At 37.0% G+C, this 72,089-nt stretch overlaps 2 protein-coding genes and 1 pseudogene across 3 annotated transcripts; 2 read left to right on the forward strand and 1 right to left on the reverse strand.

The window, feature by feature from the left end:
• The first annotated feature begins 29,215 nt into the window (after positions 1-29,215).
• LOC149178676 (formate dehydrogenase 1, mitochondrial-like) lies at positions 29,216-41,097 on the forward strand. Its single transcript, XM_089423694.1, has 3 exons — positions 29,216-29,319; positions 38,855-39,064; positions 40,656-41,097. The coding sequence occupies exons 2-3, from the start codon at positions 38,897-38,899 to the stop codon at positions 40,851-40,853; spliced, it is 366 nt and encodes a 121-aa protein (XP_089279820.1). The 5' UTR covers positions 29,216-29,319; positions 38,855-38,896; the 3' UTR covers positions 40,854-41,097.
• A 4,450-nt stretch (positions 41,098-45,547) lies between these two features.
• Positions 45,548-49,041, forward strand: LOC149178677 (phosphoenolpyruvate carboxylase 4 pseudogene; annotated as a pseudogene). The gene is made up of 3 exons (XR_016258442.1): positions 45,548-45,703; positions 46,046-46,209; positions 48,909-49,041. The product of XR_016258442.1 is annotated as a phosphoenolpyruvate carboxylase 4 pseudogene (transcript).
• A 557-nt stretch (positions 49,042-49,598) lies between these two features.
• On the reverse strand, positions 49,599-50,586 carry LOC149178678 (uncharacterized). The gene is made up of 2 exons (XM_089422197.1): positions 50,199-50,586; positions 49,599-50,020 (listed from the first exon to the last, which is right to left on the reverse strand). The coding sequence occupies exons 1-2, from the start codon at positions 50,584-50,586 to the stop codon at positions 49,707-49,709; spliced, it is 702 nt and encodes a 233-aa protein (XP_089278323.1). The 3' UTR covers positions 49,599-49,706.
• Positions 50,587-72,089: the final 21,503 nt, after the last annotated feature.

Here is a 72,089-nt window from a genome sequence, read left to right on the forward strand (position 1 = left end):
CAATTTTTATTGGATATTGACGAGCCGTATGTTTTCCTAATTAAAATTAATCAATCATTTCTAATTGATGATGTAACAATCCTAGGATGTTCATAGCCCCAAGGGGTAACTCAATTGATCGAGTTGTCATTGCTAAGTACTTTGCCTATTGGGAGGTCATGAGGTAAAATATCCTTGATTCCCTTGGGGTTAGGCTCGATATATTAAGCCACCCTTGATGCATCTGTGTGGATTACTGCCCATGGACGTAGCAACCACTTAGTGACCATGAACCATGGTTGCCTTCCAAAAAAAAACCTAGGATGTTCATATGTGATTCAAAGTAGTTTCATTTAAAACAAAAATTCATGGAAGCATTTGATAATTCATGATGGAAAATATGATAATTTATAAGAAACAATAGGAGAATTCGATAGAGATATCTTCCTACCCTTAATTTCCTTGAAAATATATGCCATCTAGAACTCAAGTGGAAAACCAGGCATCTTTACCCATGTTGGATGCTAGGAGTGTCTTTTTGTTTGAATAAATAAACCAAGAGTTCATTTCTTCAAGGTCATTATAGTTGAACTCCCAAACCAATGTTATTTCAAATTAATTGCGACCTCCTCTTTTATTCAAAAGTGAAAATAAAACCAACACATCACAAAAATATGGAATGTTATCACATGTCTTAAAGTTAGTTTCCAAACCTTTGTCACCTAGCTCTTCAGTTTGGTCTTAGAAATTAAATACTAGAATAACATTTCTTGATAAAGGTTTTATACGAAAACTCAACAACTTGTGACATAACAATGTCTTCCCCAAGCACCAGGATCATTCTTCCCTCAACTAGCTTTACACATCTCTTTGGTTTTCTACCAAGGTCCATCTTCACCTTACCATCTATTATGGCTTCATGTTTAACCAAGAAAATTGGCACAAACACCCCCCACCATCTAGACCAAATTCATCCACCAAATGGGCTCCTTCACTAGACAAGTCTCCTCCACTAAAAATCCCAAAGTCTAACTAGTGATAATACTCTATCATAGTTACCTTCACAAAACTCAATAGATGTGTCTCCAAATGCTAGAAACTAGGTTCCATACCTCATTAACTAAAGTATTTCAGAAATTCTTTATGACCAAAGGCTTTACTCCCCTACCACTCCCTGCCACTTCTATAATAGGCAACACCTCCTTAACAAAACTAGGAACTGCTTCTTCTACCAATGAAGTTAGAGAACACTTCTCTACACAAGGTTTTCCAAAATGAACAACAATAACATAGGCCTTCAAGGAATTCCCCTCCTTGACATTAATGCCAAAGGCCAACACTCAAGGAATGTACTACTTCATTAATGTAGATCCATATCCAACCTTTCACCTACTATGTTCAGATTAGGAGTAATGGTTGGACCTATCATAGCGATGGATTTCTCAAATCCTCCATTGACACATACTCTTGCATAGTTTTCCAAGGTGTGGAATGAAACACATACACTAGCCAAGTCTTCTCCCCAACCATCATAAGGTATATGAATTAGGATTAAAACCAACAATAAACCCCTTCTTAGTGGCATTAGATAATAATGATAGACTTTCATGGTTAGGGTATCCAATGTCATGGGGGCTTCACTCAATGAACCTTGACATAGCACCTGCGTTAGTGGGATACTAAACAATACCCTTAATTTGACTACATATTGGAAAATAACTCTAAAAATTGCTTTATTTAACCCCCTACCAATACCAACCCAATACACCTTCCCAATTTTAAAAAAAACTCTTACTTTCAATATATATTGTAGGTATCTATTTTTTCATTAACATTTTTTTATACCCCTTTATATTTTTTTCATTAACTTTGAGCTCCATTTTTTATGCACAACATGTAAAAACCCTTTACCCCTATTATATGCTCAATATATTATGCCATTTTTTCCTCAATATATTCCCCCAATATGAACGCATGTGGTATGATATTGCTCCCAAAGTGAAGCCCCCATGTCCAATATAGTATACTATATCCTCCTCAACCTCATTGCTTTCCAAAATCCCAAAATGCCAAGCTTCCTCTAGCTCTAGTTGTTCTCTTAATTTTCATATAGTCTATCTATTTAGTTAGGAATGCTTCCCCATTTTATGATAGTGTGTTTTCTATAATATATAAGGGACTTAGAAGGCCTCCAGAAATACTACAAAGAAGAAAATACCAAGGCTTATATAGTATAAATATATACCATAAACATTTCAAACCTCAAAAATAATATATATATATCTATATATATATATAGATATATAATAAATCTAGTTTTAATGGGAAAGTTATATATTGGCGACATGGAAAATTTTAAGAACCACCCTAAATTTATATGTGTAATAAATGGGCGAATGTCCATGATACATAGGAAAAATGGGAGGCAATTTTATCAACAATATAATATGTATATATAATTGTTTTGGTGAATCTCTCACCAGATTATATTATCTTGTAAAGTCATGGAGAATCTTTCACTGAATTATAAAATCTTGTAAGATATTGGCAAATCTTTCACTGAATAATAAAACATTGTGAAGTTTTGGCGAATGTTTTGTTAAAATATGAAACCATATATGATAATAGGAAAACATATTCATTAAATTGTAATATACTAACATACATGTTTGGAAAAAAGAAACATAATTTTCTCTTCCTACAAACAATGTTGCAAGTTTCAGTGGTCGTGTTTGTCAAGGTTCTTACTATACACTCTTTCATATCCTTCTATTAGTTTTGATAATATTCCACAACAAAGTTCTTGTAGGTGTTGATCTTGACCACCAGTTTTGTCAAGGTAGGAGAGATTAATCTTTTCTCTACCACTTTTGTCAAGCTATCAAATTTCTTTCTTATTCCATAGACTCCAATTGCGAGATCAAAAAAAACACATCAAGTTTGTTTACCCCAACACGCCAACAAGTAGCAAGCCCCAACTATATAATATAAGAAAGTAGTAGGTATCCCAAAGGCTTGAAGGGGATCTAATGGAAATAAGTGACCATTGTGAGAAGCCTTCCAATCAATATATAAATATATAAATGTAGATTTATTATTATTTTAATTGGAAATCTTCAATTAAATAATAAAATCTAATTACGTCTCTCCCAATCTAAATTGCTTATTAGCATAATTCACTAACTTCATACGTCTTGCATTTTTTAACAATGTTGTAACATGTGGATTAATTTCCTTTTTGGTGCACAATCTCTGCCTTTTAGTACAATATGGTGCAGTGGCCCAACCCTTATAGATCATTACGACAAACTAAGAATAACAGAGAAGATGAAAGGTTGTACAAACCAACATATTTTTCAAACAACTAATCCAACATTAGTACCTTAACTTTTTTCATGAAGATATCATATTGAGAATGTTTGAAAAATGGTGGGAAATCTGGGCAGCGACTATCTCTCTTCTACAAGGGTGATGTGGAAAGAGCGATAAGATTTTACTGTTTTGAATTCTTTTTTTGTTAAATCAGAAAAACCAATATTAATGGAGATATTGGTATTTTTTACTAAATTTTGTGAAGTGACTAACTGTAGCTTTAACCATTCACCTTAAGATGTTTTTTACAATGTAGTTTCCTAAGTCTATTTAATATCTTCATTATCATAAAAACCAACCCATATCCATCTTAACTCCACATCTACCACTCTTAGAGGGATGAAATCTATTTATCCCTCTCAGCACTTGGTAGATCAGAATTAAGATGGATCTAAGTTGATAGAATTTCCCCTTTAAATAGTCTATGCTCACATGAATACCATGGTATTACCATGGGTCAATACAATGGGTTATCATAAACCTGGAGCTTAAAAACGACTATTAGTAATTTATAAAATTTAATAAAATTAATAATTGATTTTTATTTTATGTTTTTATTTTAACCACATTAAAATAAGTGACATTAAATTAGAAGATCCATTTTTACTCTTGATCTACCAAGCCGCGGGATCAAATATTTTTTCACTATATACCAGTTTGCATATCATGATATTTGATCCCTCTCGGCGCTTAGTAGATTCAGAGAAAAGATGGATCTATGATGGTTTAATTCCCCCCTTTAAATAGGCTACATTCCACGTGAATACCATGGGTCAATACCATGTGCCATCTTTATTTTTATTAATACTAAAATTAGGGTTAATAATAATTTTTTGCATGGTATTAATAATAATTTGGCCCAACAATAAACCATCAAGCGGCGTGAAGGCGAAGGAAAATGGCAGACTAGGGTTTCTGACAAATCCTTACACGGTGTAGAGACAGAGCAAGCAGTCTCTCAGGACCAAGTAGTACCACTGCCAAAGCAGGTTTGGCGCATCTGGTAGCCAAAACCAATGAACATTCTGATGGGGGAGGCATCAGTGCCTCCCCCCACAGACTGCAACAATGAAGACCGGCCACTTGAAGGCGGAAATGAGAAGACTTCAAATGAGAATGCAGAGCAGCCAGCGGTACGGCCTGCGCAGCAGCAGGAGAAGAATGACCAAGTGGATCTGGAAAAAGAAATAGGAAATAACCCTGCAGCATTTGAGCAACTAAAGAAGGCATCGTCGTCCACCTACAAACCCATTGCAGTAGACCGACTCAAGATTGAGTTACCCAGTCACAGAATCAATGCACAAATATAATACATGAAAGACCATGCACTGATAGGTAAATTTATAGGCTATTGGCCCACTGAAAAAGATCTACAAGGATGGATAACCTCAAAGTGGAAGCCCAAAGGACATGTTACCCTACAGCTAGGCCCCAAAGGCTTCTTCATAACCATCTTCAACTGCATTGAAGACAGAAATCACATCCTAGATGGAGGACCCTATTTCTTTAACGCAACAGGTCTCTATCTACGAGACTGGATAGAAAGATTCAATCCAGACAAGGAAGACTTCAGTTGGGCACCAGTTTGGATCCACATGTACTCCTTACCGCTGGAATACTAGGATGAAGAATCACTTAAATCCATTGGTAATGGGTTAGGAGAATTCATAAAGATAGCAGAGGAAACAAAGCTTTGTCGGTACACCTCCTATGCTCGTATCTGCGTTTACATGAAACTGGGCAAGGCACTCACGGACTCGGTAAGTCTCCTTCATGGTGACTTTGAATGGATTCAACCCATAGACTATGAACATGTACCTTTCCAATGTAGGAGATGCCATGCCCATGGACATCTATTCCATGATTGTCCTTTAAATGCTACTCCTAAATCTGCAGACAATGGGGGAAAGTCTGATCTGGAAGGGTTTACCAAAGTTTCCAGTAGAAAGAAGCATACCAAAAAACCTCCCACAGCACCAAAAAATGTTACACCATCCTCCGATGTGCCATCCTCAAGCAATAGCTTTGACATTTTGTCAAACCTAGATATGCCTGAATCAGATCCCTCCATGATAGCAAAGACAACCTCTGCACCATCCACCAAACTTTTTACTGCACCTATCCATAATGAAGCCAGTCAACCATCGATAGCTAACACCTCTGATCCGCAAACAACAACCACGCAACCCATTCCCAACCATGATCACCACAAAGCCCTCTGGTCCACTAAAGTAATGGACATTGATAATCTGTTGACAGACCCTCTTAAGTCAATACCCCACATGGAGGACAGCAGTCAACAAAGTTTAATGGAAGAAGAACCTGAAAGCTTTGATCTAGGGGATATAGACATTTTCAGTCTAGAACAAGCATGCAAGAGGAAAGAGTTCGACACAATACCAGATAGGAAACTTGAAAATCTGGAAGTAGTACTATCAAGAGTGCATTAGCACAGCACACTGGGCATACAACAAGGAGGTAAATGGGATGGGAAACATATCACCAAAGATGGGAAGAAGAGAGGGAGAAAGACAGATCTATAGTGCACCATCCTCATTGGGGAAATGCTAGTGGAGTCCGGAAGGTGCTCCAAGTTGACTAAATACTACCGTTCCTTACCTACAGGTCAACCATGAAGCTCATCTCATGGAATGTCAGAGGACTTAACGGTCCTGGGAAATACAGGATGATAAAGAACATGATTTAGCAAGAACAACCACATATTGTATTTATGCAGGAAACAAAATGTAATACTAGTACTTTAGCTTCCATATTATCCAAAGCTTGGGCGGGATGTTAGACTGTTACAGTAGATGCAACAGGCGCTTCGGGAGGGCTTGCTATAGCCTGGAATACGCAGCACGTCTCCCTTACAGATTTCCATGCTTCACACCATTTTATACAAGCAACTTTCCACCTCATTGGAACCAACATACATGGCCACTTGACTAATGTATACTTCCCTCAAGATACAATGCAAAAGAATACGTTGCTAAAGACGTTGGAAATTCTCAATTCTACAAGAACTCATCCACTCTGGATCACAGGCGGTGACTTCAACATGATCACTCGGCTGGAGGAAAAACTAGGAGGCAGAAGGAAGCTGGACAATGAAAGCAATAGCTTCAAAGAATACATTCAAAACAACTAGCTAATTGACTTACCATTTGATAATGGTACTTACACATGGAACAATAAACGAACGGGCTCTCAACAAATCTCATCCAGGTTGGATAGATATCTAATCTCAGACAACTCTGTACATTTAGGTGGTGATATATGTGCCTCCATACTCCCCATTGCCAGCTCGGATCACTAGCCTATCTCCTTGCAATGGAAGAATCCTGGAAATTCAAACAGGAAACCATTTAAATTTGAAGCTTTTTGGCTCACTCACCCTAAGCTCAAAAATATGGTCAAATTAGAGTGGGAGAGCTTCATTCCCAATGGCAGCTCAACTATGTATAAATTACAGCAGAGACTAAAGCATATCAAAAGGCAAATCAAAACTTGGAATTACACTACATTTGGCAATATACTCCAAGAGCAAAAAATCTTCGAGCAAAGTATGAGAGAGCTACAACAGAAGATCATTACATGAGGCTGAATAGAGGAACTAGCAAATCAAGAACAAGTTCTACTCACACAATTGGAAGAAAGAAGAAAACAAGAGGAACTGCTCTGGAAACAAAAGTCAAGAATCAGATGGCTAAAAGAAGGTGAAAGAAATACCAAATTCTTTCATCGCACAACTATCCAAAGAAGAATAAATAATACAATCTCGCATATTCAAAATCCACAAGGAGATAGAATGGAGAAAAAGGAAGATATCGAGAAAGAGCTCACTAATCACTTCAAAACAGTACATCAAGAGCCGTCTACAGATAGACAGCTTGCCATAAATGAAATACTTCAGCATATTCCCAGAATTATAACAGAGGAGCATAATCAGCTTTTGCTAAGACCGGTCACTCTGATGGAAGTAGAAGAGGCTTCAAATCAATTGAAAGCTGGGAAAGCTCCAGGACCTGATGGTTTCACCTCTAACTTTTACCATCACTTCTGGGATTTAATCAAAGTACAAGTCTGGAATCTGGTAGAAGAATCCCGAGCTGCGAATTGGCTACTTCCATCTCTCAATCTAACATTCATCTCTCTCATCCCCAAAGAAGCTCATCCAAGCACTCCAGAGAAGTTTAGGCCCATTGCACTATGCAATGTCATATACAAAATCATCTCGAAAGTCATTGCCAATCGCCTCAAACCGCTCCTTCCTCTTCTCATTTCACCGGAACAATGTAGATATGTTGAAGGACGTCAAATCTTGGACGGCATCATTTTGACTCATGAAATCATCCATTCTTTAAAGAGAAACAAACAGGCAGGTATGCTTCTGAAAATCGATCTCTCTAAAGCCTTTGACAAACTTAGCTGGTCCTATATTAAACATATGCTGACTACCTTTGGATTTAGTCCGACCTGGGTTAGATGGCTTATGAATCTCATAACCTCCCCCTTCTGCTCCATTCTAGTTAATGGAATCCCCTCCAAACCCTACTCCCCTTCCAGAGGAATCCGTCAAGGTGACCCATTATCCCCATTCCTCTTTATTATTATGGCAGAAGGTCTGGGTCATCTTATAAAGCAGGTTGTTCAATCTCATGACCTTAGAGGCATCTCTGTCCATGGAACCTCTGTGATCACGCATCAACAATTTGTTGATGACAATATGCTTTTTGGACACCCTTCTGTCAGTGAAGCCCGCACCTACAAAGCTCTTCTAGAAACTTTTTCAAAAGCCTCTAGAACCACTATAAATACTGCCAAATCTCAAATATTCTTTTTCCACACTCCTGTAGCCACTCAAAGAATCATAGCCAGAATCATTGGATTCTCTCAAGCCAAACTCCCATCTCATTATTTGGGTGCTCCACTGATAGACTCAGCCTTAAAGCATACATCCTGGCAACAACTCATTGAGAAAATTGAAAGCCGCCTATCGTCATGGACATACAGAACTCTCAACATGGCAAGCAGGCTCGTCCTAATAAAGGCAGTCTTACAATCCATGCCTCTCTATCTCTTCTCGGTTCTTGCTGCTCCGAAATGGGTGCTAAAAAAATCAAAACTCTGCAACGCAACTTCTTATGGGGATCCACAGGGAAAAATAGAAAATGGGCGTTAGTAAAATGGGACACGGTTTGCACACCAAAAAAGCAGGGAGGTCTAGGATTGCGTGACCCGCAACATAGCAACACATTAATGGGAGCACGAATATGGTGGCAATGGGTTTCAAGCCCACAGAAGCCATGGGCACAACTCTGGACTGCAAAATATGCAAACAATCGTCCGCAGCAAGAGCTGATAAGAATCACTACCATGACTACAGGATCTCTAATCTAGAATGCGGCAAAACAACACAGAGAGATCATCCAAAAGCATAGCTTTTGGGAGATACGCGAAGGGAGAACTGCGTGTTTCTGGATGGATTCTTGGCAACAGAGACCAAAAATTGCAGAAATTCTACCTTGCACAAATCACAATGGAAACAACATCAACCAGACTGACCATGTAGCACAATTCTGGACTCAAAGTACCAATTAGGGCTTCAGGCAATGGAAACCTACTGCACAAATAACACAGCAAGAAACTGAAGCCTATAACTCAGAGCTACACAAAGAACTCACCAGCATAAGAATCAGATGTAATACTGGAAAAGATGTTCTAAGATGGGGATATACACCGAGAGGAATATACACAACAAAAAGAAGCCTACCAGCTGATGCTCCAAACATAGGAACTAGTTGATCCTGCTTGGAATCGCATATGGACTACAGGGTATGGCCAAAAATCTCTACTTTCACATGGCTGTTATATCATCAAAAAATTCTCACTTGGGACAACTTAATCAAGAGAGGATTCCAGGGACCCTCCTACTGTCCTAATTGTCAAAATCATGAAGAAACTATTCAACACCTCATGGATTCCTGCCACATGGCTAACCAATTATGGGAAAAACTTACTTTCTGATGTCAGCGACCCTGCAGAATCTTAGGGGATATAAAAGGCACCATTCGCAACTAGACTCCAAAGCCATATAATAGCAAAATTCTCAATAAGTTATGGACAATTCTGCCAGGATTCATCTTCTGGACAATTTGGAAGGAAAGAAACAAAAGAATTTTCAAAAACCAACGAACTACTTTAGAGATCATCTGGACCAATTTATGTCAGAATATTCAGGAAACTCTAGCTCTCCAACAGTGGAGTGCTGAGGACTTTCCCACCCAGGCACAGGAATAGAGCATATGGGAAAACTGGAAATTCAAGCTCCAACAGGTACAACTTGATCCCAATAGAGTAAGCACTATCACCAAGCAGCCCTCACATTGGAATCCCCCCCCAAAAAATGTGATAAAGCTAAATTTTGATGGGGCCTCCAAGGGCAACCTAGGTAAAGTAGGACATGGTGGCATCTTTAGAGATCATGAAGGCCGACCTCTGCTAATTTACTTCAGCTCCATTGGATGGGACACAGATAATTCCGCGGAAATGGAAGGACTGTGGCAAGGTATGAACTTAGCACACCAACATAATTTTCATCCTATCATAATAGAGGGGGAATCCCAAATTCTAATAAATATGGTCACTCAAATACAACTAGGAAGCACTACTTCAAGAGTTGCTAAAGGCTGGAGACTGGTGGCCAGGCTTGAATTAATAGAGCAATGGATGAAAAACAGAAGAGCAACCACATTTATTCACGTCAAAAGGGACAACAAAAAGGTAGCCGATCTCTTGGAAAATATAGGAGTTGAACATGATCAAGTCCTACATTTTGGCACAATCAGCATTCTACATGACCAATCTCAATTGCAAGCTTGCACTGACCTGGTGCACAAGGACGCCCATCTCCTGGATGCGGGTGATAATCAAGGATAGTAAGGTGGCAATCGACTGGGTTGGCGTGTGGCGAACCCACATGGCCTCCCGTAGGTTGGCACAGAGGTCCAAAAATGACATTTACAACAGCCATAAATGCACTTCATGCGAGTGCTGCCTCCAACCTGTTAACCATCACCAACCTCGGATCTCTACAAACATGAATCCTCGGGAGAATTCCACCTATGCTTCTGCCCATCAACCCCGCTAACCTCTGCCACTGCAATGCCTCTACCCTCAAGCTGCGTTTGTACCCAGCTCCTGCACAACAACTGGGAGAGGTTGCCACCTCCTTTGCTACATTGATTTTGGCCCAGGCATCCACTTCACCCATCGCCTGGACTGTCATTTTATCTTCCCTTCGGCCCTGGCTACTCATCCCTCCGCTAAGCAGTCCCTTCGTCTCCGCTCTGTTCCTAGTTTGCCACCTTGCTGCTGCGTGTCCGCCTCATAGTTTGCCACCTTACTGCCACTCAGCATGCCATGCGTCCGCCACAAAGTCTGCCACTCAGCATGTTACGTGTCTCAGGTTTTTTGGGACTCTGTTTTTTAGTTTTTCTGTTTCAAAGGGGATTCGGTGAAAAAACTATGAGTTTACAACTCTTTAGTTGATTTTTTTGTCTCATTAGATACGATGATACAAACTGAAGGCTTTGCTGGTTTCCCCTGCGTGAGCAGCAAGCTAATTTTCTGAAATTTTTTCTGTTACGGACTGGTTTCCCTTCTGGGCAGTCCAGATCTAGACTTTGATAATTTTTGCCAGTCCTCTGGCATGGTTAAGTACAGGCTAAGGCATCAGTGTATGATATCTTTTTTTTCATTAATAGAATTAGTATAACTTAGAAAAAAGAAATATTTGGCCCATGGTATTTGGCCCATAGGCTTCACCTAAATATAACGCATTTTTTGAGTGTTCGTAAATAGAAGGTGACTTATGGAGTAAATATATAAAAAAAAAAAAAAAAAAAAAAAAAAAATTATTTACCATACCTCTCGTTTATTTATATTTTTATTAATTTACCATACATCTTTTATAAATATGGTATTTGGCCCATAGGATTCACTTAAATAAAACCTCTTTTTTTAGCCTTCTTAAATAGAAAGAGGGTTATGGACTAAATATAAAAAGAGGTTTTATTTATTTACCATACCTCTAGTTTATTTATATTTTTATTTATTTACCATACCTTTGGAGTAAGTATAAAAAGAGGTTTTATTTATTTACCATACCTCCACTTTATTTATATTTTTATTTATTGGGATCAAATACAATCTTCCAAACCACCTCCCAAACCAGAAAATGGGCAATTGCAAATGAATTTAACATTGCAAAGCAAAAAATCGGGCGATTGTAATGGAATATAACCTCCCAAACCAGGTGAATTGGGTCAAATGAGTCTTTTCATAGTTTATCCGCCCCTTTTTTTGGGTCAAAAAAAAAAAGAAAGAATAAGAAGAAGAAGAAGAAGAAGAAGAATTTAAATAAAAGTTGGGCTAAATATATGAAATAGGTATTTTATAAAAATTTCGCCCCTCTAAAATGAAAAACTCCTTAAATTTCACCCTTGGGCTAAAATTCACCCCTAAAATTTACCATGATTGACAATTGCCTTGATATACAATCTTTATAATATTCGTTATATAAAATATAAAGATATTTTTCATTAAAAAAAATCACCCTCTAAATATTGTTATTGTTATGTAATATATTATCAAATATTTGATTTTATCTTATTAATTTATATTTAGATTAAAATAAGTACAATGCACCTAATGATTTATTGTAATAAACAATAGAAAGTCACTGCCACACCAACCCCAATATGAATTTTACTTATAACAAAATATATATAATAAAAAACATTAAAAAATATATACAAACATCAATTTCATTTCCATTGTAAGAAGAAAATAATAATAATAATAATAATATATACCTTTTCCCTTCTAAATACTTAATAAAAAACCAATTCTAAATATTTTATAAATAACTAATTAAAATGAATCTAAACCCTAAAAAATATTTAATAAAAATAATATAAACATAATTGCAGCTAAAATATTGAAAATAAATCATATATATATATATATATATATATATATATATATAGGCCGATAGGCCTTCCTATGTGATGAGCCCCAAAAATGGATAATTATATGGGCTCATTCAACCTCCTAATTCGACTTAATCCACCATTCTCATTAGTTTAGTGCATGTTCTTTATTATATTTATGCTAACAGAGTGAATTGGGTTAGTCATTATGCCAACAAATCTAATGTGTGCTTTGTGTAGTCCTTTTGGTCAATTTGGAGACAAAATCAAAGGTTTTAATGAGCACTTGGCAGCCAAATTCGTGGGAGAACAAGGGAGAGGATTTGTAGGAAGGTGTCCCCTTCATTTATGGGCCCTTACCTCGAATTCTCCACCATCATCTCAGAGTTCAAAGGCCACCAAATCAATTATCACAAGGGCATCCGAGAAAGTGCTAGTAAAGTGCTGTTAACTACAAGTTTTGGCAGTCGAGTTCCTAAAGTTTAGGAGGGCTTTTGGGGTCCTCAATTTGTATAAATAAGAAAGCTTAGGGCCTCATTTTGGGGGTTAGCTAGTAGTTAGTCACTTTGTAGTCATTTTTTATTCACTTTATAGTCATTTTTTAGTCATGGTGTAGGCAGAAGTTAGCTAGTTTGTAGTTCGATTTTTAGGCAGTAGATTAGCTTTGCTCTCATCACATTTTCAAGTTCTCCTTGTGGACAGTTTTTGGAATGTAACATTTCTTGCTCAATAAAGATGAATCCAGCTTTGCACCAGCTCTAAATCTCTCTTAGGAGGTTGTAGCTCTTGGGGGTGGGCCCATCTCAAGTGCCCAGTACCTCCTTTGTTTACTTTCATGTGTCTTTGCTGCATTCTTAGAATAAAATCTGCTATTTAGATTTAAATCTTGTTTTGTTATTTAGGTTGTTTCTGATGAGTAAAATAACTTTTCATGCTCAGATTTAGTTGATCGGTTTCTAACAGAAAAAGCTTCAAGAAAAGGGCCAACAAACATCTGTGGTTTCACCTCTCCCTCAGTGGGATCAGGAGCTGTGACTAGGATGACTTTGCTGCCCACAAAAACACTGATTTTGCTTTGCCATGCAATCACTAGTGTTTGATCTTCATGTGTAGAAGTTGGTTACAAGTTTAGACTTTCGTTTGCTTAGTTGCATGAGTTAAAATACATGGTTTCATTGCAGGTCACACTTCTGTTCATTCTCTTTACTGACAGCTAGCAAATTAGGTCAACGTAACTAGGTCTTTGAATTTACAAGTCTTTGTTGGTTCAGATTGGAAAAACAACTTGCAGAGCACCTATACCACTCCTTCATCTGCTTATTCTCTATCAGCACCATCCACTCCACCCTCTACTTAGAATCCTTACCTCACGTTTGCCACATTTGCTCACATAACCCTAGTTTTTGTACATCATTGTTTCAACCTTCTTTGAGCCAACTTAGCTATCTGCACCTTCTCACCACTCCATCCACCAGTCCCTGGGCCACTTCAGACCCCTATCCTACCTCCATATTCATTCATGCATCTTCCCTCACTCACCCATCCTCCAAAATCCAATTTTAAAACATCCTGTAGAAATTTCTGAACATCCTGTAGAAATTCCTGAAACATCCTATAGAACCCCTGTAGACTTCCTGTAGAAGCTCACGAATGAGGTTTCTTGATAGCCAAACTCCGTGAAACTCTCTGGAAGGGTGTTAGGGACCCCTTAGGCCCTCTCTGAAACTTCCCAACCTCTTCCAAGCATTTCCTCTCGCCAATCCACCTCTGCACAGTCATAAACAATTAAAAGCACATGCATGATAATTCTAATAACTTATTCAAAAATACAAAAAGATGTTTTATTCAAGTAGAGGTAGTCTAGACACATGTATTTTACCTTCATAGAAGTAATGGCATCCCTTCTAGTAGTTTGCATTCTCTCCTTTGCATCAGTAGGACTAGCTGGTAGAATTAGGGTTTGCTAGGGTTTGCGTTACTTTTTGGCTTTCAGTAGATTAGCTTCCTTTGAGTTAGCTTTCATCCATCAGTTAAAAAGCTTCTTCTAAGAGCTCATAGAAGTTGGCTTAAACCCCTAGCAGACTTGTGCCAGCTGATCAAGTGACAGCGGCGGCAAGAGCTAGTACTTGTGCATACAGCGCCGTCGCTTCCAAGTTTGTTACGAACTACCGGGTTGATAAAAGTAAATAAGGGAGTCCCAGGAGTTGCAGCATTATTGCTACAATACTGGAGCCCACCATCTTTTTGGCACTGTTGCCGGGGAAGCGTCAGAGTATTGGTGATTGCTGCTCTTCTTCTATTTTCCACTACAACCTTCTGCTAAGTAGTTTATTTCATTTCATTTCCGCAAAAGTAGAGTAGATATTTCCTGCTTTCATATATTATCATTTCAATTCCTCAATTTCAATTCTGCAAGCGTAGCCTAGCATTTCATTCCTGCAATTTCATTTCAGCAAAATAGATTAGTCCTTTCCTGGTTTCATTTCAATTCTGCATTTTCATTTCAGCAAGATAGTTAGTTGCAGTTCAATCTATTTTAGTTTTGCAGGTACAAGAAGAAAAATACAAAAATCAACCAAAAAGATTTCCTTTCATGCCTGGTAGGAGTAGAGATAAGTCAGAAAAATATTTTCACAACACCCCCCATTGCTTCACACAGCCAACCTTCTCTCTTCTTCGATGGCTGTGACTAAGAAGAACCCCTGGGTGGACATTAAGGCATATTTAAAGAACCTCTAGGGGAGAAGAAGAAGAAAACATTCCTCTGGAGCAAATGGCTACAAGACGAAATGTTGGGAGCAATACCTTATCCAAAAATGAATTTTCAAATCAGATGGAAGATTTCAAGAGCGAGGTAAGGCAGTTTCTTGCCATGCAACTGGATACCTTGCGGATCCAAAAGAAGCAAGAAGAAGCCAAGAGGGCTTTGGCCATTTTTTGTCCTAGGTGCACTAGAAATCATCCTAGGAACGAATGTCCAATGCACTCTCTAGAAGTGTGTTTCGTCTGTGAAGAATACCATCCTACGAATCAGTGCCCTTCCTTGCCTGGACTTAAAGCTACATACCAGAGAGCAAAAGGAGCCACTGAATCACACTACTATATGAACCAAAGGAGGCCACATGAACCTAGATCTTATCAGCAAGAACTGCAAGGGACATCAAAGACCTATTATGACCCCTATCAAGCCACTTTCATGCCTTCTTGGGGTCCCCCTGCTCATCCTTCCTGGTTCACACCTCCTCCTTGTTCCTTCATAGATCCATATTATGCCCAACCAGTTGCTCATTCGTTTCACTCTTATGCTCAGCCACAGCCTCAGTGGAATGCACCTCATCAGGGGTGGAGGCCCCAATACAACACTCCTCCCGCTTATTTTCCTCCACCACCTGCTCATCCACAACCATCACCTCCTGCTCCACCAAGGCAACCCCAAATGCCTGCCCAACCACAACTCCATCCACATCCATCTCAAATATACACCCCCACTCAGCTACCCATACCACTATTTCCAAACTTGTCCATTGGAGTAGCTCAACAAAATTGCAATGCTGAGACACAACATGTCCAAATGACTCCTCTTGAGCTCAATGATCTTCACCATAGCTCAGGAAGAGTGTTGCAAAGCAGGGATTACATTGACAACATTGAAGGACCAAAGGCAAAAGAAGATTCAAAAGAGGAAATCAAAGCACCATGGGCTGCACTTGATGAAGAGAAAACATCAGAAGCAGAAATCAAGAAAGCTCCCTCATGGCTACCATCAACCCCTCCATGTAGTCAAGAGAAAAATAAGCAAAAAGAGGAAGATGAGAAGGTCATGATAGAAGAAGATATGAAGAATGATTCAGATCAGCAAAAGGACCAAGGATATCAAAGCTATATTGAGACATGGTTCCAGAAAGTCACTAAGTTGCAACAGTACTCTCTTCCTCAGCTATGTTTGATCCCTTCAAAGTCAAATCATTTGGTCTCTGAGATCTGGATAGCTGTCAAAGCATGCATTTCAAGCCACCACATTATTTTATCTCTAATCTCGATGTGCACATGGCTCCATTGGAAGTATTCTTATACTTGAAAATGATTTTGTTTTTCAAGTAGGGTATGGTAGAAAAAAAAAAAAAAGGAGAGAAAAAAAGAGAAAAAAAATGAAAATAAGAAGAAAATAAAAATCTAAGGTAAAAACTTCCTCGGAGGCGCCTTAGATTGGCTCATTGATTGAAAACCTCCATGAGGCGATCAATGGGTTGGAAAGAAGAGGAAATAAAAGGGAATAAGATCCCTGGGTGAAAACCTCCCTTGGAGGCGCCCAGGGCAGGCAATTAGGGTGAAAACCTCTATGAGGCGCCCTAGTTGTTTTTCAAAAAAAAAGAGAAAAAGAAAAGAAAAATAAAGCTAATTTCCATTGAATAATTGCAGGTTTCAAGAAGGACATTGCAGGTCAGGAGGATCGCTCAAAACAAAGACAAAGGAAGTTTTGTGCCTTCTACAGGAAGTTCTGTGTTTTCTACAGGAAGTTCTGTGTCTTCTACAGGAAGCCTACAAACAAGCAAAAATTGATCTCCGAAGAGGACCCGAAGGCTGGGAATATGTCCATGAGGCCTACACACATCCATTTTTCCATCCCTCACCCTTTTCCATCATTTTTTCCATGTCATTGTGCTTCTTTCCTCAAAACTGTGTTTTCTATAGGAAGTTCTTGTAGAAATTACAAGAAGTTAAAAATGGATTGAGAAAAAGTAGTTTGGCGAACATGGTAGCTCACTCAAGGGTTCAGAAGTCCTCCTGCAATTTTCAAACTCCTCCTCCATCATCTCCATGCCTACATCACAGCCCAAGCTCATTCTTTTTCACCATGCAAAAACTTGTAGAATGCTTTGAAGAAAAAATACATAGAACAGAATTTGTTTTTTCCCTAACTTGAAAACCATGCATCCATTTGAAAAACCGTTTTATGGGGAATTGTACAAGGGTGATGGCAACATGCCTGAGCAGTTTCAGCCAATTTCGGTGCACGGTTTCCAAGAAATCAGCCTCCATCACCTTCAGCCATTTTTGCATTTTCTCCATATCCGTGCATCCGTTTCAAAACCTGTTTCATGGGGAGATGCATATGGGTGATAGTAACCTACCCAAGCAGTTGCAGCCAATTCCGATGCACCGTTTTCGAGAAATTGATCTCTGAAATCTTAAGCCATTTTCCATTTTTCTCGAAATCTGTGCATCCATTGATCACAATTTTGCTATGGGGGGTGCATCATGATGATAGGAACATGCTCAGCAAGTTTTAGATCGATCTGATCTATTGTTCGGGAGCAATGGCAAAAACAAGTTTTGGTCCTGTGAAAATTCAGTAGCAGCAGCTTGAGGGTGCAAATCTAAACGTGGAAACGAACTCCTGCAGCTTAGATCCAGCTAGAGGATACCTGCACAAGCAAAATAACCACACATCAGACAGAAAAGAGCTTATAGCACAAAGGATCCATCATGCAACCACCGAAACAGATGCATGCAGCAACAAAAAGCACCTCACAGCAACCATTTAACTTCAGGTACGTGACTAAAACTCATTCCTCTGATTGCATGAATGTAATTCGGAAACAGCATGAGCAATGAGATGGTCGGGATTAAAAAAAAATCGGTGGCCACCTAACTGACCACCATCATCCAGTTCAATAGCGCTCGGTGGGTGAATGAGACACGTGCGCTCAGCCATCTCAAGAGGAAATCGGAAAACAGGTAGTGATGACCGGTTAAAATTCAGCGTGATTGATGGACGAGATTACAGGTAGAGAACAAACAGTTAAACACTGCAGTGGGGACCAACAGTCTGCATGGGACCAACGTGCAGTTGGCTAGCTCACCCTCCATCAATGGAAATCTTCATAAACAACGAATCAAACTCTCACCGCTGTTGTTTCCAGTTTATCATAGTCCTTGCAGCTGCAACAAGCTCCATACCAGCCCCATAGCAGCAAACCAAGCTTTCTCGGCCATTTTTTTAAACCCACCTACGCAAGGGCATTCTACAGGAAACGGGGGGGTCTTCTACAGGAAGTATGGCACAACGTTCTGGAACAAAGAAACCTGAGCTTTCCCTCGTCAGATTTGGAGTTCCGAGAAGGGTAGGCTCGAAAACACTCTTCCATGCATGATATATATTTTGAAAGGTGGTGAATTGAACTGTCTGGAGTAGGAGAATTAGAGACCAGTTTGCCTGTAAGTCAAAAATAGCAGTGTGATTGTGTGTTGCATGGAATTTCTCAGTTTTTCTGCATCTCTCCACGTTTCCGGTCTAAAATTCTCTTATAAGGAAGGCATATGCAGCTATGAGAGCCAGCCTATGGATGTAAATTTTAAAATTTGCATATCTGAATGTGTCCTGAGAAGAAAACTTGGTCTCTGTCCTCTATCTGTAGAAGCAAAACTCTTCCTCTCATAACTAGATAGCTGAAGAATTTTTAATGTCCTTGAGATCTCTTTCTACCAAAAAAGAAGAGAACCGAAGAAAAAACTTGGTTAGGGTCTTTTACATGCATGAACATAATTGTTAAAATAGAGTAAGGTATCATATCAGAATTTGATGCAGGTGATCCAGGATTGTAAAGGGATGGAAATCTTAAAGTTGGTAGGGGACTTGGAGAATGGAATTAGAGTCTCACATCAAAGGAGAGACATGAAGATTATGTCACAGATCCAAGCTAGTTTGGAGCTGTCTAAATCGAGAACAGGGGAACAATACGAGTGCTTATAAAAGCAATCAGGCTGGGAATGCAAAATTTATTTACTGTGACGGATCAGGCTTGGCAGCTGACAACCGGCTACAGCAAGAAGGATTAATTGAAGGTGCCCAAAATTGTACAAATGAAGGTTTAGCAAACATTGGTGCGACTTAAAATTGACCATAAGACTAATGAGATGAAATAAGTGTAAGGTGGAAATCAGTCGTAGGTTGGACCATTCAAGGCATGTAATTAACCAACCAGGAACAGTAAGTTTGTGTCTTGTCATAGTACAGTCATACAATGAATAGGTGGGATCTTTTACATGATCAAGAGAAATACAAGGAGCCAAATAAAAGCGAGAGGGGGAGGACAAGGCTGGATACTCAAAGAACTAATTTTGATGAGCTAGTGGAAGTGCTGAAGAAAAATAAAGGATGGCAAGGAAGAAGAACACATTGAAAAATATGAGAAAACCAATGATGAAGAAACGCAAGACATTCAGGCAAGGCAAGAACAGAGAGGAAAAGGGGCAAAGGCCAAATTGCTGAAGCCTAAAACTGTGGGAGGAACAATGGCACAAACACCCAAGAAAAAAGATTTCAGAATAGAGCAGAGAGGACTGAAAAAAGTCCAAACAAGTAAGGGCACACCCAAGGCAACCACAACACAAGTCGAATAGAAGGCACCCCCAGCCATGCAAGCCAAATCAAGGAAGACTATTTCTACAGGAAGACAGAAAACTGCTTCTACAGGAAGCCAGAAAACGGCCACTACAGGACTTTCTATAGGAAGTCTGGGGAAAGGGCAGCAGAAGGAGAAATTGGCCGAGATTTTAGCTAAGGAGGCAGCAGTTGTGTTGGCCACCCTAAGCACATCCCCCAAGAAGAAGGAGAAGTGAAAGAGGGAGCATTCCATGTATTTTAAGGCGAGAAGGAGCACACGGATCAAAGTGGGCAGACCCAAACCACAGACAAAGGAGAAAATTGTCATTAAGGACACAAAAGCTAAACAAAAGGAGGAGCCTCCTTCAAGGATGTCCATCACCTATGAATGAGGAAGCCAAAAACCTTCACTTGGAGAGAGAGAATTCAGATAATGGACTCAAAGACAGTTCTACATGATGCTGAGACAGTTCTACAGGAAGTTGAGAATTCTCTAGGAAAAGAAGCACAGGCCACTTGGGAAGGAGCAGAGAGAAAGGCATGGTTTCATGACTGAGAAGAGGACATCACTTCAAAAGCTTGGCATGACAGGGAGGCCACCAGGGCCATCAAAGACGAGGAGATAGATTGGTTGCTTAGAGGATGAGCAACACTTTCAGTAGGGGGTGATGATGATCCCCAAAAATGGATAATTATATGGGCTCATTCAACCTCCTAATTCGACTTAATCCACCATTCTCATTAGTTTCACTACAACAAAACCAACGATTAGCATCCCTTTTTACTTCTTTTTTTGCATCTAGAGCCCATTTTTGGTGCTATTTGCATCCATTTATCAAATATGGTGCAAAACTTGACACAAAATTTGCATCAAGTTTTGCACCAAATCTTACACCAAGTTTAGCACCAGGTATTGCAATAGGTTTTGCACCACGTTTTGCACCAAATTTTATGCCAAGTTTTGTGTCATCCTTTACACCAGGTTTTGTTCCAGGTTTTGCATCAAGTTTGGCACCTAATTTTGTTTGACATACTTTTGCATCCTCATTTGCATCCACTTTTTGCACCTACACTTGCATCAACTTTTGCATCCTTTTTTAAATCATTTTTTGCATCCATTTTTTCATCCATTTGTGCATCCCTTTTGCACCAAGTTTTACATCGTGTTTTGTGTCTAGTTTTGCATAAAATTTTGCATCTACTTTTGTTGCATCCACTTTTCCCTCTTGTTTGGCATCCATATTTACATCCTCTTTTGCATCTATTATTGTACCCACTATTGCATCTAATATTTTTGTGCCACAATTAGCGCCTAGTTTGGCACCTCCTTTTGCACCCACTTTTGATTATAACTTTTCATCCACGTTTGCATCCTCATTTGCGTCTAGGTTTTCATCAACTACTACATCTATTTTTGCATCCCTTTTTGTATCCAATTTTGGATCGAGATTTGCATCGGGTTTTGTGTCTCGTTTTGCATCTACTTTTGCATCGACTTCTATTGCATCCACTTTTGCACACAATTTTGCATCCACTGTTGCACCCATTTTAAATTTCACTTTTTGCATCCCTTTTTACATCTTCATTTGCATCATACTTTGATTCTTTTTTTGCATCTATCATTACATCCACTTTTGTTATGCCACAATTTGCACCATGTTTTGCACTCACTGTTGTATCCACGTTTGCTTCCAATTTTGCATCCATGTTCACATCCTCTTTTGCATCAAATATTGCATCTATTTTTGTATCCACTTTTATGTCAGGTTTATGCATTGGGTTTTGCATCTCGTTTTGTATCTACTTTTGCATCTACTTACATTATATCCATTTTTTGCATCCAATTTTGTTTTGCCTGTTGCATCAATGTTTGCTTCCACTTTTACATCCATTTTTGCATCTTATTTTGCATATTTTTTGTCTATTGTTACATCCACTTTTGTTGCACCATATCTTGCGCCTACCATTGCAACCACATTTGCTTCCACGTTTGCATCCCCTATTGCATCCACTTTTGTTTCATCCATTTTTGCATATACTTTTGTTTCCGTTGTTGCATCCACATTTGTTTCACCACAATTTGTGCCAAGTTTTACACCTACCATTGGACCCATGTTTGCTTCCACTTTTGCCTTCATGTTTGCATCCAAGTTTGCATTGACAACTGCATCTACTTTTGCATCCACTTTTGTGTCAGGTTTTTCATGTTGTTGTGCATCTACTTATGTTGTATCCACTTTTCATCCAATTTTACTTCTATTGTTGCCCCCATTTCTATGTTCGCTTTTGCATCCCTTTTCCAACACTCATCATATTTTTTGCATTGATGATATTCCTTATGGCATTGACAATTATGAACAATTGATGACAATGTCAATAATATTGACAATGATGAAAATGAAGATGATGGCGATGACATGAATTGTGATTATGATGATAAAGACGATAGTGGTTACAATGACAATGATGATGATGGCAATGATTATGATGATGACGATGCTAATGACGTTGGCGAATCTTCCCAATTTTAGATGTTGTCATTGTCATAATCATAAGCATTATCTTTGGTGTCATGATCATCATTTTCATCTAGGTCATCATCAAAAACAATAATGGCATGAATGATGATGATGCATGATTACAACAATGTCGATAGAAATTACATTAATGATGATGATGGGGATGATAAAAATGACAATGACGATGATAATGGTGGTGATGATGATCATCATCGATCATCTATCAAAAATATAGTTGTTATTTCTCTTACGTATATCAATGTGTCCTAAACAACCCTTTTCTAGCACTGATCACATTTTTTGGGTTGATGATATTTCTTACAACATCTACAATTATGAACAATTGCAAACAATGTCCATAATGATGATGATGATGGCATGAATGGTGATTATGATGATAATGTAATGATGGCAATAACAATGACAAGGATGATGGTGATGATGATGACAATGATTATGATAATGAGAATGACCTTACAATCTTATGGATTCGTGAACAATTACTAGTTTCAATACCATCTTCTGGATATGTATTACTATCATACTTTTTAAATTTTTTGTCTCTCTTGAGGTATCTTACTATAATGGTGTTGTCAACACTAGAAAGATATCTTGTTGTAATGGTGGTTCTAATGTTAGCACTAGCAAAGTTTAGTAGGGAGGATGCTACTACAAGAGGAATTCCTTCTAAGTGACTATGGCATTCAAAATGAGGCTTTATGGGCTGCTTGTTAACACATGTTCTAATGCTCATATAAAATTAATGTGAAAAGTTGCTTTAATTGGTTCCCATGCATAATTGATATTGATAATGGGGTGGTATAAAATTGTAATGGGCATATCCGTTAGTTTGTTATGATGGGTCAACAACATTGAAACCATCCAAGTGACATTTCACCTTGGAACAATCGTCGCTCGTGCGAAAACACGAAGTTTATGTAAATGAAAGTTGTGATTGTAGTGGAATTAAAACCATCGAGAAATATCAAAGAAGACGTCGCCTACCAGTTTTGAAAGACAACCAAGGCATTGAACAACTATTTGCGTTAGGATGTAGTGAGGGAATCGAAGGAAATTTGGCAGCCCTAAGTTGCCATTACTATTGCCAATCACACATTCAATAGTAACCATAAAAGGTAGCCACATATAAACAGAACCTCGAGGTGTTGACAGTCAGAATCTATTGTAATAGCTTTGACGTATATATAGTTTTGTGTTTAGATGAGAATGAAGTGGGCTTCATCCAGGGTTCGGCTCAATCCTCGTCCATTCCATGCAGTGGTGTTTAATTCGCCAAGCAAGAGAATATTACGTGAGTGTTCAGAGTTAAATCAACAGAAATCAAGGACGTGTGATTGTCAAATTATTGCTCCTCCCTTATGATTGAGCGCTTGATGCGATGGTAATTATCCTTGGGTGATACTTTTATTCCCCATTTTCTATTGAAAAAGTAGCGTTTTTCTGTTCGATTATGATAGGATTGGATGAACGCCGGTTTGGGTGGATGTAGACCCATGTTTTTTTGTGGTGATCTTCAAATGTCTTGAGGATAAGGAAAAATCCTTGACCAAGGTCCATGGTTTTGGGGATGAGTTGGTCTTCTAGTGAAGCCATGGTTTCCCAACTTCAATCCTCTCACTATGTTGCCGATGACTACTCTAGTATGGGTAAGATTCCCAGTTTTCCCATTCACTTTACCCATCTAGATCTCTTAGAAAAAGTGGGCAATTTTATTGGAAGATTCGTCAAAGTAGACAGGGAAAGACTTTTGAAAGGCATTTTCACCTATGTTTGCATATGTGTTTAGGTAGATCCCAATGAAGTTTTGCGAGATAAAATTGAGCTCAAGTGGATGGGAATTTTGTATTCCCAACCCCTGGACTATGAAAATACAACTTTTCGATATAGGAATTACCAACAAGATAGACACCTTCAAACTGTCTGTCCCTTTCCAATAGGGGCTTCCTCCTTACAATCATCTAAGAACTCTAGCTGCAGTTGGAGGGATCTTAAGGAAAGAGAGGGATCCAAAATGTAACACCCCTCCCTTGTGTGTCAAACTTTGCAAACCTAAGCTGAGAAAAGCTAGGTATGATGTGTAATATAAAAAGTAAATACATTATTAATAAATTAATCACTTGGAAAAGCGAGACACCAAGAGATGAGATTCTTGCCAAATCACATTGGTGAATGGGAAAGGATAATTCTTTCATGGTAAAGCTTCTCGATTTAATTCTAGATAAGTTGGATGGATTGGAGATAAATATCCATTGAGAAAAACATAAAAGTTGTGCAGGAGAGAAAGGAAATCTTCTATGAGGAAAATCCTCATGGGAGAGAAAGGTGAGCTTTTATGAGATAAGCCTACGCAAATGGATAAAAAGATCCATAAAAGCGAGACACTGCTAATGGAAACCATATCATGAAAGAAGGTATTAAATACCCATTGCATAGATCAATTGGAGGCGGTTGATCCATGGCAAGAACCTCGACTCGGTGGTGAACTGAAGAGTCATTTCTAGGTTGGGTAGCGGTGCTCTGTTTTCCAAGTGTCGTTCTCTCTTTTCATCTAGTTTGACTCACTTGCGTGGATTGTTCTGTATGTTGGTTTCTTACCCTCTATGTTATAAATTCCTTAGCATATGAGAGAATTTGCTTGAGTTTTAAATGCACTGCATGTGGCGTTAATGAGATGATTTTATGGATGCACATAAATGAAATTCTAATTACAGTCACAGTATGTGGATCTTATGTAGAATTGGTGTTAACCTGTGTTTTGTTAAGATAGTGAATAGTCGTGCTTGAGCCGCTATGCAAATTTGTTAACTGTGGTTAAGGCTCGACTGTATAAACTATGGTACAAGTTATTTGTGCTATGCATCCAATGCTGCGCTTCTGATTAATTGTGCATAATCCCTAAGATACACATGTTAACGTGTCATGCAACTGTGGCAGACGGATTATTGATTATGTATGATAAATGATTTTGTTTTGAAACGGTAGAGCCTATGGTTCGGGTTATCTAATATATGCATTATGCATTATAGGATGAATTGCATCCATTGATGCGTTCTAATTATTTATTCGTATTGAATAAGATATATGTCGGTGATACTTTCGGCCATGACAATAGGAATATGAACATGCTATATAGCAAAGCTAGTTATTGTAAATGGATGACCTGATCTCCATAAATGTTGGATTGAATCCTCAAAGGAGGGATACTCAAATGCAGGATATTGAATAATATTGATTGATTCCTCCTCTGTGATGTGATGTAGGCATGGGTAGAAGTGCTTGTGTTAGCTTTGTTATGAGGTAGTTGTATATGAACACGTGTGACAACCATTACATCTAAATTTATTACAAGCTAAAATTAGTAAAGGAAATCAATATGTTGCATTTAATACTGTGGCTAGGAGGTGTCTACTGAAAGAGGACCCAAAGTTGATCATAATTCATGGAACAAGGTACCAATCAACCTTAAGCACAATGCAAGAATAGGATGAAATCCTTAAGCATGACCACCAACTCATCGAATGGCCTTGAGGCTGCAATATGCAAGAAGAGGATGAAAAACATTGACTTTGAAAGCTTTTACAACCAGAGAACCTTAAAACCCCAACTCCCTCCTTAGGACAAGTGTATTTGAGTTTACCAAGAGTTGGCTTCCAACACACCCAACACTCAATGCCAAACATGACATGGTACACTAAAACACAAAGACTGTAAAACCTTTCAACATATCGACAAAGTACACATTCTTCCTTGAAATACACATTCTAAGGAAACCCACAAATGACTTCTCCTCATTTTGAGGATGGTACCTAAGTTAAATTGGATTGCATAGGGATTTCTTAACACAAGGTTCAAAATTATTACAACAATATACTCATTAATCACTAAATATGTCATTTGTAGGAATTGCAGTTAGGTGGGGAGGATAACACTCCTATCCATTTTTAAAGCTACACCCAATTAATAAGTTCTCCATGTGCCACAATAAATGCAATTTTTATGACTATAGTGACACATCCCTCGAGATTTCCTTCCACACCAACACTTTTATCCATGAACTAAAGAGTGACTATTTCATTATTATATTATACATACATGTTAATATAAGCATTAAAATTTGTATTCCTTTGTAAAAAATGCTAGTCCAAGAGATACATTTGATCACCTTGTCTTGTATCCAATATCCAATGTTGACCCCTATATCCTTAGATCTAGAGTGAAGGTTTCATTTCTAATGTTGTGTTTGAGCTTAAATTCTAATTAAATATTTGGGTTAGCCAAGGTCATTACTTAACTTAATGGCTTTGCAATATACAATGTATCATATTTTTTTTAAGTTCAATTGGTGAGATATGTCTGGGGGATTGAACTTTCGATCACTTGGATACACAAGGGCTTGCCAACATGCTTTTTTCCAATTGTGCTACTACCCTCAGAAAATATACAATGTATCATATTAACATCCACTTAAACCAAATTGACTTTTGGGACACATGTCTCTTTGATGATGAAGGGAATCCAATCATGTGATGTCAAACACATTCCCTCACAAACACTCACAAAGACCCTACACTTTTTAGGGTTCGAACCTGGGTTGTCTGTTATGAAACCAACTCACAAAAAGATAGAAAAGATAGATCAACAACTTAGAAATCAGCCTCTTCAAGGGGGCAACCTCCTTTACATTACACAAAAGAACAATTATTGGATGATACAAATGACAAAGCCTCATTTCTATATATAGGAGTCTAAGGGGTCACAATATAATCAAAGTCAACATAACAATAATAATATAAGGGCACAAAAATAACAATAGTGAGCTTCTATGGGGCACAATAATAACAATATGGGGACAATAAGGGCACAACAATAACAGTAAGGGCCACAATGACACTAGTAATGGGGGAATCACTAGTGTTATAGGACCTAACATTGTCTATATGGAAACACTGTATAATTTTGAATTTATTTATTGTAGATTTGTACATAGATGGATATTCCTTTCTTTGCATTTATCTTTTAGACTTCTTGCTTTCACCAATTGATTTAGAGCTTATGGAGTCTCAAGTAGCACCAATCCCCTTGCTTCTATTGGATTGAATAACATGATTTCTCTTTTGAAATCCATAATATCTCATTCACATGCTTCCTATTTCTCCCATAAGACTTTAGCACAGACTCCATGATCATGTTTGTGTCCCTCTTAATAACGCACTCCTTGGAAGGGGCCATAAAATCTTTTATTAGGACTAAACTTGGATGTCTCTTCTTTCTTGCCCTTTGATTCTTCATTCAATCATACCACCCATCAACTTGTTATTTTTCCATTTTTCTTATAATGACCTTTGTTGTTGGGAAGGTGCCTTTCAAGTATTTTGTCTTTGCATATAGATACACATAAAGTATCATTATTTTAATCTAATGGATGTGGTTGTTAAAATCACCAATATTTAATTAAATATGCATTGTTATACCTTTGCTCAAGTCAACTTCAATTCAAATTCTAACACATGTGTGTATACCCTTCCTTGCTTAGTTTGTATATTGTTGTAAGTCCCCAATATATTTATGTTGGCTTTTGAAAGATCATCTCATCCCAAAATAAGTAGGGGGGATTCAATATTCAAATCCGGCAGAGTGGGGTTGAAGAAATGGATATTGAAGATGGATTCAATTATAGAAACTATCTTTTGAAAAAAGGTTAGTTTTGCCCCAAAAAGAAAGTCCCTCCTTTGAGACCTTGCCACAACTTCCATAGTTGTGAAATTTTACAATAATAGAACCTCTAGAGTAGAGGTTTACCATATACTTAGAACTTAGGTTGGAATTGATTTGATTCTTGAACTCTTTAGATGATGACTAAAGATCATTAAATACATAGTTTGAAGCGTTTGCTTGTAGTTATTAATGAACTTGTTAACCATCCATAGATGAATACTTCCCTTGCACATGTGCTTGATTTTGTCAATAATGAAAGAATCCTACTATGTTTTTGGTATATTCGACAAGACTACATCTTTAAAATAAAGAAGATTCAATTCTTAATGCTTTGCAATCCTGTAAGAGGGAGGGACAATCGAATTCACGCAGGAGGAGGTATTCCCTTTGTTTAGCGAAACTCTACAGAGATAAAGCACTAAATGCAAGATTAACCCCTTGTTTATGTGATAATTAGGGAATATATATCTATTCTCTCAAAGATTAGTCTTATATATTCAAAAAGAATTTCTCATTTATTCTAAATAACACTTAACATTGTTTATAGAATAATTTCTCACCATTACAATCACAATAATCATTTTTCAAGGCAAAAACTACATCAAAACTTTTTGAATATGCAAGTAGATAATCTCCACAAATGAAGATGGAAACATATTTTGAGCATGTTTAAAGTGGATTAAAATATAATAATAAAAGACACAACAAAAATCTTGATACAATAATAGCTCAAATAATTATCTTTAACAAAAATCTATTAAAAATTACTATAAAATTATAAAATGAAATTAACATTAATAAATAATCAATTAATTTATATAAAATCCCAATTTAATAATGAATAATTACTTAATTCTTTAAGTTCCACTTCAAAGAAAGCATTGACACATCAGCTAGAGAAGGGTGCATTATTGTTTCAGAGTTCTATGTCCGTCGCATCAATATTTTATTTGATGTGCCCAATTATTTTTCCAAAGTAAAACTATTATTCAGCTTAAATAATAGAATGTATAATATTTCAAATTCTATAAAATGTATAATATTTCAAATTCTTTGAAAATCCGTTTTACTGAAACACAAATATATGGCCGTGGATGACATGATCGGACGGTAGATATTCTATCCCGCCTTTAAATTCAAATCCTCTTGGTAGTTTGGCGCCATTGCACGTATCCCTCTCAACGAGCTCAGTAGCTCGCATATGAACAATCATGGTTTGCAATCGCATAAACATTGCCCCAGAATTGATCCACGAGCCACCAGATCTCTCTCTGCACGACTTCCAACAGTTCATCTGCGTTTCTTCGTGGTCAAAACGATTTCAGAAAAGGTATTTTTCTGCAAGAGAGTGCGAAAATTGCAAAGCGCCATTATTTTCTTGTCGCCGTCATGAATCCTCTACGCCTTGTCCTAATGAAATTATTTAGAGTTCTTGATTGGAAAAATTTGCCATATTTCAACTTTCTGGAAATATTTCATTAAATAAGCTACCGTATTATCTAAAATAAATCTGAAGAAAGAGGCCGTGCTCAAAACAATGTTTTAAGCAGCAAATTTCACAAGGGTTATTTCTGGTTCAGTTATTCTGAGCTTTCAATGGAAAATTTTGACTCTATTTTGGCTTACAGGCAAGATTTCATAAACTAACGCTCTCTATAAATGGACTAGACAAGGTTGTGCTCAAAATTTTGTTTAAAAAATGGCAAAGTTTGGGAAGAAGTTCTTTAAGTTAATGGATCAGCATTCAGATGCATTTCGAGTGGTTTGATTGAATGATTTCTGTCTCAGTTCCGCACATTTAAAAGTTTTGGAGAATGGGAATTGATAATTCTGGTATTTGATGGTGTTCTATTCAAATTACACAGAAGAAGATAGAAAGCTAGGGATTTTAGACACTAAGCGTACACAATGGCACAATCTTTACAGGTTTTCGTGAGATTTTTAAGACAGGCAAATAGGATAGAAAATTAGGGATTTCACTAAGCCAAGAAAGCTAATGCTACATTCTTTACAAATTTACTTCAGAGTTTTGAGACTGAACATTTTTTATGCTTTTAGACCCATTGCTTTATGTAATTGGATTTATAAGATAATGGCTAAGGTTTTGTCTGTGAGATTAAAATCACTACTTTCTAACTTCATCTAACCAGAACAGTTTGGTTTTCTAGAGGATTGTCAAATCTATGACACAATTGTTTCAGCACAAGAGGGCCTCTACACTATTCAAGTCAACAAAGTTCCAGCAATGGTGATCTGTCCAGAAAAGCACTTTTGAATGTGTTTGTCCACTTTCCATAAGGACAAGAGTCCCAATCCCTATGGGTGGACTGTGGAGTTCTACCTGGGATTTGTTGAAGTGTTGGGAGACAACTTACTTCAGGTAGTGGAAGAAATGAGAAGCTTTAGTAAGGCTCCCTGGCTCCTTCATCTGGACCTCTATTGCACTCATTCCAAAGGTGGATCAACCTGAGTCTTTTTATGCTTTTAGACCCACTTCTTTGTCTAATTGTATTTATAAGATAATGGCTAAGGTTTTGGCTGTCAGATTGAAAGCACTACTTTGTAAGTTCATATAACAGAACCGCTTGGTTCTCTAGAGGATCGTCAGATCCATGAAGCAATTGTTTCAGCACAAGAGGGCCTCCATATTATTCAAGTCAAAAATGTTACAATAATGGTGATCAAGTTGAACCTCTCCAAGGCTTATAAAGGGTGTCTTGGCTCTTTCTGATACTTCTTTTTATCCATATTAGTTTCAACTTACCACTGGTAAATTAGATTATGGGATGTGTAATTTAAGCTTCTTATGCATTTTTTATAAATGGTTCAGCCTCTAATTTCTTAAGACCCTCAAGAGGGTTAAAACTTAAAACAAGGTTGTACCTTGTCTCCTTATTTATTTCTTCTAGTTGTTGAAGGACTAAGTAGGTCCATCCTAGAAGCAAAAAAAAAAAAAAAAACAAGATACATTCAAGGGATTAGCAGCGACTCTTGTAAAGAAGATCATGGCATTGCATAGAACCAATTATTCCCCTGTCCTTGCAACATATCCCTGTGGTTATCCTATTAAAAACCCAGGCCCTAGCAGCAGAAGAAGTGTGTGCCTCATTTAGGCCTTCCTCTCCCATTGGTCGCCCTAGATCCTCACCCCACTTGATTAGGACAAGCAATTCTTCCTCTTTAGATTTACTTTAGATAGAAAAGATACAGAGATAATACAAACAAGAATAGTATGATATCACTTGGAATAAAGAATAGCTCCTTTGTTTATATTATCTAATCAGTAACTCGCAAAGGCATCAGAATAATAATTAGGAGTTATTGGTTTCTTTTTGTAGTATATGTGGTTGTAGTAATCTATTACAAGTAGGGAAATCTTGGACAAAGAAAGTATGTTTTGGATTACATACAGTTTAGTCTTGACTCCTGAAAAAAGATAGCGGAATGTCTTTGTTAGTAGGAGATTAGGAACTAACAATACGACCGAGACTTAAATTCCTTTTACTGTTTTACTCTTGAGGGATTAAGCTCCTTAGACTTCATAGGCAACAAGAACTACAAATTACATACATCGAAATCATCATCCTTCTTTTTATTATTGGTATTAATGGAATGCTTAAGACATGAGCTTTGAAAAGATGAACAATGCTTTATTTATATATGGGTCTTTGAGAAGAGGACGAGTTAATTTAAAAGGATATTAAAGTAAGTTGAAGAAACTCTTTAGAATACTTTATAGTAAAGATCCATTTATAGTTTATATAGATACAAGCAACTGGAAAACCACCTCACTATGACACCCTTCACCTTCGTTTTTAGAGGACTTTTATACCACTTTTTCTCACCCTGGAACCAGCAGCCCACAACAAAGAGGAGATATTAGATTCCAGATCCTTATGATATATATAGCATTGTCACATTCACCCCCAAGAAGCTACAAACAATAAAGTGAGAGTTATCTTTTAGTTTGTAGTATTATTAGCAGATCAGATCAGGTTGGTCACTACACTCCTCTCTTCTTGTTTCTCCTCCAGAGCCTTGGTTTATATTTGGGTCTTGTTGTGAGAAACGTATGAAGGTGGAAGTATGAAGATCCTTGGATATGCAGAAGTTGGATCTAGGATATGTTGGATTAGGATTTAGAAAGTACATAGAGAATAGAATAAGAATTAAGATTGTATAAATTAACATATAGAAAGTCGTGTCCTTTGATAACAAGGAGAAGGAACAGAGTCGTGTCTTTTGATAGTGCATGGGTATTGATAAAATGTGATGGAATGCATTTTTGATGAGATGCTTGACCATAAGATACTCAGGAGTCAGAACCTTATGACTGTTTGGCTTGAACAAACGCTGGACTTGGAATTTGCTCAGAAATGAATTCACTGTATTATATATTTACACTTGTAGTTTTGTTGTAATAGCTACAGGCCTATGAGCTTAAACCCTGAACATACATATGCATTGATGTGTGTAATTAAGGTGAACAACCTGTATACCTTTCAATACCAGGGCAGTGAACATAGCCCAAAACTTGTAATGACAACCTTGCTGAATTAGTTACAGGAAAGGTATGTGTCCTTCCAACTATACCTAAACATATATATGTGGCATGGGAGTGATGAGATATTGTTCTTTGGCTGCCTTAGTTTCTGTATGTTAAGTGATCTGGACTCTGGAGTATTAAGACTCCTCCAATCATTATTTAAATCATGGAGGTGATGTCAAGTAGATCTGAGTGAGATTCTCTAAATTGGATCTGCTCATCTAGCTGACTGTTCTATTAATTATTCTTGAACACCTGAGGATGTGCATTCTAATTGATAGAAATAATACCTTGTCAATTTTGAAAGATAGTCTCCCAGCCAGGCCTGTTTCTACTTTGGTTTTGGGTGAGGATATAGGTAACCTACCGGTGCCAAGAGGGCTGAAATCAGGAAAAGTGACAATACATCTTACCTGGATTATCATATTGATATTTACTGTGACTAGATTGATTCATTATCCTTTTGGCTGTACTTACCCATGGGTTTTATTTTTCTCTTATTACATTCCTAAAAGATTTGCGGAAGATCTCAAAGAGCTCTTCTTTGTTTAATCCGTCTGTAATGATTGTTTTCCAAAATATGCTTGCAAAAATATGCTTGAGCTATTTTGATCATTTCATTGAAGGGTTGATTTTGCATATGTTCTTAGGATGCTTTTGTGCAGATTATAGTGGGTTGGTAAGGGACCCCCCTCCCCAAACACCCTATCAGCATAGTTAAGACTTGAGTTTAGGGTGGCTTTAATTATCTCTGGTAATAGCAAATGATACGGAGGATTGTGCATAACCCACCCCCTTTTTGATTCCAATAAGCAGAGGTGGTCACTATGGTAATCCAATTTCAATTTGTAGTTAGAAAATGGGGTCACAACTTTCCATATTTTTTGTTTTGTTTTGTCTTTTTACATCAAACAATAGTATATTTATTAGAACCATAGTCAACTAAACAAACAGGAAACAATTTATTTGACAGGTGGAAGAAGTGATAGGCTTAGAGCAATTGAATTGTAGGCCATGCTTCTTGACAAATTGATGAACAGATGTCTCCTTACTTGAGATTTAGGTTGGCACCATGGCACCATCCTGTCCATCATTATACACTAATCTTGTCATTATCTTCTTCACTGTGAATTACTGGCCTGTTCCCTGCAAATAGATCTGGGCATAGAGGAGCCAATCCAAGAACAGTAATCTCTAGCACAAGACAATATTAATGATCTAAATACCTAATCTTAAAGCTTGAGTTTGATTTTTCTCTACTGGTTCTGAATCTCTGATTGAGAATCTCCCACTCGTCATTATCAAACCTTCTCCTTCATCATTGGCATCAGCTGCACTGCTGAGGTACTTTGGTTGGTTGTCATTGGACTTGAGAGCTTGAAGTTTCAAATGATTATAGTAACAGACAGCCAGAAAAGCCAGTCCACACCCACTCAAGTTTATGACTGTAACCTTTTCATTTATTACAGACAAAGATTATGTTATGAGCAGCCAGTCCTGGACAAGACCAGCAACATTCATAGTCAAGGCTGAAGTCTTTCCTATCAGAAGAAACACTGCAAGATTAAGAGCCAAGGCACAAGCAGAAATGTCATGTAATCCAAATCAAAGGAAGAGACCCTGATTATCAGAAATGGGTATTCTACTAAGGCCCAGGGGGTGCTGAGAAAAACAAGGCAACAAGGAGCAACAAAGATGTGATGGGATTCAACTTAATCCCTTTTGATGTTCGTGGAATTTGTATGAGAACCAATTGGGTAGTCTCACATGCAACTGCACTTAACTGGAGAATCACCTCCCATGCATTCATCTTGGCCTCCCCATAAGCTGAAATAGTAACTCCAATGGATATGGCCAACATATTGGCCTCGGGCTCACCTTTATAAGCTTCTTTCTTCAGGGAAACCACAATCAAATACACAGCAATGGGAATTAGAGCTTTCAGCATTTGAAATAATGATACTGAGAGGAAAACATAGGCAGAATTTGAAAACCAGAGACCCAAAGAATACACTTATCAATACTATGGGTTCAACGAGCTTGAAGACTCTTACAATAGCAACAGCCAGTGTTGAGTAGAAGCCCATGTGAATCATGGTGGGACTGATCACACTAAAGTTGTCAAGCAATGGCAACTCCAATGGATATGTCTAACATATTGGCCATGGCCTCACCTTTATAAGATTTTTTCTTCAGGGGAACTGCAATCGAATGCATATCAAATGGGCGCAAGAGCTTTCAACATTTGAAATATCGATACTTTGAGAGACATGCACCAAGGGTTGCATCATTTAGGATTTGTACTCAGTTTAGGTGTCATATTCAAGGGGAAGTTGTTATGCTTTCCACCACTTCATAGATTGTTAGAGTGATGAAACAAAAGAGGCTCCCTCTTGAGGCTAGATTATGTCATTCATATCAGCTGTGTTGTTGATGTCCTAGCTCAGCCAGGTCTTGCCAGAACTCTGTTGAGGTTCAAAATTTATTATAAACTGAAATGTCTTCACAAGAATTGACCTCATAAAATGCCATAATCACAAGATATGCCATACATGGCTGTGATTATGGCTCGCAAGACCCTTAGACTTTGAGCAATGAGGCTCGCAACATCACTTATGATTATGCACTCTACAATTCTGTGACCAGCTGAATGTCAAGCAATTGAACTGCGATTTAAATCATATTTTGTCAACAATAAGTACTATACTTTGTCTTTATTTAGTGTAGAGAACCAAGCACTTATTCTGCTCATCTATAGAAGGGACAATGGTTGTTTGCCTATGAGGTATAAGGAAATCCTATCAGATGTTTTGTATTTTCGTATGGAATTGAATCATACTCCTGCACACTGTAACATTCATATGTATCAACCTGTAGAGGCTTTAATAACACCTGGTATTCTGGTTAGTGATTTTATTGGACCTCATGTGCATATCCTACATGCACGGGATGGACTATTCATATGTTACAGGGTATTATTCTTATTATTTAGGGTGCACATCTTCGGGTGCTCAAGAACGATTACTAGAACAGTCAGTTAATTCTGCAATTTAAAGGATGAAAAAGGAGGTTATAGGAGTCTAGTTTTGGTTCTCATCCACAATGTCACACTAGTCTGCCTGGGCATGGTTCTCATGGTTTAATAGTGACTTGAGGAGTCATAATACCACAGATCACTAAACACGAACAACTAAGGTAGCCCAAGGACAATAGCCATCTTTACACATTAGCCACCTTCCACCTATTAGACTAGCCCTACATTCAGCAGAGCAGAGATAATATTTTCAAGAGTTTCCTTGCTTGGACATTAGATGATAGGAGAGCCGAGCATCATCATTCCTATGCCTCCCGTAGGATCACACAACTGGATCCTTTCTTAAGCTTTTGGCAATTCCAACAGTGATCCAATAGCCTGGTTCCCACCACCACTGACATCATCCCATCCCTCTCTCCAGACTTTTAGTGCAGACACTCTGTTGTATCCCTACATTTATGCTACTATTAGATAGTTTGATGGTTTTTTTTTCCCGTTTTGATGCCCTGAAACGTGAAGATTCAAGAAATTTGATCGTTTTGATGCCTTGAGACATGAAGGAATTTGATCTTGTTGAAGGCTGAAGCTCCGCATTTTTTAATAATTCTTTTGTGCCAATGGGCTGTGTATCACTGTTTGGAAGAGACGTGCATAGTAGCTCTTAGAATAATCATTGAATCACCCACCACTGTTGCCTAGCAGGCCCCTTGAGCTTCAGGAAGCTGGAGGTCTTTGAAGAGGGCTTGAGCCTTCACTTGTTTGTTCACGAAAATACCAACCTGCCGTAATATCGACTCTCTTGATTTCATCTGAAGTCAATGAAGGCTCCCTGCCCCTGCCATTCCAGGTTTCTTTTAAAGGTGCCATCAAGGAAAAGGGTTGTTATACCTTGATCCAGCATCCAGGGTTTCACGTCTTAGAGAGACACATCTTGAGAAATAGGTCGATGGTCCATACTGTCTTCCCAAGCTTAATGCACTTGCCATTGCGTGGGATACATGATAGGTGTTTCCAAAGGAAACGGGCCAAGGACTCGCAGAATGGCGAGACATGGGATCCTTTTATCACCGACTTTGTTTGAAATAGTTATGGCGAAGTCCATCTTTCCACCAGGCCACTTTGTCGGACAAATATTTCAACAACAGTTTGGCTTCCCTGGCTTGGTTAGATATCATTGGATCTCTTATTGCCAAGCCCCACTACTCTCAAATGGGGCTCGAACCATAATCCAATTGATTAAATTGAATATTTTGTTGTCCGCTATCTCCTTTCTACAGGAACCACCTTATCTCTCTCCCAAGGATATAGGTAACCTACCGGTGCCAAGAGGGTTGAAATCAGGAAAAGTGACAATACATCTTACCTGGATTATCATATTGATATTTACTATGACTAGATTGATTCATTATCCTTTTGGCTGTACTTACCCATGGATTTTATTTTGCTCTTATTACATTCCTGAAAGATTTGCGGAAGATCTCAAAGCGCTCTTCTTTGTTTAATCCGTCTGTAATGATTGTTTTCCAAAATATGCTTGCAAAAATATGCTTGAGCTATTTTGACATATTTAATGTTAATTTTAAGATATAGGAATGGTATTGGGTTTTTCCCTCATGGTACAGAAATGGAAAGAAGATGAAGTGGACAACAATAATTAGAATTATTCTTAGAAATTAGTTAATGGTTGGTATTGAAATAAAAATAGTTATTGTTTTAAAAAATGTGATTTTATAATAAATTAATAACAATGAAATAATAACTCTCTTGTTTATATTTAGCCTGTAGGCTATTCAATTCCATATCATTCCATTATTATTTACAACTCATTTAATTGTCAATATCATGCTATGATATTGGCTTTATCCCCAATCCAACATGTACTGCAGATTTACCTTGATCTTCACTTGTGTTATTGTATGTTTTTGCATTTTCTTGGAAAGCTTTAATGCATTTGGTCTTTTATCGACTCCTTTGTAATGGTGAGATTGTACTGTGTAATAACTGTTCTCCTGTAGCTTTCGTATTTTGGATATGGGGCATTATATCTCGAGAAACACAGATAGACTAACACTCTCTTTATTTTCCTGTAAATAAAACAGAGAGTTTCAGGTGCTTGAATCAGGGGTGGAACACTATAATGCTAAAGAGGTTCAAATTTGAAAATTGTTGAATGCCTTTCCTCCATAACAACCGAACAACTCTAGCATAACAAGTGAAACAACTCTTTAACAAAATGGAGAGGGGAGGTGCAAGTAAAACAACTCTTTCAAAAAATGGAAGCTCTCTCAAATCGGGCAATGATGACTCCAAGGACTGCCTTTTGAGTTCTTTAATTTCCTTCGAACTCTCCTCTCCTTTTAGCAGACATTTCAAGGGCAAAGATAATTGCATTTCTAGCCTTCCCATTTTTTGTTCCTTTCTTGTGGTAGTTTTCCCAACAATTTCCACCCTAAGTAGCGTTGTTGTGGACGAAGTTTACTATTTTCTTATAAATGACATTTTGCTCCTTCCTTCGAACGTTTCGAACAGCTTTAGGTACCATTGTTTCCTTTAGAAATGACGGTTCCATGTTTAATTCGTTGTTTCGTTATGATGTCCTCTCTTTAACCGTGGTGACCTACGTTTAGGTTGAGATCAGCTCCAATGGTTGATGGAAGAATGATTTGTCTAATTGTAGGATGTTGTCAATAGGTTTGTGCAAGGCTCTGTCTCACTAAGTGCCTTACGGAATAATTTTTACCCTTCACAAGTGGCTCCCACTCTCAACCCCTCTCCATTAAATCGACCCCTCTCCATTAAATTTGAACATGACATTTCATGAGTTAAATCCAACACAAACTACTTGATCCACACTAGATAGGTTTATTCTATTGTTAAATTTGAAAATGACATTTTATGGGCTAAATCCGACACAAACTGCTTGATCCACACTTGATAGGTTTATTCTATTGATATATATATATATATATATATATATATATATATATATATATATATATATATATTTGTTTTGGTTACACTTAAACTACACAATTGTCATTGTTATATTTTTTTAACTTTATTTTTTCTCACTTTAGGAGTTACTTTTAAAACAACGCATTTTATTTGTTCTATTGTTGTATATATATTTTTGTTTTGGTTACACTTTAACTACACAATTGTCATTGTTATATTTTTTAACTTTATTTTTCTCACTTTAGGAGTTACTTTTAAAAAAACGCATTTTATTTATATTGGATATATTTTTTAATTCCATTGATTTGTTTGTATCATCATTGGTTGAAGATCAGCGAAAGTAATGTGGTGTCCGTGGCAGAAGATGAGCTAATGCGCATTCTCATATTGATGCGAAACTTTGTGCCTGGATATAAGCAAATTGTTGAGGGTGATTGGAAAGTGGCAGCAATTTCTTACAGGTCATATGATCTAGAAGGGAAAACTATTGGTTCTATTGGTGCAGGGCGTATTGGCAAAGAACTACTTAAGCGTTTGAAGGTATTCATTCTTAGGATCTAGTACTACTTCATGATGTTGCAAACTTCTTTTCAAAAATCAGTGCTCCATAATTCTTACGCATGCATGCTGTTTGTTTCAAAATTTCAATCTAATAATAATAAACATTACATTATGTTGAATTGAATTGCGTTCCTTTGTACAGCCCTTCAATTGTAAGCTTCTTTACCACGACCGTCTTTCTATTGGACCCGAATTGGAAAAGGAAACTGGAGCAACATTGGAGACAAATCTTGACGAAATGCTACCTAAATGTGATGTACTTGTCATTAATATGCCTCTTTCTGACAAAACTAGGTGCGCCTTATCACAATTTCATAAATAATCTCTCCCATTATTCACTCAAACATCAATAGCACCTATATATTTTGTACAACTTGTGAACAAAAACCTAATTATTGTTTCTCTTGCCCTTTCCTTTTGGTTACAGTAGGGGAATGTTTAACAAGGAAGGTGTTCTCTACCAAGCCTAGCTTTTCTCTCAGAATCTTAACATCCCCTTTGCAAAGGGTTTCATTAGAATGACAACAACCCGCATTTAAAGCATTTCTCCACCCATCCTAATTAGAAATACAATTTTGGGTTCTCTACTAATTTTCTCCACACCCATTTAATCTAACAATGGACATAGAGCATGTATATTTATACTTGTGTGTTGGAAATACCATTTTATACTTTAATGTTTATTATTTTTGTTTTATTATTATTACTTGAATTTCTTCTTAATAAGTGGTTGTGTTTCTTTTGGTTTTAGTGAAAGTATGGGCTCCAATGTTGGCTCTCTTATTATGGAGTATAATTCATCTTTGAGAATTTTTCAATTATTAAAGTAGGTTAGTCAATTGCTTAAAATATTAAATTTATTTCAAAAAGTTTTTGTTACTTTATAGGTTAGACACTGGCTTGAAATATTAAACTTATTTCAAAATGTTTTTGTTACTTTATAGATAAGGCGTAGATTTCTTGGCTCTATGATGAAAATAATGAAGGGAAAATACATGTTAATATGTTACTTGTGCTCTTTGACTGAAAAATACACGGTGAGAGAAAAATGTATATTATGCTAATTGAGGAATGTTTTTCACTTGTCGAACTTATAGTATTGAATTTAACACACTAACACTTTACAACAATGAACTAACAATATTCATGATGAAAATAGCAATATGGAAGATTTATCTGCATAATGAAAAAGGCAATATGGAAGATTCCGATCACGTTCCAAGGCATTTCTTAAAATGTGGATGTGACAAAAGGTTGTTGTGGAAGTTGTTGTTTGTATATGGAAAATTTCTTGATCATTGTGTATAATCCTAATGTTGATAGATATGTCTACTAAATGCTTCCAGTTAATGGGGCATTGATTTGAGCATTCAATATATTTTTATTCTTTATCAAAGTATTCTTTTGTTGTATTTGTATTTTTCAATTTATGCCTTACGGCGTTTCCTTTGCAACATCTGGTGCAAATGCTAGTATATCTTACCTCATTTTATGGTTAACATTGTATAACAAAAACATGCGTTGTGTTATGTAATTAATACTAACATGTAATATTGATTTTTTTTGTCAGAATGCTATAGGTAATGATTGCCAAGACGATGATCCAAATTATGTTCAACATATATCAGGAGATGATGAGGATGAGGATGAGGATGATGGTGGTGAAGGAGGAGATGATGATGATAGTTGCGGTGTTGGTGATGATGTGGATCAGAGTAATGAGGATGGTCAAGATGATCATGATGATGATCTTGGTGGTGGTAGCTAGGCATGCACATGCATTGTTTTTTATGAAGAAATTATTGTGTAGAATGACATTGTTATGTTTAGATGGGTGTTGTGAATTTACCCTATATCAATGAGACATTTTGATTTTGTAATCATACGATGAGTTTGATTTATGTATGTTGTTAATTTATCGTAGAATAACGATATTCATGAAATATTTTGATTTGTTAATCATATTTGAATTTTACTTGTTTTGATTAAAAATAATACTGATTTTATTAGTATTATGTTGCTATTTTATACATGTTTTGAAAATTGTTAATGACACATTGTTATTTTTTTGGATGGATGTTGTCAATTTCTCTTAAATTTCTTTACAAATGATTTTGAATTGTGATATCTGCTTTAATGATATTTAGAAACTATCATATATTTCACTATGAATCTATAAAGGGGGTCATATATGTAAAGAAAAATATACTCTATATAAGAAGTCAAATGCGGATGTAACCATGGATGCAAAATTGAAAGTAAAATTGGATGTTAAACTAGGAATTAATACAAAATGCAAACAATTGACATACAAAGTGTTTTAAATTAGAAGTGAAAAATTGTGCAATAGTTGACACAAAGAAGGGAACAAAACATGGCATACAAAAGGATATCAAATTGGGCAAAAACAAGGACACATAAATGGGCACCAAATTAGATGCAAAAAAAGACAACAACTAGATGTAAAATAAGATGCAAAGTTGAGCGTTAAAAAGAAGCAAAAAACGTTACAAATTAATATGCCAAATGATGATGCAAATAATGGTGTAAATTTGGGATGCAAACTTGGGTGCAAAAAAGGAAAAAAAAAAAGATGTAAGAAAAGACATAAAACAAGATGCAAAATGGGGCTGAAAAAAGGTGAAACCAAGGATGCCATATTGGATGTAAAAAATGATTCCTAATCACATGCAAATTTAGGCTCGAACTCAGACACAAAATTATATGCAAATGTGGACACAAAATGAGGCCAAAAAAGATGCAAATTTGGATGGTGAAAACGATGTAAAACTAGACACCAAAAAAATGCAAAATTGGATGAAAAAGTTGGTGTAAATAATGGTGCAACATTGGACACAAGTAGACACAAAAAAATGGTGCAAAAAGGGGCATAAAATAGCTTAAAATTGGATGCAAAACTTGGTGCAAAAACAAATACAAAATTAGACGTAAAAAATGGCTCTAAATTGAATGTACCATTAGACACAAAATAAGATGCAAAGGTGGACACAACACATGACTCAACATAAGATGCAAATATAAATGCAAATTTGGATGCTCAAAATGATGTAACATTAGATGCAAGAGATGGTGCTAAAAATGATGCAAAATTGGATGAAACAAATGACGCAAAATATGGTGCAAAATGAGATGGGAAAAATGGAGACAAATCAAACGTAAATGTGGATGTAAAAAATGGTCCAAAAAAGATGCAAAAATGGGCACAAAAATGGATCCAAAATTTGGTGCTAAATCAAATTCAACACATGGTGCAAAGATAGGCACCAAAGCTGGTGCAAAAATAGAAGCAAAAACTAGTGTAAGACTAGATACAAAACCTGGCGTAAGACTAGATGCAAAAACTAACACAAAATGGATGCATAAAAAGACGTTAAATTGGATTCAAAATACAGTGTAAACTTGATGCAAATGATGGTGCAAAAATGGAGGCAAAGAATGACACAAAATAGGAAGCAAAAGAGAATGAAAAATAGATGCAAAAAATGACACAAAACTAGAAGCAAAACCTGTCATAAAATAAGATGCAAATCTTGGTTCAAAATTTGACGCAAAAAATGATGCATAGTTTGGTGTAAAAAATGATGCAAAATCTAGCGTGAAAAAGGATGCAAAATCAGGTGCAAAAAAGGACGCTTTAAAAATTGTACAATAGAGCCAGATTTAGCGCCAGGTTGCTCATCACAATTACAAAAAAAATGCACTAAAATCTGGCGCTAAATCTGGCGCAAATCGCTGGTTTTGTTGTAGTGTTTATTGCATGTTTTTTATTATATTTATGCTAACAGAGTGAATTGGGTTAGTCATTATGCCAACAAGTCTAATGTGTGCTTTGTGTAGTCTTTTTGGTCAATTTGGAGACAAAATCAAAGGTTTTAATGAGCACTTGGCAGCCAAATTCATGGGAGAACAAGGGAGAGGATTTGTAGGAAGGTGTCCCCTTCATTTATGGGCCCTTACCTCGAATTCTCCAACATCAGCTCAGAGTTCAAAGGCCACCAAATAAATTATCACAAGGGCATCCGAGCAAGTGCTAGTAAAAGTGCTGTTAACTACAAGTTTTGGCAGCCGAGTTCCTAAAGTTTAGGAGGGCTGTTGGGGTCCTCAATTTGTATAAATAAGAAAGCTTAGGGCTTCATTTTGGGGGTTAGCCAGTAGTTAGTCACTTTGTAGTCATTTTGTATTCACTTTATAGTCATTTTTTAGTCATGGTGTAGGCAGAAGTTAGCTAGTTTGTAGTTCGATTTTTAGGCAGTGGATTAGCTTTGCTCTCAGCACATTTTCAAGTTCTCCTTGTGGATAGTTTTTGGAATGTAACATTTCTTGCTCAATAAAGATGAATCCAGCTTTGCACCAGCTCTAAATCTCTCTTAGGAGGCTGTAGCTCTTGGGGGTGGGCCCATCTCAAGTGCCCAGTACCTCCTTTGTTTACTTTCATGTGTCTTTGCTGCATTCTTAGAATAAAATCTATTATTTAGATTTAAATCTTGTTTTGTTATTTAGGTTGTTTTTGATGACTAAAATAACTTTTCATGCTCAGATTTAGTTGATCGCTTTCTAATAGAAAAAGCTTCAAGAAAAGGGCCAACAAACATTTGTGGTTTCACCTCTCCCTCAGTGGGATCAGGAGCTGTGACTAGGATGACTTTGCTGCCCACAAAAACATTGATTTTGCTTTGCCATGCAATCATTAGTGTTTGATCTTCATGTGTAGAAGTTGGTTACAAGTTTAGACTTTCGTTTGCTTAGTTGCATGAGTTAAAATACATGGTTTCATTGCAGGTCACACTTTTGTTCATTCTCTTTACTGACAGCTAGCAAATTAGGTCAACGTAACTAGGTCTTTGAATTTACAAGTCTTTTTTGGTTTAGATTGGAAAAACGACTTGCAGAGCACCTGTACCACTCCTTCATCTGCTTATTCTCCATCAGAACCATCCACTCCACCCTCTACTTAGAATCCTTACCTCACATTTTCCACATTTGCTCACATAACCCTAGTTTTTGTACATCATTGTTTCAGCCTTCTTTGAACCAACTTAGCTATCTACACCTTCTCACCACTCCATCCACCAATCCCTGGGCCACTTCAGACCCCTATCCTACCTCCATATCCATTCATGCATCTTCCCTCACTCACCCATCCTCCAAAATCCAATTTTAAAACATCCTGTAGACATTTCTGAACATCCTGTAGAAATTCCTGAAACATCCTGTAGAACCCCTGCAAACTTCCTATAGAAGCTCACGAATGAGGTTTCTTGATAGCCAAACTCTGTGAAACTCTCTGGAAGGGTGTTAGGGACCCCTTAGGCCCTCTCTGAACCTTCCCGACCTCTTCCAAGCATTTCCTCTCGCCAATCCACCTTTGCACAGTCACAAACAGTTAAAAGCACATGCATGATAATTCTAATAACTTATTCAAAAATACAAAAAGATGTTTTCTTCAAGTAGAGGTAGTCTAGACACATGTATTTTACCTTCATAGAAGTAATGGCATCCCTTCTAGTAGTTTGCATTCTCTCCTTTGCATCAGTAGGACTAGCTGGTAGAATTAGGGTTTGCTAGGGTTTGCGTTACTTTTTGGCTTTCAGTTTCTTTCCGCAAGTAGATTAGCTTCCTTTGAGTTAGCTTTCATCCATCAGTTAAAATGCTTCTTCTAAGAGCTCATAGAAGTTGGCTTAAGCCCCTAGCAAACTTGTGCCAGCTGACCAAGTGACAGCTGCGGCAAGAGCTAGTACTTTTGCATACAACACCGTCGCTTCCAAGTTTGTTACAAACTACCGGGTTGATAAAAGTAAAGAAGGGAGTCCCAGGAGTTGCAGCATTATTGCTACAATACTAGAGCCCACCACTGTGCATCAACAATTGTCAACACTTTTACCCTGCTCCGTTCGATCAGGTGAGACACTTTCAACCGTTGATTTAAGCATTGTCGAGTTTACAGGCAGTTGTTACAAATGGATAAAGCTCGAAGATTTTTTAAGCATTGCCGAGTTTACAAGCAGTTGTTACACAAAGCTCGAAGATTTTTTTAAGCATTGCCGAGTTTACAGGCAGTTGTTACACATTACAGGGATGATTGATTTCTAAGCATGAGACTGTCAAAATCCAACTTCATATCCAGATTTACAAAAGGATTTTGCTTTTCTGTTTGACATATGGCTATTTATTTAATTTTTAGATAGCAAGTACTGGATTTTTTTCTCAATTGGCAGAATATTTCCCATATCTACCTCCGAACCAATTTACGGCCATGCCACATGTCAGTCACAGTGTGTTAGTCATGGTATCCTTTAGTACCCAAAGATTATTCGTAAAATATCCCCCTGTAAATATCTCTCCATTCTATAAATGAATGGACGAGAGGGAGGTCGATTGTTGAGCTGCGGCATAGTGTAATTCAGCGTTCAGAGGTCAAGGGTTCGACTCTCGTTAGACGTCATGACGGACACCACAGACGATATTGCTGAGGAGATCTCATTCCAGGCCTTCGAGGACGATTGCCATATGCTTGGCAGTCTTCTTAACGATGTTCTTCAACGTGAAGTTGGCCAACAATTTATGGAGAAAGTTGAGAGAGAACGAATTCTCTCGCAGGTTAGGAACTTCAAAGATTTGCACAGGAAGAAATCAATCAGCAATGTTGTCAAATTATGGCTTAAAGAAGGACTTTGTGCTGAAATTTTTGGCGTTGAAATCTTACATTCATGAGTCTGTGCTGAGATTTATCTTTTAACACTATTGCAATCTTGAATACCTTTGAAAATTAGTTCCGACAATTGTCTATAGATTTAGCCTGGTTGGTTTTAAAGTGTTTGTGAAGGTTCGGAAATTTATCGTGTTTGCAGGAGACTTGCGGGAGAGTTGGTGTTCGTTTAAGTTATTTTTGAGGTTTTAACTGTTTCATTTATGTTATTTTTGGGTTTCTGTTTTGTGCAGAGTGCATGCAACATGAGAATTGCGGGCATCGAGGATGTAGCAGAAGTGCTTGAGAAGAAGCTTGCGTTAGAATTGTCAAGCATGACGTTGGAAGAGGCAACATCTTTAGCCAGGACTTTCAGCCATTATCTCAACCTGATGGGCATAGCAGAGACTCACCATCGGTAATATTATTATCAACTTTCCCTTTGTAAGCCAACTTTGTGGCCATTTATGTTTGCGTGCATTGAAGTAATGGTTACTTTAGATTTTCTTCAATAGATCTAGACAATGTGGTCATTGTGGCCTTTTTCTTATGTCAGGTTTTCCACTGCCTGACATGGACTTCCTTTGGATTAGGTGACTGGTCCGAGGGTTGTCAAATCTACCCAAATAGCCTCATCCCTTTTCGACATGCAGAGAATGAAAACCTGTTGAAATTGCTTAATATTCTGCCAATCTCACCAAGCACCTTACAAGTTGGTTTATATGCAAGACCTGAAGAGCAGATTGTTTGTATTTACAATTGATCTAGGTAATGTAGTTATTTTGGTCTACGACTATTTTGGTTTGATTAGATGTGGCTTTTCCCCTTCTCATCCATTTTTTACAAGCCTTTTGAGTCGGTGGGGTAGAGCCTCACCAGGCAACCAAGGCCCAGCTGGTTTATATTTGAGAGTTGAAACATAGATTGTGGTTTCTAATAGATCTAGATAATATAGTTACTGCGGTTTTTGTTTATTTCGGTTGATCAGGTTAGCTTGTTCAGGTTTTCCTGTTAGTTCTTGAATATCCATAGTTGCTGGTTCTTTTCTTCTGGTGTAGCAGGGCTTCCTGCTAAAAGCACGCATGTAACACATGTTGCTAGAAACCTAACCAGGATACCTGTTTCTCATTTCTCATTCCTGTCTTGACGCTATGTTAATACATTTTTAGTCAATTTATATGCATAATATTCCAGGGATTGGGCTACATCACTAATCAACTTTACCTGCATGTTACACCGTGGGGCAAGGCAGCAAGTTCATGTTTCTTATCATCTGAAGCATGTTCATGCTCCTCTTGCCAATGAATCACTCTAGCCCTTTTTCTGGTTCTGTGCCCATTTTGCATTCCATTTCCTGCTCCCTGTTTATGGTAGCATAGCACGTAAATAGCAATGAGAAGTCTGACGTAGTGCAAATGTGTGGCTTCCCTTATTGTTACTTATTGAGTGTGTTCTGCCTGGTTGTTCAGGAGGCAAGTTCTACCTAACTGTTTAGGATGGTGGTTTTTTCTTGGTTGTTTGGGACAGTTCTATTTCGTATGTTTTCTATAACTTGTGAATCTATCTAACACGGCAAGGCTATAAGGGCTATAATGTTATGGATGGATAGCACAATGTGGAACATGAGGCTCTGTTAGTTTGCTGTTGAAAGCAAGCTTCCTATGCTTTCCTGTTGTGAGGATGCGGCGGCCCTTGCTGGATAAATGTATCACAATATGAAACTCAAGGCTTTGTTACATTGTCGTTGAAAGCAATTTGTCTGTGGTTTCCTATTGTGGGGATAAAGTGGTCCTTGTCTGATGTATCCGTTGTTCCTAATCTGTTCTTACAGGGGTTCACATTGTTGCCCATCAGAATGTTACAGAGGTCTATTCTGCTCGTGGATGTTTTTAATTCTGAATGGGACTGGAATCACCCAGGTAAATGGTAAGCACCAAAATTACCTTTGCTTTCTGGACAGTATCCAAAAGTTCCAAGTATTTTTCCTTATTGTTGGAGGAACTTTAAGCAATTAAGACCTTACATGTATGAAGCAATTTTAAATTGTATTTTGAAAGAATTTATTTGTATTAAGCGATTTTACTTTGTATTTTGAATTAGTGGGCTTAAGCGCTAGTTCAAATGTGCTTCATCACATATAACTATTTAAGCTAGAAACCATATTCTCTTGAATAGGGTAAGAGACAGTACTGGTTTGTAAGGGTTTTTGAATTGATGGAAGTATATTGCTTGCCATATGATAAATAGAAGAAGACGTATGCCATTTGACTATATGACTGCTGTATTTTTTTGGATGAATGGATATTTGTTGTCCTTTACCTTTTGGTGTTATGGATACATGTTTTATTCTGTTTGTTCCTTTTATGCTGTTATGGAGCAAACTGTGAATGCCTTACTTATGGGAGCTAACACTTAGCACTATTAGCTTTTATCTTTTCTGCTCTGAAGGCATGCTTTATACTTCTCTTCCTATGATTAATGGAAGAAGATATATACTGTTTGGCTATTTCCTTGCTGCAATTTTTTGGATGAATGCATGTTTGCTGCTCTTTTACCTTTGTTGTTATGGATGCGTGTTTTATATTTTTAGTTCCTTTTATGCTGTCATGGGGCAATCTTTGAAGGCCTTCCATATGGCAATTAAAACACTATTATCTTTTGCCTTTTCTGTTCATAAGGCATGCTTTCCTGCATAGTATCCTAATCCGTATACTGCAACTCTTATTTGAAGTGGAGTAAGGATTATGCTTGTCCCAAGCTGGTCCTATTATTGAAAAAATTTCAAGTTTATGGCTCTGCTTGTTTAGATCTAGTAGCATTTTTTGGGGCAGAATCCATTGCAATCTTGCATACACATTGTAAGGTACCCTTCAAATTGAAGTAAGTGATGGTTGTTAAATTTGTTTCCTTATGTGGGTTGCTATTTGACTTGTAATTTGGGAAAATGTGGATTTGGTCTATCGTTTCCCCTAATGCTTTCCAACTGATTATACTCGTTCATTGTCATTGGAGTCATCAAAAGTACAAATGCCAAACACAGAACTGCCCACTGGGAAATTGGGACTCCATAATCTGGATAGTCTGGCCTAATATGCACAAATTCATACTCTTCTACAGGGTACGCAGAATAAAAAATATTGTTCATTTTTCAAAATCATGTGATGACATATTCAACAAGATGATTCAGAGTGGAACATCTCCTAAAGATTTGTACAATGTTGTTTGTGAGCAGGTTTTAATCTCAACTTAACTTTAAATTTGTTGCATTTCCTTCTAAATTCTCTGCTAATTCTGGTAGTTTGTATGTCACGGGAGATTGAAATTGTTTTGACCACACATCCAACACAAAAAAAAAGACGGACTAAGCCTTTCAACCTTTTCGGCTTAGTTGCTTATATCAAACATTTGTGCAGGGTTTCAACCAATTAACATTTCATTGAGTATGTATTTACAAATCAATGATTTTGGGATCAAATCCCACAAAGCAGTTCTATACCTACTCTTCAAATTCCTTCAAACTTTTGAAAATAAAACCAATGAATTATCAATATAATTTTACCATAATAAAAAACAATTAGAAAGCTTTTAGCGAGCGCAAATTGCTCATCCCTTAGGGTTGAACCAACAAAAAAATCAACAATTCCAATTTAATAATCCTATCGGCCTCTCTTTGTAACTTTTGAGACAATTGCTATTGTGAACCAGTTAGAATTTCAAAACAAAATCATCTTTCAAATTGAACTGTTTTCGCATCTTCTAACTGATCTTCACCTTTTTTAAAAAAGATCTTGACGGTTACTTAAATTTTAAGTTGAATTTAACGGTCAAATCACCCCGTCAAATTCCATCCTAACATACACATACGGTTTCCGATCTAAACGCTTGAAAACTACCCAAAAAAGAATAACCTAAACTCTAAAATTTTGTATGAATCATCAGAGACAATTCGCTCAGAGCAGCGGAGACTTGAGAGAGTAAAAGAAACACAGATGCAGGGACGCTTAAAGACATGAAGGCCAAAGAGGCTATGGCAACGCTCGGTCTGGTGTTAATCAACTTGTTCTGTAACCATCCCACGGCTTCACACACATCTGAAGCGTAAGTAACAGACCACTCTTTCTCCCACTTCATCCAGTGCTGCGGAGGTGAGTAGTTTCTTTCCTGCCTTCTCACCTCGTGCATCCTTTTCCTCAGCACTATCAGCTCCGTATCGACGATGCTTGGGCCATCTGCAGTGGCAATTCTTTGAAAATACTTTTATAGCTCTGCTAGCTGTATATCTATGTAAAAACTTAAAAACCACTTTAACCTATATAGTTTTTATATAAATCACTTTAACCTATATAGGAGTGTTAATTGTATTTATATATAAAAACTAAAAAGCTGTGGAATGATGAAAGTAAGTACCTGGTCCGAATTGGTGGCCGCCAGCAGCTTTAACAGCAGCGCTTCTGGTGATGGTGTGAATTTGGGAAAGCCGTGACTTCCGAACTGATCTTCTTATCTTTGTGTCGAGAGGCATAAACACGCATAGAGCATGGATGGGCAGGGTAGCCTTTTCCATGGCAGCAGCAGGCAATAATGCAAAACCTACACTTAGAGTAAGGTACTCAGAATGAGAATGTCTCAAGGCTGAAGCACTCGCTTCTGCATTTAATGCAGGAGAAGAATATATTAATAAGCACCAGTTAGCGTCAGATGGGATCCACCGTGACAAATTTTCCGCCCTCCATGGTAGATTCCAGTAGACGATAGACTCCGAGCTTCCAGTAAACCATGGACTCCAATACACCATTGACTCTAGTAAACCCAAGTGGAATGGAAGACGACGCAGGAAACTCGCAATCCGTTCCTTTATGTACAAGAAACGGCAATCCAGACTTTGTTTATGCTTCCAACAATCTCGGCTTTGATTCATCGATTTCTAGAGCGATGTTACACATTAGCACTTTTTTATCGATAGGTACAGCGATGTAACACATTCTTATTTTTTTATAAACTTGTTTTTTTTGGTAAAATTTAAATAGGGAAAATTTTGTTGATTTATTTGGAACTCGTTGGTATGGACTAGTTAGCATGGTTTATTATTAGGACGAGATACAGATTATAACACTTGAATTTATATATATAATCAATTTAATTAACACAGATCAAAATTTAACTATTGCAATAAATTAAAATTTAACCATTCCAACCAAAAATTTACTGAAAATTCCAGAAATTGAAACTTAAAACAATTTCTTTTTTAACACAATTTCTCCTGTGATAAGCTTTAATGAAAATGAGTGTTCATTAATCTCTTTTTCTTTCTTTTTTTCGGTTATTATTTTCTTTCCATTTTATTGTTTTTTTATTTTTTTTTTACTATTATTTTATTTTTTATTTTTTTTATTTTTTATTTTATTTTAATGTGTCATATTTTATTTATTTTTATGAAAAATGATTTATCTATTTATTTTTAATATTTTTGAATTTGAATTATATAATTTATAAAATGAAAATATTAATTGTTTTTTATAATATTGAATTTATTTATTTATATATTTAAAAATATATTTTAAATAATAAAATATTACTTAAATTATATTATTATTTTAGTTTGTTTTGACCAAAAATTAATGTATTATGGGGAATTTTATTTTTGTTATTTGTTATTATCATTTTTATTTATTTTTTTATAGTGTCATTGGTTGAGGTCTTACTATGGGTTGTTTAGTAACTTCTATTTCTATTAGTTACTAATTTTTGTTTTTAATTTTATTTACTTTTCATGTAACATTTTCTTTTTTATTTTTATTCTTTCTTTTTCTATTATTTATTTTTTATTTTCATTTTCATTTTCCTTTTGTCCATATTTTCAACTTAAGATACTTATTATACATTTTTGTTGACCAAACATTTATGCCAGTTATCCATAGTTTAACATTGGGATTTCATTTTTTGTTATTTTTTTATTATTATTTAAATTTATTTGTTTGTAGGGTGATTGCTTTAGGTCTTAATATGGGTTGTTTAGTTATTTCCATTTATATTAGTTATTATTTTTTTGTTTTTGTTTTATTTCTTTTCTATTTAACTTTTTTATTTTTTTTGAATTATAGTTTTTTCTCCATATTTTCAATTTATGATGACAAATTTTAAAGAGGAAAAAAGAGATTGCAGTAATTTTTTTAGTTTTATTACTTTTTAATTTGATTTTTTTTTTTTTTTTTGTCTCTTTCTATGACTTTTTTTAAGATCACAAATTTTAAAGAAAAAAAATAATAATTAAAAAATCTTTTCCCAATAATTTTTTGTAGTTTTCTTACTTTTTAATTTGACTTATATCTTTTTTTGTCATTTTCTATTTCTTTTTCTCTATTTTCAATTCCAATTATATTATAAAAACAAAAAAAAATAATCTTGTTTACAAAGTTTTTATAATTAATAACTATTATGATAATTAATTATTAGTTTTTAGAATCTTGTGCGCTTTTCTTTCCTAATTTTATTAAAAAAGTTTTTATTGATGTATGGTAATAATTTTTACGAAGCATTTTTTACTAACTTTGTTGAATTTATTTTATTTAAGCATGGTTTTTATAATTTATACCTCCAAGTATATAAAAAATTCAAGAAATTGATCTTATAACAAGAAATTGAATTCAAGAATTCAAGAAATTAATCTTCTTGAATTCAAGAAGTTGTTTTTTTGTGTGCTTGTGATTAATGTCTATTGTTCTAGCATGTCAAAGGATATGAAACTCTAGCTCTGATATTATCAGGATATTTTGTTTCAAGTCACTGGAAATTGTTCAACATTTATTGGGAGGTTAATCTTCAATTTCTCATCTGTTTCAAATTGATTTGTTAAGTCGGATACCGTGATTGTCAAATTCAATCAATTTAGTACTAAATCACAAATCATAGACAAATTTGAAAATGGCTAATGATATATTTTATTTATTTTAATATTTGAATTTTTTAAATTATTTTTTATATTTTCACGATACAAAATGTTGTAGGAACTAAGTATTTTGATTAAAAAATAAGTGTTTTGATATCCATCTATAATTACTAGTGATTTAATTTATATAATTGTACTAGTTATAATTTAGTTGTTAAATTAATAGTAAAAAAATTGTTATTACGAATTATTCATAAATATTAATTAACATGTCAACTCCCATGAACTTTGTAGGAAACAATTGGTTGTGCAAACAAGTTTCTTGGAATTGACATGTTGAAACAATAAAGCTATAAACAAGTTTCTTGGAATTGACATGTTGAAACAAGTTTCAATTTGAACCAAACACTGCCAAAAATAAAGCTATAAAGTTTCATTGCAACCAATGAGGTAGAGAGCTCACACATTTTCACTTTCATTACTATTTTTTTATGAAGTCTTTAATTGATCATCTCACACTTTGCCAACAATCCATACTATAATTAGCTATATTTAAACTAAGTGGCAGTTACTAGCTACTATGTAGCACTTGTTATTATATTAAACAACATATCTTAATAAATTATATATATATATATATATATATATATATATATATATATATATATATATATATATATATATATATATGTTAATATAAACAATATTAGTTAATCATATTTCTTAATTTTATTTTTTTATTTTGTGATAAAATCTTTATTTTTATTGTTTTTTAGTTTAATTAAAGGGACAAGTACTAGCTACTATGTAGCCCTCGTTATTTTTGAAAATATTATTTTTATTAATAAATTTTGACAAAAAAATATAAAATGTAACTTAAAAAAACAATTTGCTAAATTATAAAAAATGTCATTAAAATTATGGAGAATTACCAAAGTTCTTCTTAAAATGGCTTAAACTTAGAACTTTGAAAGCTAAATGCAACACACACCATGTAATTTAACTAAGTTATTTGCAATTTTTTATAAGTTTTGATGGTGTTAAGAACCAATTCCTTCCCTTCTTAAATGTCCTTGTTACCTGCCTACCCAATGGATCCATCTCTCATCAAGTTCGTTGGAAAAGATCCATAATGGCCGCTATCTCCATGCCCAGTCTCATGACCACCCATCCCAAAAGACAAACTATGCCCCCTAGTCTCTTTCTGAGGAAAAATCCCATATAGTGAAGGCTTTCAAAGCCAATGGCTATTCTTCTACTCAAATCTCTAAAGCTCTCAAATCCATTGCTCACCCTAAGCCTAGAAAGTCGGACCCCTCCCCCTCGTGTGGCCAAGTCACCCTCCCTTACATAAAAGGGACCACAGAGCTTATTGCTAAGATGTTGGCTATGAAGAGCATAAATATTGTATTTAAGCCCCACAAAACCCTTAAGTAATTGTTTCGTTCAGCCAAAGACTTATTAGATCCCATGCAAGGATCAGGGGTTTATAAAATTCCTTGTTCTTGTGGGAAATCTTACATTGGTCAAATGGGTCGCCCTTTCAAATCTTGCATCAAGGAACATATAGCTGACACCAATCATAATGGTTGGGTAAATCTGCCATAGTAGAACACTCTTATAAGTATAAGCACTTAATATGCTTCAATCAATCTAAAATGTTAGCTTCTACACCATTCTACAGCTCTCACATTATTGGAGAAGCCCTGGAAATCGAGAAAAACCCTAATAACTTTAACAGGGAGGACAGTTACAGGCTTAGTCGATCTTGGAAGCTCGCCATCCACCATCTCATCCAATGACCCTTGCCCCCCTGTTTATCGTGTCCTCCTTCCAAGTTCCTCTTTATTATTTCCTCTCTTATCTCTTGTTTCAATTATTTGGTTTCAAAAAATGTGTTCATAGAATTCCTATTAATTTATTTTCATCAGTAATTTTGATATCATTTGACTTCAAAGTTTTTATTCCTCATTATACTTTACTATTAAAATATTTTTTATTCAATTTGGAATCTATGGTTGTACTGAATTATTTTCCGTTATTTCTTTTCTCATATAATTAGTTTATTTCTAATCTTTCTTTTGTCTATTATTTAATCCTTTTTTATCAATAAGATTTTATTTCATTTATTATATCTAAAATTTGAAATAACAACTTTCTGACCTAATTCTTAATCTCACCTCATACTTAAACTCATTTATGACTCAACTTTCGTTTAAGAAATCCACTATTGTATTCATTTTTCATATCTCATTCTAATCAGTTGGTCAACAAAATATACTTGGTCAAATATATTGGTTATGCAATTTACAAGTGACTGTTATTTTACTCTCAATTGACCGTTAGACCAATTGACTTACATTTCAATATTTGTTCTTATAAAAGGCTTTCTAGCACTAATTTACTCACAAGACTCTCGTTGATCCCTGATGATGGATGGTGTCACCATCGGAAACGTTAGATGGATCTACCATATTACATAGTGCAATTCCAGAAATGTCTAACAATTTTATTCTCAATTGACCGTTAGACCAATTGACTTACATTTCAATATTTGTTCACTCATTTACTCACAAGACTCTCATTAGTCCCTGATGATGGATGGTGTCACCAAAAATTTACTGGAAATTCCAAAAATTGAAACTTAAAACAATTTCTTTTTTAACACAATTTAATGGGTATTGTCACACCCTTGTTCACATATATATGAAAAAAAAAAAAAAATTAATGTATGCCATACATATAGACTTCGCTAAACTATCTTCTTTATGCTTGTGCATTGCCGCATGTTTAAACTCCATGCCGCATAGTCCAACACTTTATGCCATGCATCATCGTAATTATAAACTGTTTAGCCCAATGCTTAGTACTTTGCAACCTTGATTACATATGCTACCATGGTATTATATTTACGCTGTAATTTGGTTTATGGAAAGCATTTGACTTTACAGTTGAAACCTAACTATTAGACCACCTCAGTACACAGTGTATATTAATTAGGCGCGGGGTTTGGTGGTCCGGCCGCAGCCCTTGCAGGCGCCAAGTCATCCGTTGCCTTAATGACTTCAGTCCACACCATGGCAGGTGGCATGGCTTGCCCATCCGGCCATGTGACACCTCGGGTTCAGGTTTCTCGGCCTTTTCGCTCCAGTTTCCCGCTTTGCTTGAACGGTCGAGATCTCACCCTTGTAATGAAGGGCTGGGATGAGTCCGAGGGTTTTGGGTCATTACATAACCCTTCAGAGCAAGCTCAGAGTTTATTTGTTCGCACGGCCCTTTCGGCTCCGCCTTGGTGCTCAGGCTCTGGTTCGAAACCACCAACGCCATCTTCACAACCTGCAAACTCTCCAGAAGCCGTGAAGTGCCCAGCATTAGGCCTACACAGGTAATGACCCTCTGCTCTAAATTTACTGGTATGCATTTAAAGTTTAATTGTTAATCGGAGCGATTCATGCTAATTTGTTTCTATTCGCTGGTAGAGCGTGCAGATGGGATTATTCAAACCCCTCCGACGGTGCCAAGGTGACTAACCTCGACGTCTCAACTCTCTCGGCGGCTACAGGTAAGCTCACATCTCTTATTTACTGTTCTCCTGCATACGAGAGCTCAGAGCTCCTTGACCTTGAGCTATTCGCATTATGTTTTGTTGCAGACCGTCGTTCGTATGCTGGTTTCTTTGCTTCGATTTGCTGGGGTATTCTCCACAGAGGACCCTCACGGTTTACATATATGTTTTATTATCTGGCTTGAGTCAATGACCCGCCCTGATGAGTTGTAGTCCACGGCGGAACCCATGTGCTCGATTCCATTTTATCTATGGATTAATTTTTGTTATATATATCCGCCCTTGCGGCATATCCGGACTTTGGGTCTCTGTATTTAATATATGATATACTGCACAGGGTCTGGTCGTAATACCCAGTTCTGGTTAGCGGAACCAGGCTCTGTTTTGAAGTTTTCCGTTTATCATTGTATATACATTTGTTACCCTTTCAAGATTATGCTATCTGGGTTTTGTTTTGTTAATTTATATATGAAAATGTTGCTCTATCTGAACGCTTTGAGCAATTTGTTAATATATTCTGAGTACTTAGCAACATTAATATATTGCATGGTTGTTTGTTGTGTTATCGTTGTTCTCCGCCTTCAACTATGGTTAAGCTGCTCGTCTCAGCGACAGCAGGCCTCATAAATTTACTCAAGTTATGCTACAGTTTTTCGAGTAAATCGTTCTGGTATTCCATGCGACTCTCGTCTTTACTAGTTTTGCAATGGATGTTCTCGGTTTAGTTATATCAGCAATACCATACTTCCTTCTTTCTTTTTAAGAATGTCGGAATATGTATATGTCTGGAGTTTTTCCTCTCTGAGGTAGCATGCACAGGGTTCTTGATTGGATATCTCGTTTTTCCTTTGTCGCTCTTTATTGAACTGATACCTCTGCTATTGTAACTGCGAACGCTGTTATTTGATAACGTCGGTTATAACTGATTACGGTATGGCTCTCTCTCTCCATCTCGTACAACTGCAGAGTATGTTTTCTTTTCTGAAACAGTATGTATAATCTTCGCATTTCAACAGTTTTTCTTATAAATAGAAGTAGATTCATCTCCTTCCTGTCGAGGAGTTTAGAATCTGAACTACAACCGGTATTCACTACCCAGGCCCAGAGGTTTCTAACCTTGTTCTTGTTGGCACATTACATTAACAGTTTGATTATATTCAAGGTGTTCGAGACTGCTTGTCTCATTAATAGCTTTTCTTTACTTGAAAAATACCTCTGTCTCTCTGATTGTTTTCGTGTCATGTCTATCATTTAATAATCTGTCTTTTAATTAAACTACACCTGTGCAATTATAATAATAGCATGACAGTATCTAAGGGAATGAAACACAGTTCTTAATTGACTAATGTAAGTTCACTGCATATTCCTCATTTAAATTCAACAGAGACTCTGCGGTTTGAAACCATACCTAGTTCACCAGAGTCATAAATAGGTACTCAAGCAAGTCACCTGTACTTCGATTCTGCTCTTCCACCCAGCCATGAGATCCATCTATCAGACGGAATTCTCCCCCCGAGCCATCTTGCAGGCCTTCAGCCCTCAACAAGATTTGTGCACCTTGTGCCTGGTTATCTGGTCCTTACCAGACTTAACCAGTTTTCCTTTGTATTTTTCTTTTTCTTTTTTCCTTGGAAAAGATTTCTTCTGTCTGTCCCAACAGCACAGAACTTCCTCCCTACAACCAGGACTTTTCCTATTTGGGAGGGCAGTTTCAATCAGTTATAACAACTGATCTCTTTCTTTGAAATCCACCTCCCAGAGGCTGCCAGCATTTCAAGAAAAATATTTAAATTACTCAATAAAGTAGTTTATCAAAGTTTTGTTTTTTTAAACATAAAACAACAACTACCATACTGTCTTTTACCATAGTAATATTTCATATTTACATCTTCTGGGGTCATTACATCTCCCCCTCCTGTGATTGGACATCGTCCCGATGTCTGTTTCCCTTAAACAAATTCGGGTAAGCTTCTTTAAGGAGTTCCTCATCCTCCCAAGTGGCCTCTTCAGGCCCATAGTGCTGCCACTGCACCTTAGCTTGGAAAATAACCCGCTTCCGCAGCCGCACCTCTCTCCGGTCGAGAATGTTCAGTGGTTCGACCAGAACCTCGCCTTCTAGCTCGACCTGCAAACAGCAACAGATCTAGTTATTTCCTTGTTTTAAGAACAAAGCTTAACTAGAACGACCAGATTAATTCTTACCCGAACATCCTGCCATTGGATCACATGTTTAGGATCGTAGACGTATTTTTTTAGTACAGATACGTGAAAAACATTGTGGATTTTAATATGACTCAGCAGGGCGAGTTGATAAGCTACTGGCCCCACTCTCGCCAGGATTTGGAAGGGTCCAAAATAGCGAGGGGCAAGTTTGACACACCCACTCCACTGCAAGGTACTCCTTCTGGTTTGAATTCTTACAAAAACATGGTCTCCGACCTGGAATTCTTTGAACCTTCTCTTCCGGTCTGCAAAACTTTTTTGTCTGTCCTGAGCGGCCTTTAAGTTGGTACACACCTTTTTCACCATGTCTTCCATTTCCTTGAGCATTTCCGGACCAAATCTTAACCTATCCTCAGGTCCACCCCAACTTGAGGGTGTGCGGCACTTTCGCCCATACAGGACCTCAAAAGGACTCAGCTGTGTTGACGAGTGATACCCATTATTATATGCGAATTCAACCAGGTGGAGGTATTCCTCCCATTGGGCTGGTTTCATCATAACACATGCTCTCAGCATGTCCTCCACTACCTGATTCACCCGTTCCGTTTGACCATCGGTCTGGGGATGATAGGCTGTGCTAAAGTTCAGTTGTGTTCCCAGTTCAGCAAACAATGTCCTCCAAAAAGTTGATGTGAACTTAACATCACGATCCGAGATTATTACCTTCGGAAGTCCATGCAATTTGAACACATTTTGCATGAAAATATGAGCAATTTGCACAGCTTTATACGTGGATTGTACCGGTATGAAGTGTGCTGCCTTACTTAACTTATCCACTACCACCATAATGGAATCATTATTTTTCTTCGTTCGAGGCAACCCGGTTATAAAGTCCATGGAAATAGTTTCCCATTTCCATTCCGGAATGGGTAAGGGTTGTAGCAGCCCGGCTGGATGCAAATGCTCCGCCTTAATCTGTTGACATTCTAGACATCGCGCTAGATATTCAGCTACCTCCTTCTTCATTTTTGGCCAATAGTATTCCTTCCGAAGTGCGGTGACCGTTTTCTGGTATCCTGGATGCCCGGTATAATGGCTGATATGAAATTCGTCCAGAATTAGTTTTCTAAGACTATCTTCATTGGGTACATACAACCTTTTATGGAAGTACAGCATTCCGACATCGTCTAATTCGTATCCCTATTGTATTTCCTTATCAGAAAGTTGTTGTACCTGCTGTTTAATTTGTTGATAAACAGCATCTTGATCAGCCGCTAATTTTATCTTTTCAAGTAAGGTACTCTGCCATTCACTGACCGAAATTCTGCACACACATTGCACCTTTCGACTCAATGCGTCAGCTACCCGGTTCTCCTTTCCCTTCAAATGCTTAATTTCAAAATCAAACCCACTTAAGAAGTCCGCCCAACGAGCTTGTCTCGTATTTAAGGTGGGTTGGCTGAAATAGCTTGTTAAACTGTGATGGTCTATCAACAACAGAAATTTTCTTCCCAAAAGGTAATGTCGCCACATTTTCAGTGCATGGATAACGGCTGCCAATTCCAAGTCGTAAGCAGAGTATTTATGCTCATGTTCCTTTAGTTTCCTTGATTCGTATGCAATTACTCTTCCTTCTTGCATCAGCACTCCTCCCACACCTTCTTTACTCGCGTCAGTACAGACCACGTAATCCTTATTAGGATCAGCTATACTTAAAATTGGCGCTGTGGTGAGTAAGTGTTTAAGCTGCTCAAAGCTCCGCTGACATTCTGAGGTCCACTTAAATACCTTCCCCTTCTTTTGTAAGGAGGTGATAGGGTATGCTACCCTTGAAAATCCTTCCACGAACCTTCTATAATAGCCAGCTAGCCCCATAAAGGACCTAATATCTGCCATGTCCTTTGGTATGGGCCATTCCATTATAGTCCTTATTTTTTCAGGATCTACTACAATCCCCTCCTTGGTGATTACATGGCCTAAGTATTGTATCTCCTCTCGAAAGAAATCACACTTACTAAACTTTGCATATAACTGATGTTCTCGCAAAGTTTGCAACACCACTCTAAGGTGTTCCTCATGCTCCTTCCTTGATCGGGAGTAAATCAGAATATCGTCTATGAATATCAACATAAATTTATCTAAGAACCTATGAAGCACACTGTTCATCAAACACATGAAGGTAGCAGGTGCATTGGTCAGACCAAAAGGTAGCACCACGAACTCATAATGCCCATACCGCGTTCTGAAAGTTGTCTTAGCGATATCTTCCTCTTTAATTCTAATCTGATGATAACCAGATCGCAGATCGATCTTAGAGAACACCGTTGCCCCCTTCACTTGATCAAAAAGTTCGTCAATCCGGGGCAAAGGATATTTATTTTTGATTGTGAGCTTATTCAGCTGACGATAATCAATACACATCCGAAAAGTTCCATCTTTCTTTTTGACAAATAACACTGGGGCTCCCCAGGGTGATACACTGGGACGGATGTAATTTTTGTCTAACATCTCCTGCAGTTGCATTTTTAATTCTGTTAATTCTGGTACGCTCATTCGGTATGGTGCCCGTGACACAGGTGCTGCCCCCGAAATCAATTCGATGGTAAAGTCCACATCTCTTTTAGGTGGTAATCCCGGTACTTCCTCTAGAAAAACATCTACAAATTCTTGCACCACCGGAATGTTGCCCAACATAGCAGTTTTATCTTTCTGATTTGCGTAACCCACCTGAATAGCATAAATTTGACATTTCTTTTTGATGCATTTAGCTAACTGAGATGTTGTAATGGGTCGAATCTGTACGGGATGCTTGATTCCTTGTAGTTCCTGTTGCTCACCGCGGTCATTCTTATAGTAAATGGTTTTTGTCTTGCAATTCACCAAGGACCAGTGTTTCTCCAGCCAATCCATCCCAATCAGGATGTCATATGAACCCAAGGGTAGTACATTTAGATCCACCACTATTGGCTGTCCTGCTATGGTTAAGGAGCAATTATTTATTTTTGCCAAAACCCGTCTCTTGGCTCCTGTAGCTAATTGGACCAACCATGGATTTCTGAATTTTTCAGATTGTAACTTACACTGTTCTACTATCTTTGGGCTAATATAACTTAAAGTAGCTCCTCGATCAATAAGAACAGCTATAGAAAGGTTTGAAATTTTACCTTCAAATTCCACCATAGTCGGCTGGTATTCCGCTTGGCGGTCCTCCAAGGCTGCGTTAATTCTTGGTACACTACATGCCATGTCCCCAACGGTCGATGCTTCATGAATTTGGGATATCTGGTCCGTCCCCTTTCGCTGTGGGCAGTTTTTAACATAGTGAGGTCCTCCACAGCCCCAGCATTGAACTGGGGGTCTGGTCATCCCTTCACCTTCTGGCCTAACAGGCTGTTCACTTACTCTAGATTCACTTATTGGCCTAGCTCGGGGCGCACTTTTTGCTACAGTTCTGCTGTTTAACCCTTTACCGGCTCCCTTACCTCCATTACTGCGACCTCCTTTGCTGTTTCCAAACATCCGACTACTCTTTTTTTCATTCCATTTTTTATTTGAAGCATCCCCCTTCTGTTTATTCTGCTGGTAGCAGATCCTTGCTTTACGAATAGCCTCATCCATGGTCCTAGGATTGTCAAATTCAATCCTCTCTCTTATATATGAAGGTAAGCTGCTCAGAAACCTTTGTACCTTGGCTTTTTCCTCTTTGATATAAGGTACATAACGTAGCAGAGAGGTAAAGTGATTAATGAACACGTCCATAGTCTGCTGCCCCAGTCTTAAATCATGGAATTCTCTTGCCTTTTCATCGGAGAAGTGCTCGGTCAGGTACCTTTCTTTGAAGTATTTCTGAAACTTCTCCCATGTGATGGTCCGTTCACTTACCCCCTTGACAATCTTGATTTCCTCCCACCACAAGGTTGCCTTACCTTGTAACTGGAAGATAGCCAGTCTCGCCTTCAAGTTATGATCATACTCGTACAACTGAAAATATTTGTTCATATTTATTAGTCATGCTTCAGCTGCTTCTTTCTGTTCTCCATCAAAATGTGGGGGTTTAATTTTTCGAAATTCTCCCTGCAGTTCCATTCTCTGACGTTTTGAGGTTTTCTGTTCTGGTACATTATCAGAATGATCCTCCTTACCTTCTGAATTTTCAGGTCCAAACTGATAGTCTTGATCTTCTGTCATCCTCTGTTGTTCCGCGCTGGGGTTAGATAAGGGTGGGTTTTGCCTATCCGACAAACTCTTCAGAATTCTCTCTTGTTCTACCGTCAAATGCGCGTTGTCTTCTCGCAATCGTGCCATCTCATTTTTCAACTCCTGAACAGTTTCCAGTATTGCAAGATTGGTACTTCGTGTCTCCTCACCCAACTGTACCCACAGCTCTGGGTTTTCCCGAGGGTTGCTGCCGGCTCCTTGCATTTCGTTACTTTTCCTGGCTCAACTATTAGCTGTTATAATTCTGTATCTCACCCCTAAATAGACAGAAACAACAGTTAATTAATTTATTAGCTTTCATACGTATGCATGGTGTAAGCTTCTGCACAGTGAAACATGTCAAGCTTGAGGCCACAGTGTTGAAACTGGGCTCTGATACCAATTTGTCACACCCTTGTTCACATATACATAAAAAAAAATTTAATGTATGCCATACATATAGACTTCGCTAAACTATATGCTTTATGCTTGTGCATTGCCGCATGTTTAAACTCCATGCCGCATAGTCCAACACTTTATGCCATGCATCATCGTAATTATAAACTGTTTAGCCCAATGCTTAGTACTTTGCAAACTTGATTACATATGCTACCATGGTATTATATTTACGCTGTAATTTGGTTTATGGAAAGCATTTGACTTTACAGTTGAAACCTAACTATTAGACCACCTCAGTACGCGGTGTATATTAATTAGGCGCGGGGTTTGGTGGTCCGGCCGCAGCCCTTGCAGGCGCCAAGTCATCCGTTGCCTTAATGACTTCAGTCCACACCATGGCAGGTGGCATGGCTTGCCCATCCGGCCATGTGACACCTCGGGTTCAGGTTTCTCGGCCTTTTCGCTCCAGTTTCCCGCTTTGCTTGAACGGTCGAGATCTCACCCTTGGAATGAAGGGCTGGGATGAGTCCGAGGGTTTTGGGTCATTACATAACCCTTCAGAGCAAGCTCAGAGTTTATTTGTTCGCACAGCCCTTCCGGCTCCGCCTTGGTGCTCAGGCTCTGGTTCGAAACCACCAACGCCATCTTCACAACCTGCAAACTCTCTGGAAGCCGTGAAGTGCCCAGCATTAGTCCTACACAGGTAATGACCCTCTGCTCTAAATTTACTGGTATGTATTTAAAGTTTAATTGTTAATCGGAGCGATTCATGCTAATCTGTTTCTATTCGCTGGTAGAGCGTGCAGATAGGATTATTCAAACCCCTCCGACGGTGCCAAGGTGACTAACCTTGACGTCTCAACTCTCTCGGCGGCTACAGGTAAGCTCACATCTCTTATTTACTGTTCTCCTGCATACGAGAGCTCAGAGCTCCTTGACCTTGAGCTATTCGCATTATGTTTTGTTGCAGACCGTCGTTCGTATGCTGGTTTCTTTGCTTTGATTTGCTGGGGTATTCTCCACAGAGGACCCTCACGGTTTACATATATGTTTTATTATCTAGCTTGAGTCAATGACCCGGCCTGATGAGTTGTAGTCCACGACGGAACCCATGTGCTCGATTCCATTTTATCTATGGATTAATTTTTGTTATATATATCCGCCCTTGCGGCATATCCGGACTTTGGGTCTCTGTATTTAATATATGATATACTGCACAGGGTCTGGTCGTAATACCCAGTTCTGGTTAGTGGAACCAGGCTCTGTTTTGAAGTTTTCCGTTTATCATTGTATATACATTTGTTACCCTTTCAAGATTATGCTATCTGGGTTTTGTTTTGTTAATTTATATATGAAAATGTTGCTCTGTCTGAACGCTTTGAGAAATTTGTTAATATATTCTGAGTACTTAGCAACATTAATATATTGCATGGTTGTTTGCTGTGTTATCGCTGTTCTCCGCCTTCAACTATGGTTAAGCTGCTCGTCTCAGCGACAGCAGGCCTCATAAATTTACTCAAGTTATGCTACAGTTTTTCGAGTAAATCGTTCTGGTATTCCATGCGACTCTCGTCTTTACTAGTTTTGCAATGGATGTTCTTGGTTTAGTTATATCAGCAATACCATACTTCCTTCTTTCTTTTTAAGAATGTCGGAATATGTATATGTCTGGAGTTTTTCCTCTCTGAGGTAGCATGCACAAGGTTCTTGATTGGATATCTCGTTTTTCCTTTGTCGCTCTTTATTGAACTGATACCTCTGCTATTGTAACTGCGAACGCTGTTATTTGATAACGTCGGTTATAACTGATTACGGTATGGCTCTCTCTCTCCATCTCGTACAACTGCAAAGTATGTTTTCTTTTCTGAAACAGTATGTATAATCTTCGCATTTCAACAGTTTTTCTTATAAATAGAAGTAGATTCATCTCCTTCCTGTCGAGGAGTTTAGAATCCGAACTACAGCCGGTATTCACTACCCAGGCCCAGAGGTTTCTAACCTTGTTCTTGTTGGCACATTACATTAACAGTTTGATTATATTCAAGGTGTTCGGGACTGCTTGTCTCATTAATAGCTTTTCTTTACTTGAAAAATACCTCTGTCTCTCTGATTGTTTTCGTGTCATGTCTATCATTTAATAATCTGTCTTTTAATTAAACTACACCTGTGCAGTTATAATAATAGCATGACAGTATCTAAGGGAATGAAACACAGTTCTTAATTGACTACTGTAAGTTCACTGCATATTCCTCATTTAAATTCAACAGAGACTCTGCGGTTTGAAACCATACCTGGTTCACCAGAGTCATAAATAGGTACTCAAGCAAGTCACCTGTACTTCGATTCTGCTCTTCCACCCAGCCATGAGATCCATCTATCAGATGGAATTCTCCCCCCGAGCCATCTTGTAGGCCTTCAGCCCTCAACAAGATTTGTGCACCTTGTGCTTGGTTATCTGGTCCTTACCAGACTTAACCAATTTTCCTTTGTATTTTTCTTTTTCCTTTTTCCTTGGAAAAGATTTCTTCTGTCTGTCCCAACAGCACAGAACTTCCTCCCTACAACCAGGACTTTTCCTGTTTGGGAGGGCAGTTTCAATCAGTTATAACAACTGATCTCTTTCTTTGAAATCCACCTCCCAGAGGCTGCCAGCATTTCAAGAAAAATATTTAAATTACTCAATAAAGTAGTTTATCAAAGTTTTTTTTTTTTAAACATAAAACAACAACTACCATACTGTCGTTTACCATAGTAATATTTCATATTTACATCTTCTGGGGTCATTACAGGTATCAGTTGGCATTTGGTGTTTATTGTTTAGAACGTAGTCTGTTATTTCTCCTGTGATAAGCTTTAATGAAAATGAGTGTTCATTAATCTCTTTTTCTTTCCTTTTTTTTTTCGGTTATTATTTTCCTTCCATTTTATTGTTTTTTAATTTTTTTTTTAACTATTATTTTTTTTTTTTAGTTGTGTCTTATTTTATTTATTTTTATAAAAAATGATTTATCTATTTATTTTTCAAAAATAATATTTTTGAATTTGAATTATATAATTTATAAAATGAAAATATTAATTGTTTTTTATAATATTGAATTTATTTATTTATATATTAAAAAACATATTTTAAATAATAAAATATTACGTAAATTATATTATTATTTTAATTTGTTTTGACCAAAATTAATGTATTATGGGGAATTTCATTTTTGTTATTTGTTATTATTATTTTTATTTATTTATTTATAGTGTCATTGGTTGAGGTCTTACTATGGGTTGTTTAGTAACTTCTATTTCTATTAGTTACTAATTTTTGTTTTTAATTTTATTTACTTTTCATTTAACATTTTCTTTTTTATTTTATTCTTTCTTTTTCTATTATTTATTTTTTATTTTCATTTTCCTTTTCCTTTTGTCCATATTTTCAATTTAAGATACTTATTATACATTTTTGTTGACCAAACATTTATGCCAGTTATCCATAGTTTAACATTGAGATTTCATTTTTTGTTATTTTTTTATTATTATTTAAATTTATTTATTTCTAGGGTGATTGCTTTAGGTCTTAATATGGGTTGTTTAGTAATTTCCATTTATATTAGTTAATATTTTTTTGTTTTTGTTTTATTTCTTTTCTATTTAACTTTTTTATTTTTTTGAATTGTAGTTTTTTCTCCACATTTTAAATTTATGATGACAAATTTTAAAGAGGAAAAAAGAGATTACAGTAATTTTTTTAGTTTTATTACTTTTTAATTTGATTTTTTTTCTCTTTTTTGTCTCTTTCTATGGCTTTTTTTAAGATCACAAATTTTAAAGAAAAAAATAATAATTAAAAAATTCTTTTCCCAATAATTTTTTGTAGTTTTCTTACTTTTTAATTTGACTTATATTTTTTTTTTGTCATTTTCTATTTCTTTTTCTTTATTTTCAATTCCAATTATATTATAAAAACAAAAAAAAAAACAAAAACAAAAACAAAAAAAAAAAAATCTTGTTTACAAAGTTTTTATAATTAATAACTATTATGATAATTAATTATTAGTTTTTAGAATCTTGTGAGCTTTTCTTTCCTAATTTTATTAAGAAAGTTTTTATTGATGTATGGTAATAATTTTTATGAAGCATTTTTTACTAACTTTGTTGAATTTATTTTATTTAAGCATGGTTTTTATAATTCATACCTCCAAGTATATAAAAAATTCAAGAAATTGATCTTATAACAAGAAATTGAATTCAAGAATTCAAGAAATTAATCTTCTTGAATTCAAGAAGTTGTTTTTTTGCGTGCTTGTGATTAATGTCTATTGTTCTATCATGTCAAAGGATATGAAACTCTAGCTCTGATATTATCAGGATATTTTGTTTCAAGTCACTGGAAATTGTTCAACATTTATTGGGAGGTTAATCTTCAATTTCTCATCTGTTTCAATTGATTTGTTAAGTCGGATACCATGATTGTCAAATTCAATCAATTTAGTACTAAATCACAAATCATAGACAAATTTGAAAATGGCTAATGATATATTTTATTTATTTTAATATTTGAATTTTTTAAATTATTTTTTATATTTTCACGATACAAAATGTTGTAGGAACTAAGTATTTTGATTAAAAAATAAGTGTTTTGATATCCATCTATAATTACTAGTGATTTAATTTATATAACTGTACTAGTTATAATTTAGTTGTTAAATTAATAGTAAAAAAATTGTTATTACGAATTATTCATAAATATTAATTAACATGTCTTTACAATTTAATTTTAAAAATAATTAATACTAAATCACAAATTATAGATCATCTCAACTCAATTTTGCTCTGCAAAAGTAAGAGAGGTCATTTGAGTGAAAACAATAAAAGTTTTGTTTCATATTCCCATGTCTTCACTTCCACAAACACAATTGCATTCAACTCTATATCAATCATGTCAATTCCCATGAACTTTGTAGGAAACAATTGGTTGTGCAAACAAGTTTCTTGGAATTGACATGTTGAAACAATAAAGCTATAAACAAGTTTCTTGGAATTGACATGTTGAAACAAGTTTCAATTTGAACCAAACACTGCCAAAAATAAAGCTATAAAGTTTCATTGCAACCAATGAGGTAGAGAGCTCACACATTTTCACTTTCATTACTATTTTTTTATGAAGGCTTTATGTCACACCTTCATTCACATACATAAAAAAAAATTTACTGTATGCTTATACGACTACTCTTCTTATGCTTTACTTGATGCAACTATAATGTCTGTCACATATTTATCCACATAGCATTATTATACATACGATATTTATATATACTACACCACATATTCAATACTTTATTAATTCTTGGTTAAGTTCGATGGTGTCCAAGGTTGACATATGTTATTGCCACACAAATGTGTTTGTCATGGATTTTGGTGTAACCCCTTGACCTTTCGGTGACTTAGCTGTTAGTCCATGCCCGTTTGGCATATTTAATGAAGTGCAGGCGTTGGTGGACCTGCCGCAGCTCTTGCAAGCGCCAACTCATCTCTGTCTTAATGGCACCCGTCCTTATAGTGCGAGGTGGCACTGCTGGACTCCTTTGGCCATGTGATGCCTCGAACATGGAGTTCTCGGCCTTTACGCCTGGCCTTCCCGCCTTGAATGAATGCTCAGGATTACCCTCATGGATTGAAGGGTGGAGATCCAATCCAGGGTTTACGGCATTACAAAAGCTGTCACAACGTGTTCACGGGGTTTATTGTTTCGATTATTTCCTACAGTTCTGTCTCGGCACTGCGCCTCTGGTCTATCTTACCAGCGATACTTTCTTCAACTGCAACCACTCCGGAGCTGGGCGGTGGCCGCCTTCAACTCTACTCAGGTAATGATATTCGGTTCTACGTTTCCCTATAAATTTACAGTAAGTTTATTGGCTGAGAAATCTTACAACCTTACAGTTAGTATATCTTTATGCGATTTCTCACAGTTTGTATGCTTTTGGTTCCTAGGCTCGCGGCTGGTTTTGCGGCTCCACCGGTGGTGTCAAGCAGCTGTGCATGACAACTTCCCCTCGCAGCGGCTACAGGTAAGCATTCCAACCTTGTCTCTATTCCTTTGAATAGAACTTCACCGCCTCAGGTTTTAAGCTATAGGGTTATGGTTGCAGACTGCCGCACCATGAGGACCTTATTGCAGCACCGACCAAGGTATAATCCTCATAGGGTCCTCAATACTTGTATTTAAAGTCTCTCTTGTGTTCATTTGGTTGTCCCCTTGCGGCCTACTCTGTTTTGATTTGCCGTTTCTGTGCTTGGATAAGGGTTCGGGTCTGGCCATGATGCACAGACTTGGCCGATGAAACTCGACTTAAATCGAGGGTTTAATCATTTTAGATGAACTTCTGTAATTGTTCAAGTCTTTTCCTCTCGAGTACTGGACTGTGTATAACTTATGGTTTAAGGTGACTGTGACTCTAATTGCGCCCTCAGGGCGGTATATTTTTTTTATGTCCATGAATATATATACTTTCAGTTTCCTTCTTATCGTTTCCAATGGTGCGAGGTTTATGCTATTAGATGCTGGATTATTCTTTTTATAACTGAATCCTTATATATGATTCAGGTTACAATAGTTGCTCCATGCCGTCGCTTTGGTTTCTTATGCATCTGTTTACTTGTAAGATTGATTAGTTTCCATTCGGTTGTTTATATTGTAATGTTTATACAGCATGCTCTCGGCTAGCTATATAGCAATATATGTATTGTGTGCACTCGAATGGATACCAGAACGATAGCTTGTTCTTTTCTTCCGCTATGGAAATATCGTACCCCATATATTTGTTTAAGTTTTTCATTGCATAGCATGCATAGTATATCTGGTATGTATGAACATACTTCTTTCGCTTTGCATGCACAGACTTTTATGAATATATTTCCCCATTTCAGTTTCATACCCAGGGTTTTGTATGCATGAATGTACTCTTCTATTTCGAGTTACATACACAGGTTTTGGATGCATGAATATATGTTCTTTTCAGTTATCGCTCGACGGAGCTGACTTCGTATTACCGTGCTCACTAGCACTGTATTCTTGAGACTTTGATTGATGAAAGGTTATAATACTCTCATTTTCCTATGCTGCACAGCTGTTAAATTAACGCCGTTGTCTGGTATTCTTTTCTGTGTATTTTCTTGTTTATTAAACATTTGTAATAACCACCGAGGGTTTTAATTCTCCCTCCGTCGACAGGGTAGCATCTGACTACCGTCAGTGCTCACCTATTTGGACTCAGAGGTGCATTCCTCACTCTGTCGACACGCTCAGTTTTTTTTTTATTTGTTCATTTACCAAGATATGAAATAATACTCGCCGAGTTAGTTTACTCTCTGTTAAACAATGACTGACTCGGTCTTCTGCACAAGCTTGCAGTCTGCCTGTCATTGATAACCAGTTCTTGGTTACCTTCCCTAGTTTCTATAACCAGGTTTAATTACACCTTTCTATGTAGCTTATCTACAGTCAATCTATGTTAATGACAATCTGTCTTTAACTTCGACCATGCCTATACAGTTTCTTAACAATATGACAGTAACTAGGAAAGAAACTTGCTTCCTGTTTGACTACTGTACATTCACTGTATATTCATATTCAAACAGAGACTCTGCAGTTGAAACCATACCTGGTTCACTAGTAACAAGAATGGTTTCTCAAGCAAGTCACCTGTGTTTGTTTATGCTCTTCCACCCAGCCATGAGACCCATCTCTCAGACGGAATTCTCCCCCCGAGCCCTCCTGCAGGCCTCCAGCCCTCAACAGGATTTGCGCACTATCTGTGCCTGGTTATCTGGTCCTAACCAGACTTAACCCATGTTCTCTTTGTTCTCTCTTTTCCTGTTCTTGGAAAAGAATTCCTTCTGCCTGTCCTCACAGCACAGAATTCCCCCTCCTCAGTCAGGACTTTTCCTGTTTTGGAGGGTAGTTTCATCAGTTATCACAACTGATCTCTTTTCTTTAAGATTCACCTCCTAGAGGCTGCCAGCATTTCCAGAAATATTTAAATTACTTTAATTAAAAGAAATAGTTTGTCACAGTTTTGTTTAAAACATAACAACAACTGTATTACTGTCTTTTACCACAGTAAACTTTCACAATTACATATCCTGGGGTCATTACATCTCCCCCTCCTGTGATTGGACATCGTCCCGATGTCTGTCACCCTTAAACAAATTCGGGTAAGCTTCTCTAAGGAGTTCTTCATCCTCCCAAGTGGCCTCTTCAGGCCCATAATGTTGCCACTGCACCTTAGCTTGGAAAATAACCCGTTTCCGCAGCTGCACTTCTCTCCGGTCGAGAATGGTCAGTGGTTCGACCAGAACCTCGCCTTCCGGCTCGACCTGCAATCAGCAACAGATTAAGTTATTTTCTTGTTCAGGAACAAAGCTTATCTAGAGTGACCAGATTAATTCTTACCCGAACATTCTGCCATTGAATCACATGTTTAGGATCGTAAACGTATTGCTTTAATACGGATACATGAAACACATTGTGGATCCTAATATGGCTTGGTAGGGCAAGTTGATAAGCTACCGGCCCCACTCTTGCCAAGACCTGGAAAGGTCCAAAATAGCGAGGTGCTAGTTTGGCACATCCGCTCCACTGCAAGGTACTCCTTCTTGGTTGGATTCTTACAAACACATGATCCCCAACTTGGAATTCTTTGAATCTTCTCTTTCGATCAGCAAAACTTTTTTGTCTGTCCTGAGCGGCTTTTAAATTGGTACGCACCCTCTTTACCGTATCTTCCATTTCCTTGAGCATATCAGGACCAATTTGTAACCTGTCCTCAGGTCCACCCCAGCTTGCAGGTGTGCGGCACTTCCGCCCATACATAACCTCAAAAGGACTCATCTGTGTTGAGGAGTGATATCCATTGTTATATGCGAATTCGACCAGGTGGAGATAATCTTCCCATTGGGTTGGCTTCATCATAACACATGCTCTCAGCATGTCCTCCACAACCTGATTCACTCGTTCTGTTTGGGGATGATAAGCTGTGCTAAAGTTCAGCTGTGTTCCCAGTTCAGCAAACAGTGTTCGCCAAAAAGCTGATGTAAA

The sequence above is a fragment of the Pinus tabuliformis genome, chromosome 4_1, assembly GCF_031772625.1.
Source record: "Pinus tabuliformis cultivar Carrire ecotype Pingquan chromosome 4_1, CPIR1, whole genome shotgun sequence".
Taxonomy (NCBI): Eukaryota; Viridiplantae; Streptophyta; class Pinopsida; order Pinales; family Pinaceae; genus Pinus; species Pinus tabuliformis.

Excerpts from the sequence above, each read along its gene's own strand:
- LOC149178676 (XM_089423694.1), top strand. The coding sequence starts at position 38,897 with ATGCGCATTCTCATATTGATGCGAAACTTTGTGCCTGGATATAAGCAA. Across the intron at positions 39,065-40,655 it reads AACTACTTAAGCGTTTGAAG|AATGCTATAGGTAATGATTG; the intron begins GTATTCATTCTT and ends TTTTTTTGTCAG.
- LOC149178678 (XM_089422197.1), bottom strand. The coding sequence starts at position 50,586 with ATGGTGTATTGGAGTCCATGGTTTACTGGAAGCTCGGAGTCTATCGTC. Across the intron at positions 50,021-50,198 it reads CGGCCACCAATTCGGACCAG|ATGGCCCAAGCATCGTCGAT; the intron begins GTACTTACTTTC and ends TTGCCACTGCAG.